At 43.9% G+C, this 71,895-nt stretch overlaps 4 protein-coding genes, 1 long non-coding RNA gene and 1 other non-coding gene across 10 annotated transcripts in view; 2 read left to right on the top strand and 4 right to left on the bottom strand.

Moving 5' to 3' along the window:
* Positions 1 to 2,215, bottom strand: part of LOC112851188 (uncharacterized) — a 20,942-nt gene extending 18,727 nt beyond the window's left edge. Inside the window, exon 1 of the mRNA XM_086688408.1 lies at positions 2,161 to 2,215. The gene's annotated coding sequence lies outside the window, so the exon portion shown is untranslated. The remainder of the gene's footprint in view (positions 1 to 2,160) is intronic.
* Positions 2,216 to 18,090: 15,875 nt separating this feature from the next.
* Positions 18,091 to 60,337, bottom strand: LOC147573797 (uncharacterized). Of its 5 annotated transcripts, none has more exons than XR_015244442.1 (6): positions 60,203 to 60,337; positions 42,097 to 42,324; positions 39,394 to 39,471; positions 20,269 to 20,452; positions 19,716 to 19,799; positions 18,091 to 18,352 (listed from the first exon to the last, which is right to left on the bottom strand). It is a non-coding gene; the product is annotated as an uncharacterized LOC147573797 (long non-coding RNA). The 5 variants fall into 5 exon arrangements; XR_015244443.1 differs by having other exon boundaries at positions 19,705 to 19,799; positions 20,279 to 20,452; XR_015244441.1 differs by having other exon boundaries at positions 20,279 to 20,452; positions 60,203 to 60,336.
* LOC112850865 (uncharacterized) lies at positions 19,130 to 30,144 on the top strand. The gene is made up of 2 exons (XM_086688358.1): positions 19,130 to 20,811; positions 26,746 to 30,144. Exons 1-2 carry the CDS (start codon positions 20,529 to 20,531, stop codon positions 28,797 to 28,799), a joined length of 2,337 nt encoding a protein of 778 aa, XP_086544484.1. The 5' UTR covers positions 19,130 to 20,528; the 3' UTR covers positions 28,800 to 30,144.
* Positions 34,931 to 37,296, bottom strand: LOC112851210 (vomeronasal type-1 receptor 4). The gene has a single exon (XM_025914757.2). It carries the CDS (start codon positions 37,018 to 37,020, stop codon positions 35,950 to 35,952), a length of 1,071 nt encoding a protein of 356 aa, XP_025770542.2. The 5' UTR covers positions 37,021 to 37,296; the 3' UTR covers positions 34,931 to 35,949.
* On the bottom strand, positions 47,353 to 47,460 carry LOC112851437 (U6 spliceosomal RNA). The gene has a single exon (XR_003222759.1). It is a non-coding gene; the product is annotated as a U6 spliceosomal RNA (small nuclear RNA).
* A 6,023-nt stretch (positions 60,338 to 66,360) lies between the features above and the next one.
* On the top strand, positions 66,361 to 67,361 carry LOC147573796 (vomeronasal type-1 receptor 4-like). The gene has a single exon (XM_086688429.1). The coding sequence runs from the start codon at positions 66,376 to 66,378 to the stop codon at positions 67,324 to 67,326; it is 951 nt and encodes a 316-aa protein (XP_086544555.1). The 5' UTR covers positions 66,361 to 66,375; the 3' UTR covers positions 67,327 to 67,361.
* The last annotated feature ends 4,534 nt before the right edge of the window (positions 67,362 to 71,895 follow it).

Genomic DNA, 71,895 nt, shown 5'->3' with positions numbered 1-71,895 from the left:
GTTTTCAGTTTTCATGTTCCATAAAAAGGCAGCGTGTGATGATGGCCATTTCTTGCCCCACTTCTATCCTCGGAGCCCAGGCAAAGGGAAGAGGGTGACCCATGACTGAATGAAGTCTCTGCCTTCCTGGCTGAACAGGGATTGCAAATAGAAGGTATATTCTGAAGCAAATAATTATAAGATGCACAGGCTTTTTAGAAAGGAGTTTTGCAATCCTCACCCTTATCTGCATAATTTATTCTAATTTTAAGTGTATTGTATTATAAAGCCATACGTAACGTAACATACTTCATCATCCATATCCAACCAATTCACCATTCATCTGGATTACTTTGCTCACTACTGTCTTTCCTTCTCTCAATATTTATCTCTCCCCCAGCCCCTTTTCTTTTTTTTTGGTTTGCTTTTCCATTTTCCCCTTGGGTTTCTGCTCATTCTGTTCCCCTCTCCTGTCCCGCCGTTTCTCTCCTCTGGGTTTCTTCTTGCACACTTGTTCTGACCCATTATGTAACCTGTTCCCCTTCTTGTTGCTTTCTCCCCAATCTTTCTGATTATCCCCAATCTTCATGCATTTCTCTTTCCTCCCCAGCTCGCATCTGCTCTCCCAGTTAAGTGTGCTCTTTCCCTGCTACTCTCCCTCTGTCCCCACTCTCTGGCACCCCCAGCTTGCTGGGCTCCCTCCCGGCTGTTTCTCCCAAGTCTGTTTCTCCCTCCGTTCCTCTGGTCTCCTCCCATTGGCCCCTTCTTTCCTCTCAGCACCACATCGCGCAGGCTGCCAGGACTCCAACTCTTTCAACCTCTCCCTTGGCTCCAAGTGAAGTGCCTTCCCCTTTGTTACCCACGCTCCTGTGGCCCCTCTCTACATTTTGCTCCCCATCATCCCTCTGGAGATTTCCTTTTTACTCTAAATTTCTCAACCTTCTTTTCTCCCACTGCTGCTACTTTGCCATCTGCTTCTGGTTCTCCCTCATTCATTTTTCGGTAATTCTCTCGGTAGGTCTTGTGAAAATAAATAAGGAAACCTCATTTAAAGTGGAGTAGGGAAACCCTGAAGTGGGAGCTCTCTGGCAAGTACCACTCCCGGTAGCCTGCTTAACCAGCAGGAAGAACGAACAGAAGAATTACTTTAACAAGGGAGGTCCTTTTTCACACGGGAATTTCATCTCCCGCTTGTAAGAAAATAAAGGAAGATCCCTTCCTGCCCCACCAACAGACGCACTGACCACCACTTGCAGCCACTGAAAAACCGCCACAACCTTCAACTCTTGTTCTTCTCCAATGAACTTCCGTTTAAAACTCCCCCCGGGGGCGCCTGGGCGGCTCAGTCAATTAAGCCTCCGACTCCTTGATTTCAGCTCAGGTCATGATCTCGCAGTTCCTAAGTGTGAGCCCTTCATCAGGTTCTGTGCTGACAACACGGAGCCCGCTTGGGATTCTCGGTCTCCCTCTCTGCTCGTCCCCCGCTCGTGCTCTCGCGCACGTGCTCTCTCTTTAAAAAAAATAAATAAAAAACAAAAAACCCTCCCCAATTTCCTCCTAAAAATAAGAGCTGACCTTCCCTTTCTCTCCCAACTTGCCAATAATTCACCACTCCATGCATGTCCCGAACTGCAATTCCTCTGCTTCTTCCAGAATAAAATCATTTTGCTGGTAAAATAACTGACTTTTGTTTTTAAGATGGGCAGTCCCCCTCCTCCGGATTCCTCTCACCCAGAAGTGGGGTGTAACAGGATGCCCACCTCCCACAAAAACACATTATCCAGCGCCGGGTGCACGGTCTGTCTCAAGACAGGCCCTTTCTAGTCCTCCCCAGCACAAGGTGAGGCCTGGGGAACTAAGAGTAGCCGGCTGAGAAAGACGCGAGGTGAGAGGAAGTGAGCGTGCCTCTGGAGAGGGCTGAGCTCTCCAGAATCTCAGGACGCAGGTAAGGACCAGCCTCTACGGAGGGGGCGGCCCGGCGCTGCCCTCTAGGGGCAGAGAGCAGCGAACATCCACCTCGCGAATTCCAAACAAAAAGGGAAGCCCCCGGCCTCCCACGGAGACGTCTGAATTTACTCGGACTGGAGGAGGTGGTGCGGAGATTTTAGCGGCCCCCAGACCCCGGGGACAGAGGAGGGGAGACTGCGAGGCGCAGGTTTAAACAAGAAAGACGAAACTCACACTCCACAGACTGGCCACCGCTCCACGAAACCCGCTTCCGGGTCTGCAGGCAACCGCGCGCGCGCAAAGGGAAGAGGCGGGGCCTGTGCGGGGCGCAGAGCGAAGCCCGGCTGGCGTAAGGTCGGAGGGAGAGGGAGGCGGGGTCTCAGGGACTGGCGGTAACCATAGATACGAGGCGCGCGGAGAGGACAGGCGTGGGCGGGGCCGACTCCAGCGCGGGATCTGGGATTCCCTCCTGGGTTTTCGGGGCTTGGGAGTGCTAGAGTCAGCCTGGCCTTTATCCTGGGAAGCGGCACTTTCTATTTCAAGTTAACGTTTCAAACAATTTTAAGGTAAAAGCTTAGAGTTTTGTGGGCGCCACTTATGTTGGAAAGTCAGATGTTTTCCTCTTCACAGCTGAAAACGATTCAAGTCAAAAGCCACGAGTCCCGCCAGAGAGGATGAAGCAACTCAGTGATCTTGGGAGCTGGGACCTTGGTGCGGGGTGGATGTGGCGGTGGCTGGAGCCTGGAACACTGTTGCAATTAAAGTTAAGTTAAACAACTTAACTGCAAATGGATGCAAACTGGAATGTGAAATGCAGATTCTGCCTGGGCGGAATGTGCAATTTCACAAGTGCACCCAGGCCATCATTTCCGTTTATACTCCCCATTCACCTCGGAGTCAGACTCAACCCTGTGCTGTGTTCCAGAGAGTTACCCAGGGACAAGACCTGAGGTGTAGGGCTTGGAGGGCTAAGGCATGTGATAATTTATTACTTTAAAAAAAACAATAACTTTAAAACAAAGATTAAATTACATCGCTCTTTTTATACTTACTATATTGTTCCACACTTGAGATAATTATACTCAAATGCATTCGAGATAAACGTTGTTGACATCACAATATGGTTAAGTCAATAATTTCTAAATATAACGTAATTTCAAATTCACTTTACTATCACTCTGAAGGTGGTTAAAAAGCATGTTTGCTTTTTTTTTTTTTTTAATCTAAACGTGGTAGTGGGTCACCTGGTTGGTTCAGCTGGTAGGGCATGCAACTCTTGATTTTGTGGTGGTGAGTTTTAGCCCCGTGTTGGGTGGAGGGTTACTTTTAAAAAATTGTAGTATATTTCAGTTGTTTTCTTTGTTTTCTATTTCTCAATGTTCTGGCAGATGTGGATAACAAAGCCTGTACACTATATAGTCCTTAAAAGACATTTCAATTTACTTTCACCTAAAAAATAATTAATTTTGCAATATATCTAAGGGTATTTTTAGGGTTTTATTTAAACCCTACAAAAAGCAAAACTGGATTTTCAAATTTTCAATAGCCTTGTTTTTGCCCTCAATAATTTTTATGGCAATATCTGTGAATTAACATCTATCATGAAATAAGTGATTCTCTTACATCCCCAGATATGGAAGATTTCACCACAGAAATGGTAATCAATTGAAATATGATAATGTTTGGATAGGAAATTAGCATATTTAAAATATTTTCAGGTAAAATGAAAATATCCTGGCATGACCCCAACGTGGATACATGATGATATGATGATATATTAGTACATTAAAAAATATATGGTATCTGGGAGGGATTTTTTTTAAGATTTAATTTCTTTAAGTTTATTTATTTATTTTGAGAGAGAGAGCACAAGTGGGAGAGGAAGGGGCAGAGAGAGAGGGAGAAAGAATCCCAAGCAGTCCCTGGACCATCAGTGCAGAGCCTGATGTGGGACTCCATCTCACGAACCACGAAATCATGACCTGAGCCGAAACCAAGAGTTGGATGCTTAACGGACTAAGCCACCCAGGCATCCCAAGATTTGAGTTTTTTAAAGTAATATTTACACCCAGCGTGGGGCTTGAATTCACAAACCAGAGACCAAGAGTCATACAGCTCCATCGACTGAGCCCCTGGGAGAGATTTTGAGATCTTTAAAAGGTGGATTATTCTGTGATGTGATATGGCTAACTAGTCATTGAAGGGCATTAGAATATGCCATCCCCAAATACACCCTTTTGCTGTAAGGTTTATGTTGAGCTGCTTATTTTGAGAAACAGGAGACACAGGAGAAGCTCAGAACAGAGTGGAAGTTACCCTTTCATAAGGGGAATTACTTTTAAAGGAAATCTCTACTTGTAAAGGGTGTCTCCTCTATAGAGGAAGAGAAGGATGGCCCTACACAAAAATGTGATCAGAAGCATAACAAACTTAATCCTTGTTTACCCAGCTTTCTTGGATAAACTCTTCATAGCTGGCGTTGCCCCATATTTCTTTTGTCTTTAGCTGAAGGTCGTATTTAAGCAGGTGGCTGAGGCTACTTGGGGAGTTACTCATTGTTCCCTGTGTCTCTCCCATGTATAGAGGAAGTATACGTGTTACTGAACATCTTTTTTCCCCTGTTAATCTATCTTTTATTACAGGGGTCTCTGCCAAGAGCTCAGAAGAGTAGATGGAAATTATTTTTCCTTGCTTATACTGTGTTGACAAGAAAGAAGTTTCAGTATGGACTTCCATAATCCCAAGCAAATAAATGAGTTTACAGTGGAACATTTCATTAAACCCATAATAGAGAAGTTAATAATAGGTGAGAGTCATGAATCTATTTGTTTATGAGGAGTTTTATTGCTTGTAAAATTGTCAAGAGAGCAAAATAATTATATTTGCAAGAAGTTACAAAGGATATTTCCTCATCCACAGGAAGGTTTTGACATGTCTCCCTGTGATATCACTTAAAAACAGATACCACTTGGGGTACCTGGGTGGCTCAGTCAGTTAAGCATCCAGCTCTTGATTTCTGCTCAGGTCATGGTCTCACAGTCAGAGATCAAGCCCTGAGTCAGGACTCTGTGCTGAGCATCAAGTCTGCTTAAGATTCTCTCTCTTTCTCTTTTCCTCTGCCCCTCCCCCACTTGCACATGCACACGCGCACGCTCTCTGTCTCTCTCTCTGTCTCTCAAAAAATAAATAAATAAAACCAGATGCCAATTATTAAAGATTCAAAAATGTGAAAAACACAGGAACTAATTTGACCTGATGAACATATATTAAACCTGGTAACACAAAAATAGAGAATAAATATTTCTTGACATAGATGAATCAACTAAGGGGCGCCTGGGTGGCTCAGTCAGTTGAGCGTCTAACTTCGGGTCAAGTCATGATCTTGCAGTTTGTGGGTTCAAGCCCCGTGTCGGGCTCTGTGCTGACAGCTCAAAGCCTGGAGCCTGCTTCAGATTCTGTGTCTCCCTCTCTCTGTCCCCCTCTTCACACTCTGTTTCTCTCTCCTTCAAAAATAAATAAACATTAGGGGCGCCTGGGTGGCGCAGTCGGTTAAGCGTCTGACTTCAGCCAGGTCACGATCTCGCGGTCCGTGAGTTCGAGCCCCGCGTCGGGCTCTGGGCTGATGGCTCAGAGCCTGGACCCTGTTTCTGATTCTGTGTCTCCCTCTCTCTCTGCCCCTCCCCCGTTCATGCTCTGTCTCTCTCTGTCCCAAAAAAAATAAATAAACGTTAAAAAAAAATTAAAAAATAAATAAACATTAAAAACATTTTTTAAAAAAATATGAATCAACTGAAATATTTACCACTGCCAAATTTTAAAAAAATCAAACTTAGGTAAGGACAGGTTTTACTTGAGACAATTATTATATTAGAATGTTCCAACCACATGATCTGTGAATGTCTCCAAAGCCAGACAGAGAAGAGATTTTATTTCAAGGTGGAAACAGGTCTAGGAAACACACACACACACACACACACACACACACACACACACACACACACACAAACAGGTATAGGAGAATGGATGAGCATGTGGCAAGACCTATAAATGATCAGAGAATGTTTTACCTTGAAGTTGCTTACTCTTAGGAGGGTCTGTTATAATGGTGGGGTTATTATGAATTATAATGCTCAAGAGAGGTCTAAATTCTGAGTTTTGGGGAAGGAGAGAAGCTTTTCTTAAAGTTTTATTTTTTAATTTTTAAAAAAAAAATATTTTTGAGAGACAGAGAGAGACAGAGTATGAGCAGGGGAGGGGCAGAGAGAGAGGGAGACACAGAATCCGAAGCAGGCTACAGGCTCTGAGCTGTCAGCACAGAGCCCGACGCTGGGCCCAAACTCACAAACCATGAGATCATGACCTGAGCCGAAACTGGATGCTCAACCAACTGAGCCACCCAGGCACCCCTCTTAAAGTTTTATTTATTTAAGTAATCTCTACACTCCATATGGGGCTCAAACTTATGACCCCAAGATCAAGAGTCACATCTCTTCTGACTGAGCCAGCCAGGCACCTCAAGGGAAGGAGAGATGCTTAAGTAAAGTTTGGTTAGGTCATATTAACAAGCATTGTTCTGTAGGAGGGGAAAATTCTCTTTCCTCTTGGGTTTCTGGCTTGGCTTAAGAATTAAACTGACCTAAGACAGATTCACAGGAGAAAAGCATACACATTTTGTTGAATTTATACATGTACCCTGGAGCCTGCACAAGAGAATGAAGACCCAAAGAAGTAGAGTGGGAAGATTTTATACCTTTTAGACAAAATTCAGTAAATGTGTAAAGAATTGGCAAGACACAGAGATTTGGGCTAGTTGGTAAAGAAGTAACTAGGAAGATAAGGATCAGTTTAACAAGATTTGTCCGTATAGATATCTTGGACCCCAATTCTCTATCTCTGGTAATAGGAATGTCTTCCTCCTGGTACAGGGAGGGTGACGTTCACATGGGAAGGTGATCTACTTTCAGGAAAACAATGAAAGGTCAGAGTGTTTCTTATATTAGCTGTTCAAGTGTTCTTAATTCAAAATAATCAGTATGCCAAAGTGGCATATTTTGGACTGACAGATGCTGGTTTCCTTCAGTTCCTATTGATAAGTGGGTACAAACAATTCAGTAATCATTGATGGGAGAAAGGATGGGGATTTGGAGGGTCTGTGTCTGCCTTGCTTCTAGATAAATGGGGCACAGGGGTGCAAGAGCACCTGGCTCAGGGGTCCCCAAACACACCAGGTTTGGCCACTTTCCACTGACAAAATCCAAAGGCAGAGACACAAGCGGTGATGGAACAAGAAAGGAATCTATTTCAGGGAGGTCAACACCCGGAAGACCAGGGACTAACGGCTGAAAGCCTGTCTCCAAAGTGCTGAAAATACTTCTAGGTTTATATAAGGAAACGTGGGACAAAGATCTGTGGGGACGTGCAGCTGGGCAGCAAAGGTCGGGTTGACCATTGTCCTGGGGTCAATTACATGGGGTCTTGCTGGCTCAGGACAGTCGTTATTGCTTGAGGGTAATTTTGGATCCAGCAGGGTCTTTTTTTGCCTGAGTTAAGGTAAACTGGAAAGAAGAAAAAGTACAGACTGAGGTCCAAATGGAGGTGGCGGAAGTCCTGTTTCGTCTCACTGAGGTCATGTGTGGAAAGGTGGTTCTTTGCAGTGAGCAGTGCTATTTTTCCAGACTTACAGGGTCAGAGTAAAGCCCAACACGGTCACCAGATATTATGACACCAAGCAAAATTTAAAAAAATAAATACATGTTATATTTGAACAGTGGAACATTATAAACTTTAATGCTAATAATAACAAATTTGCCCAAGAACTTTGGCATATGTGCCCTTTGAATGGCCCTGGAAAACTCCGTATCTTCATTATGCTCTGTTGTGTCCCTGAGTTGGAAAAACACATTCCTATGTTTTTTTTTTTTTATACGTTTATTTATTTTTGAGACAGAGAGAGACAGAGCATGAACGGGGGAGGGTCAGAGAGAGGGAGACACAGAATCCGAAACAGGCTCCAGGCTCCGAGCTGTCAGCACAGAGCCCGACGCGGGGCTCGAACTCACGGACCGCGAGATCATGACCTGAGCCGAAGTCGGACGCCCAACTGACTGAGCCACCCAGGCGCCCCCCTAGGCTGTTCTTTTATTCACACAATACTTCTGACATGTCTGGTTGCCAAATGTGTGATAGTGTTTCCTCTACCAGCAACTCTCTGAGACAGCAGCTGGGTGTCCTATAATTCAACTCGATTTTGACACTGTCTACCTGGAGACACTGTCAGATCCCACAGGTTAAGGACTCAGTCCTATAAGCCCGTCCCCTCCCCCACTTCAGACGGCAATCACAAGTCCACGTTGTCACCTGTGCTTCTGACCAACTGGCTATAAATTGGAGGTTCTTATTGATGCAGGCAGCTGGGTCCGAGGACCCAGAGAGGGGGCCCCACAGGACTAATTGAGAGGGTTCTTGGCTTCATGCAGGATGGAAATCAAATGTGAGCCGGCGGGGAGTGAAAGCAGAATTTACTGAAGATATATATAGATGTATATATACAGAGTGTCCAGGAGACTCGGAAAGGAAAAGAGTGTGAGTCTCCTCTTTGCTTGGGGTCTTTGGTTTTTATTGGCAACTGTGGTCTTGTGCACATGTCCTCTTAGGAATCAGGGAACTGGTCAGAGCAAGGACAGGATCCAGGTGTCCTTCATAAGTCACTCATTCCCTGAAGCCAGGGGGTCTTGGCATCAAGGTGTTTGGAGTCAGTGGTCTTGGAGGCGACCCCACCCAATCACTCCTTAGATGTTAGCTATTGTGCTGGAAAGTTCCAAAGATATCATTGTCTCTTTGTCCCTCACAAGGAGGACGCATGCTATTTGCATTACAAGGCATGTGTAGAGTGAGGTGGGGGTGCAGGCCCTAGCAAAAATGGAAGCTGGAAAAGGAGCAATGAGGGGGGAAACAGCTTTTTTTAATGGGGTCCCTTCAGTTTCCCCATCTCATTATGAGACTTCCTACTCTGGTTCGATACATTTGCTAGAACAGTCCACAGAACTCAGGTAAACAGTTTACTTACTACAGTACTGGTTTATTGTAAAAGAATATAACTCAGATATAGCCGGGTGGAAGAACGTATTGGTCAGGGTCTTTCTGGTGACCAGCTCCCATTCGGGAGCCCACCAAGGTCTGCCTCTTTAGAACAAAAGACACTCGTATCACAAAAGACACTCGTATCACTCAGAAAAAATTCCAGGGGGGCGCCTGGGTGGCGCAGTTGGTTAAGCGTCCGACTTCAGCCAGGTCACGATCTCGCGGTCCGTGAGTTCGAGCCCCGCGTCGGGCTCTGGGCTGATGGCTCAGAGCCTGGAGCCTGCTTCCGATTCTGTGTCTCCCTCTCTCTCTGCCCCTCCCCCGTTCATGCTCTGTCTCTCTCCGTCCCAAAAATAAAAAATAAAAAACGTTGAAAAAAAATTTAAAAAGAAAAAGAAAAAATTCCAGGGATTTTAGACCTGTGTGTCAGGAATCAGGGTCACAGACCAAGTATTAGAACAAAATACGCCCCTATTGCTCTTATAACTTCGGAAATTACAAGGGATTTAGGGGCTTTGTGCCAGGAAACAGAGGCAGAGACCAATATATTTTCTATTTCACACTGTCCTACCTGAGACATTATTTTTTTTAAGTGTATTTATTTATTTTGAGAGAGACAGAGACAGTGTGAGTGGGGGAGGGGCAGAGAGAGAGACAGAGAGGGAGAGAGAGGGAGAGAGAGAGGGAGAATCCCAAGCAGGCTCCCTGTGGGGTTCGAACTCACATGTGGGGCTCGAACTCACAAAATCATGAGATCAAGACCTGAGCTGAAACCAAGAGTCCGATGCTTAACCAGTTGAGCCACCCAGGTGCCCCTACCTGAGACATTATTAACTGTTGGAAGATGTTGCTCTAAACCACCAAAGTCAGAGGTCTCTGTGACTGTTAAACTGAACAAGAACCTGGAGGCTATATTGAGAAAAATATTTTGCTATTTTTTCATTAATCATAGAAACAAATCTGCAGACACATCATGAATTTTACAGTCATGATTAGACAGTACAAGCAGTATTTAAAACTCAGGGTCACTGGGAGAAGGCAGGACCTCACCTGATCACGTCTTTGGGACTCAGGCTTCTCCAGAGAATTTAGGATCCTTGGGCACCAAGCTGGCCGGCCGAGAAGCCACGGGACATATTATGCCTACACCCGCAATTCGATTGTAAGGGGACCTAGGTGTGGCTCCACCCCTGGTAGACCAGACTCCGCCTCCCGGAGTCCTTGCCCCGAGAGCTTGCACTGCTGTAAGGTGCTCGCCCAAGCGGAGCGCCTCTGCTCAAAAGACTGTCTTGTGTATTCCTTACTCAGGATCCAAACATGCAGCAACAAGTTGGTCCCTCTACCGATTTGGGGCTCTGATCACTCAGCCAGAAATCAGTCTGACCCCAAGCCCACAGGAAGGAGCTACAGTGCTCACCCCTGACTGGCCATGAGTATGTGGCACCAACGAGTTCTCCCACCATCCTGCGGTGTCCCTCGGGGTACTTGATCTCTCCTACTCTCGCCCTTTCTGCCTCTTCCTTCCTGCCCAAACCCTCCAACACGCACACACAGCGAAGCCGGCAGCCCCTCAGGGCCTGAACGCAGTGTTTCCCACCCCCCTCCATGTATCCACAGGACCGCACAGAGGCTGGCGCTGGCAGCCCACGACTACCCCGTGCTTTATAGACATATAGAGCGCTCACAGGTCTTAGCTAAAGTTGCTCTTCCCCAAACTAGATTTCTAGGTTTCTAGAAATCTAGATGCCTAGATTTCTATGGCACACTTCTGGCCTTGCACAACGGGCACACAGAGTTCAGCTGCTTCCAGAATCTGCACCTTGGAAGGCCATCTCTTCTGCCTAGCTGGGGTCTCCAGGGCCTAACAGAACTGCCAGACCAGGTACCCTCTCAAATAACCTCTTAGATATGGAGTTTACCTCTTGCACTCCTCCCACGCACTTCCACCCCGAGGTCCTACGTCTTGAGAACTGCTTAGAGAAGAATTTAGCTCGGAGCAGCTCCTCTGGCTGCCCATCCAGGACACTCAGGTTTTCAAGACACTCAGATGCACATGAAGGGGAGCAAAGGTCTTAAAATCTGATAAGTGAAAATTTGCTTTTTTGGTTATAACCTAAGTGTAGGGAATTCCTCATAGCACCATGTCTCCAACTCCTGGGGGGCCCACTGATGGTTCCACATGTTAAAAACAAAATACATGAACACAAATGAGCACACCATCAGAAAATCCCTCAGAACCACTAATCCCACCACTGCTTTGCCTTTTTTTCTTTCATGTATATTGAGCTACCGTCACATGAAGACCATTTTAATGATCAGTCATAGGGAGACAAAAGAGACACAGAATCTCTACCCCCAGCAAGGCAAAGCCCAGCACCTAAATCCTCCTGAGGAAGATGGATATATAAAACCCAACTCCCAGGGTATTACAGGAATTAACTCACATAATTTGTGTGTGGTTCCCAACACAGTTCCTGAGACATAGTGCACACTACCATTTTTGTGAGCACATTGCAGCTGTTAAAATATATATATATTTTATAGATTTATATTTATATATTAATATATACTTATATATTAATATTTATATATTAGTGAATGCATGCTGTTTCTGTAAGGAAAAGTATAAACTAAAAATGAGAGAGAGAAAACAGATTTAATTCTCTCTTAAAAAGGGGGGAAGGAAAAGAGACTTCTCTTCCTCCTTTTTCCTAGAGCATTTCTCTTAGGAAACTTGTAAGTTTTCTCTGCCTGTTTGGAATGTATGTATGTCTTTTAAAAGCTAAATAAGACTCGTGCCAACATTGTAACTCAGGAATGTTTGCTCAAGGATCTGGGAGTCAACTCTTTGAAATGTAAATATCAAAGGAGATAATACATTTATCTCCTCCCAATTCCTGCGGGAAGATAGGTGCCTAACTCAGCAGGTGCCTTGCTCCCAGTTTCAAAACTCCCTCCAGTCATTAATATGAGAAGTTTGTTTTCTCTCTGGATAAAGCCAATTAGCTAAAACAAGTGGCCACTCTGCTTACCTGATGTTAGGATGAGCTATGTGTGACGAATGGTGTCGTCATGTCTTCTTGAGGAAAACTTATTATCTTTCTTGAGAACATGTATGTAATCGGTCGTATCCGCTTGCTTGTCTTCTATGACAGGGTAAGATTTATCTTTGCAATCTCTCAACAGATTGCCTGTGATGCATGTCACATTCTGGTTTAAAGCTTACTCACTAATGAAACGGTTTTCTTTCCTACTACCTTTGTGGAGAGGATTGCTGGGTTGGGAGATGATTTTATTTTTAATTGTATTCCCCAATCCCTCCCGCCAGCAAAAAGAGCTTTGACTTACACCATTTCCAACTTAAAAAAGGAAAACATTTCGGCTTCTAATATAAGTGGCTCTCACAACTCTAATCTTTTACTTCAAGTTGTTTGAAACATTAACTTCAAATAGCCAGGAGGCCGCTCGGTCCACGAGATACCAAAGAGATTCAAAGAAACTCAAAAGCAGGGTGCAAGGTACTTTAGGGCTGAAAGTGCGGAGAAACGTCCAGGGGCGGGACGGAGGCCCAGACCCTACGCCTACTTCGGCCACGCCCCTTCGGCCGCTCACTTTCTGTCCAGTCCAGGCCACTGTCCAAGGCCCGTCCCTGGGCGGCCCCCCCGCCGCACGCTGCGCACGCGCAGTTTCCCAGACCCGGAAACGGAGCTAAGGACACCCTCCGGTGGGTCAGTGTCAGCTTTTCTGATTCAACACTGGTGTTTGCGATACACCTGCCCGTCCCCGGCCTCCGATCCGCAACACCCGCAGTTCGGGGGTCACCACGTACGATAAAACCCCCTTCAGGCGCTTGTGCTGCGCCCGATGATTCTCGGCAGGACCGTCAGATATTCCAGGCCTGGGAGCCCCACTGCGGGTTCGGGGGTCGACGACTATTTCGAGTTAAAGTCTCTGAGGCGCGTCCCCGCCCCCGGCCGTCCGCCTTCGGTCCAGGTAGACCGCTCCTGCCGCGTCTTTTTCCTGCTGAAAACCCTCCCGGGACTCCGCACTCTCTGGCCCTTTCCCCTTCGCGTCCTCCCTCTCTGGCCCCCAGGCTGCTCCTCTCTCGTCTCCCCCAGGCGCTAGTGCAGACCCAGAAGCCACGTCTCCTTGGCCTTGGGGTTCTGCAGGCACCACCCCTCTCCGGACACCCCCTCCACCTACGCGACCTCCGGAGCCGGGCCCCTCCCCCGTTAGTACTCCACTTTGTACTCACAGCCTTGGGAGCTTCCTGGGCACGATTCGCATCCACCGGCTGTGCTTGCCATGGTGTGTTTCCACTATTGAAGCCGCCCTGGAAAGTGTTCTTCGCGGGCAGAGAACTTTTTTTTTCCATAGTTGTGAGTGTCAGGGTTGGGGGCGAAGCAGAGACAGTCTGAGGGAGAATGAGTAAAACTACGTGTGAGAGAAAGGAAGAAAGAAAGAGAGTAAAACAGGGAAGAGCAAGTGGATGTGGAGAGAAAGAGTGGAGTGAACCACAGAAAAGTAGAGGGAGAAAAGAAAGTAGAGAAATCTAGATTAAAAGGTATCTCCAGAGAGGTGAAGGGTAGCACCCTGGACGAGAGAGATCTTAACCGGTGATGGGAGTGGGGCAGCAAAGAGCAGGCACATCAGAATGAGAGTGGGGAAGGAATAAAAGAATTGGGGCCGTGGCAGATAGAGGTGGTGCTGGGACAGAAAGAGGGGCAACGGTGACAGAGACAGCAGAGGGACAAACAGAGCAGGGAGGGAATTCCCTGGCTTTTAATCCTTTCATTGGCTTCTGGTTGTCCTCGGGACAAAAATCCAGACTCCACTGTATGGCGACAGCCTAGAGCTCTGCAGGTGGGGTGACCTTCCAGAGTTGGTCCAATGTGAGGGAAGGGAAAGCCTTCTCTTTCCTGCATCGACCGGACATTGGACACTGGCTGGTCAGCCAGGTGCTGTGGTGAAGAGGCCGTTTACAAGGAGGGAGTGAGCTGTCCAGCAATAGCAGCCAGACTGACAGCTGTGGGGCAGTTTGTGCCTGAATCCTGAGGGGTGGATTCAGGAAGTGCAGCTAGTGTTTCCGTGGTTGACTTGTGGGGTCTCTTAGGACCCATAAGGGTTTAACGGGAAAATGTCACCATTTGGGGGGTAATCTGTGGTGGTTTTGGTGGGGAAAATCTCATTATTTCAGGCAAAGCATTCCTGAAGGCATCACATGTGTTTTGTGGGATACAGATGACAGTTGGGGGTGTTCCAGAAGGTCCTGGAGTCTAGTTGGAGTATGTGGATCATTGCAGACATTGCTCTTGTATCATGGCGTCATGGAGGTGCCTGACGTTGGGGTATGGTCTCCAAGAGGGAACGTGTCGAATCCTGGGTTGGTGGGTGTCTTCCTGCCAAAATAAAAGACTGGTATTAGGAACGTGGCGTAGGATCTTTGGGCAAAGTGCGTAGCTGATTAGGAGGTTTCTGTCGTGTAATATTGTGTGTGGGGTGTGCGCTGGGAGTGTAGCACAAACAGCATGGGAACCCGCAGGAGTGTGTGAGTCAAGAAGGGAAACAGTGGGGGACTGGGGCCCAGGAGGTGGGTGCTTTCACTGAGGCAGGCTTGCTGGAGGTGGGTCTCTGGGAACAGCTGCAGAACGGCTGTGAGGTCCAGCAGTACGACAGCCTCAGGATCCTTTGGACCCTGATCATCAATTTTTACCTCCAGGCAATTATTTGGTTCAGCATATACATATGGCGATATCGTCCCATCTTTTTTAAAAAAAATAATTTTTTCAACATTTATTTATTTTTGGGACAGAGAGAGACAGAGCATGAACGGGGGAGGGGCAGAGAGAGAGGGAGACACAGAATCGGAAACAGGCTCCAGGCTCTGAACCATCAGCCCAGAGCCCGACGCGGGGCTCGAACTCACGGACCGCGAGATCGTGACCTGACTGAAGTCGGACGCTTAACCGACTGTGCCACCCAGGCGCCCCTATCGTCCCATCTTTTAAAAAAATACACAAAAAATAGGCTTTTACTACATTCTCCCATCTTTATTTTTATTTACAAAAATTTTTAATGTTTATTTATGAGAGACAGAGAGAGAGTGGGGGAGGGGCAGAGAGAGACAGAGACACAGAATCCGAGGCAGGCTCCAGGCTCTGAGCTGTCAGCACAGAGCCCGACGCGGGGCTCCAACTCACAAGCGGTAAGGTCATGACCTGAACCGACTGAGCCACCCAGGCGCCCCTTTTCTCACACCTCTAAAATAAAGAACCTTCCATCAGCCGCATTCCCCGTGGTGGTGAGTGCCCTGGGGTGTGCTCCATTTTAGAGCAGAATACACTAAACACTTGTTTATACTCTGCTTCACATCTTGGTTCCGGTTCTGTTTCGTATCCACTGCGCCGCTGAGACTCTCCATGGCCAAGTCACCAGGGACCTCCCCACTTCTCAGTCCAGGGACTGGCTTCCCCTTCTCTTCATGCTGGTCCCAGCAACAGCACACCAGGCTCCTCTTTCTGAAGCACTCTTCTCTTGGTTTCCACATCACACTAGTTTTTTACAAGTAAAACTACCACTTACCTGTTTTAACGTTCTTCTCCATGTTCATGCATCCGTTCCCGGCGCCTGTTTCTCCTAACTCCTTGGTCTCTGACTGCAGGAGCACCCCTGGGCTTAGCCTTGAAACCCTTCTCACTTCCTGCCTTTCCCCCTCGCCCCATCTCATGACTTTCAACACTGATGTCTCCTTTCACTGTTCCACCAGACTTCTCCCCTGAAACCAGGGGCCTTTACCCAGCTGTCTCCTCGATGTCTCTGCTGGGACAACAGCCTGGTATCTTCACCTTAATATGTCCAACAGTGACCCCCCCCCAAACTCCTCCAAACCTGTCCCTTGCAGTCTGCCTCTGCATATAGGGTGACCCTGTATTTCCTGGGCTTAGATGGGCATCTTGACATGTTTGCAAAACAGACATTACTTGTTAGTGTTTTAACTTAGGACACAATAAATAAAAATCAGATGTTTACTCAAAATGGATAAGGGAATACATGAGGTATGGGGGACATTTGGAAGAATGCAGTCCCTTCTGATTTGCTTCCTTTAATACTTTCTGATCTTACCTCCTTGTCTCTTCTACTCACCCTGCTCCAGCTGCACAGCCTTCTCTGTCCTTTCTGGAGCTCAGAACACCACTACCTTAGGGTCTTCACATGGGTGTCCTTCTGCCTCGAAGTCTCTGACCCCTCACGTGCAGGTGGTAAAATCTCTTCTTTCCTCTGGTCTTTGTTCTGATATCACCTCTCAGTGGCGCCTTCTCGCCCCCGCTCCCTTTAACATTCCAGCCACGCCCCCACCCCCAATTCTGGTCCATAGTGCCTCCTTGGCATCTCTCTCCTGCTCCTTCCCCTTCCACTGGCTGGATATTCATGACAGCAAGGCCCCTGGGGATCCAGAGCCAGAAGGGGGATGTGCTGGGTGGGCCTCCTGAGTGTGCTCCACCCAGCTTCACGCTGTAAATCTGAGGCTGTCTGCAGATACAGCTCTTGTGTTCCTCCCAAAGATTCCCTTCAAATGGCCAAGGGGAGACAGGGCCTGATCTCAGTCCTAGTTAAAGTGCCTGGGGGGTTTCTGATGTGTCTCCAGCGCTGAGCACCAAGGCTGTGGTGCTGCATGTCTGAGGCTGACATCAGCCTGACCCAGCGAGAGGTGAGGGGGCCCCGCTCTGCATGGGGTGTGATCGGGGCAGGCCTGTGATCTGCAGGGAGGGTCAGGTCCCGCCCAGGTCCCCACTGATGCCGTGTGCGGGGGAGGGGGGGGGCTTCACCAGGGCGGGAGCCGGTTCTGAAGAAGAAGGGTGGGAAGGTCACTTGCTGGCCTCTGGAGGAGTCCACTGTCCCGGGGCACCCCCCGTGTTTTCACACGGAGAGGCCTTCCCGTGTGAGGCTGCAGGACGGGAAGGACCCAGACTGACTCAAAGCATTAAGCTGCGTTTTCTTGACACTTAGGATTGAATTCCCAAACCTGATCCTGCCTGAGGAAGAATCCTGGAAAGGGAGGAAGAGCAAAGGAAAGGAGTTGGGAATGGCCGTCTGTCAGGTGAAGTCATATCCTGGGTCGATTTCCTGTCTCTCATTCCTGCAAGGCCCTTGGACTTGCTAACCTTGTCTGAGTCTGAACTGTTTGTCCACACTCCCCCAGGCCTTCCCCCAGTCCCTCTCCTCTGCACTTAGATTCCAGCTCGTAGTGACCCAGGTATCGGAGCCTGTGAGGGGGCTACACTGGGCACATCCTGAGGGGCTTCGCAGAAGGCGAGTGGAGACGGGTGGTGTCAGTGTGGCTGGGCTGCAGGGGGTGTTTAGGCGCCGCCTCTGGACACACAGTAGGCTCTCTGTCGACCAGGATGAAAGAAGCCGTGTGTGGAAGTCCTGGATTCATGTGTAGGAAGAGTTGGAAGACTCTGGAAAAGAAGAGTGGTAAGAAGAAAGCAGCTCTGCCTGACCTTGTAATGCATTCAGAGCTAAACAAGTGCACCATGCTGTTTCTGGTTCCAAACTACTAATTTAGAATCAAGTTCAGAAATCAGCATCCGTGATAGTGGATGTTTTATTCCATAGTTGGTTTTACAGTGTGGAGTCAACCTAATCAATGGTAAAGGTTTTAAAAAAATCATTCTCAGCACATCTGTCCCACAGAGACCATGGCGTTCCTACAGCAGCTCTTGTGAGGCAGATGTTTTAGATGAAAATGGTGTTAATTTAGCCCAGATCTGGAGCATAGAACTTTATCTTCACCATCAGAGGGGCTGTAGCCATCTGGTTCCACCATTATTTTTAAGTATTATATCTCATTGACCTTGGACATGACATGAGTGAGTGACATGTATTGATTGGTTGATTGAATAAGCTCCAGACCAAGAAGCAACTTAGGCACGAAGATGTAGTCAGAAGGGGATGCTCTTCCCTGTCACTTCCCCACCCTTCATGTCTCAACAGGGAACCGATGTTGTCAGTTCTGTGGCAGGAGTCAGTGCAAACCTGATACAAACGCATTTAACACTGGTATAAAATTTTAGGAAATCTCGATGAAGTTTGTCGTAACATTTTATTATGCAAATTAGAAAAATTTACACAGCACGTCTAGACACTGTTTTCATGTTAATCAACACAATCAGACACAGCTTGCTCATTCAGAGCCTCATTGGATCATTTTCTTAATGGGGACACACGGGGACCTTTGCCATTTTTCGCTGATGTAAAGAATGCCACGATGGCTGTGTAGGAGTAGGCCGGCCTCTCTGCGGATGTCTCAGGATTTCTCTGGGTCAGGCAACTCAACGTGTGATTACTGGGTTAAGGACAGTGCATTTCACATTAGGATAGATTCTGTCCGATATGGTCTCCTGAAGCTACGAAGTACCCCATCCCACAACAACACGAGACTTCCCCCCCTGACGTAGGCAAAATTGGTACTGTAATATCTTTGTGTTTGAAAATTGGGGAGAAATTGACAATCCGTTGTATTTCCATTTTCCACCTACTTGTAACTTTCATTAGTTTTGTGGGAATAAAACCTGGATTTTCATACTTTGCTGTTCTCCTTTGATATATTTTTAAGGGCTATTTTATGGCTTAATTCTTTACACACAGCCTTGTGTCTTTATTTTATCAGTGTTTTGCAGTGAAATGTAAATCTTTCCTTCTTGCCCTCTACTTTCGGATCTTTCTTAGGCAGATCTGAGCTAGCATAATCTCAAGGTATTATGTTCCGTTTAGTACTCTTTTCTTAAAATTATCTCCTTAAATTGGCTTTTTGTATATATCTGGTAGTTATTTATTTCATTGATTGTAAAGTTTCATGTAACACACACAATAGGTTCATGTGGTTTTTTTTTTTTTTTAAATTTTTTTTTTTTCAACGTTTATTTATTTTTGGGACAGAGAGAGACAGAGCATGAACGGGGGAGGGGCAGAGAGAGAGGGAGACACAGAATCGGAAACAGGCTCCAGGCTCTGAGCCATCAGCCCAGAGCCTGACGCGGGGCTCAAACTCACGGACCGCGAGATCGTGACCTGGCTGAAGTCGGACGCTTAACCGACTGCGCCACCCAGGCGCCCCGGTTCATGTGTTTTTTGGCAAATCACTCCATTTAATTTTTGTTTTCAAAATTATTTTTCCTCAGCACAATGGCCACTGTTTCGTTTTTTTAAATCCCACATTTCTTTTGCATTGGAATTGCTCTGAGTTTCTAAATCACTGAGGTCTTTATGTCACCACACCTCCAGTAAGAATTAGGTTTGGGGGTGCCTGGGTGGCTCAGTCAGCTGAGCATCTGCCTTTGGCTCAGGTCATGATCTTGTGGTTCATGAGTTCGAGACCCACGTTGGGCTCTTTGCTGACAGCTTGGAGCCTGGAGTCTGCTTCAGATTCCATGTCTCCTTCTCTCTCTGCCCCTCCACTGCTCGTGTTCTCTCTCTCTCAAAAATAAAAAAAACATTAAAAAAATTAAAAAACAAAAAGAATTAGGTTTGTCAGTTTTTGGTCATGTCTTTGTTATGTCCTTCACATAGGTTGGGAAATGTCTTGCAAATAGGTTCCTCAGTGCAACTTCTAATGGGAATGAGTGTTTCCCCCCAGCTGGGCCCAGCTTAGGCATCCAGAGCAGCGGTGAATGGCAGGAGCCTGGCTGGCCCACCTACCTCAGCCTCACCTTTGGTGGAAATGTTTCCAGTGCTTACTGTGGATTGTGATGCTTGGTGGAAAGTTCTTCCTCAATAAAAACGTTTCAGATGTCCTGTTTGGTATGATTTAAAAAAATTTTTTTTTTAACATTTATATTTTGAGAGAGACAGAGCATGAGACGGGGAGGGGCAGCGAGAGGGGAGTCCCAGATTCTGAAGCAGGCTCTAGGCTCTGAGCTGTCAGCACAGAACCAGATGCGGGGCTCGAACTCAGGAACCGAGAGATCATGACCCGTGATCTGAGCCGAAGTCAGATGCTTAAATGACTGAGCCACCCAGGCGCCCCCCGCCCCTTTTATGTTTTTGTTTTTTTTTAATCATCCAATATTTCTTCAAAGATCTGCTGTGACCAACCTGTGTTCTATTTAGTTCAATTAATGTACATTAGTAAAGTTCATCAACCCGAATCCTTTGTTGTTTTTAGTGGAATAAGCTCCATTTGATGCATACATTCCATAATGGCTAAATGTCTGACTTTAAATGAAAACATGTATTTATATTTTTGCATATAGTTTGTCACACCTGAAGTTACCTCTTGTGCTCTAGATCCACTATATGTGTAGAACTGTCACTCAGGAGAAGGTCAGGTGTACGGCGTACGGCGTCCATATAATCAACCGCGAGTTGGATATTTTTCATTTATATCGTTCTTTTTATTGTCCACAAAAATGGGAAATCTACAGTGATGTAGTGGATTCGACATCCTCTGATGGAAAAATATAATGAAACAAAATTAGGGACCTAAGAATTGCTCACAGTTACCTGTTCTTGCCCAAAATGATATGTCAGAACATTCACTTCGGTTGAATTGGTCCTTACACTGCTCTCCCGCTCATATTTTGTGTGAACAGGAGAACTCACCCCCAAGGATCCGTGGTGAAATGTGTTTTTCATTTCAGGAACGGTTGACCTTCAGGGATGTGGCCATAGAATTCTCTCAGGAGGAATGGGTGTGCCTGGACCCCGCTCAGAGGGCCTTGTACAGGGACGTGATGCTGGAGAACTACAGGAACCTGGTCTCCCTGGGCAAGGAAAACGTCCCTCCAGAAGTCGGGATCTGCCCCAGTGAGTCTCTTGGGAGCCCTTGCTCTGCTTGATGGAGATTGAGGCTGGGTTCATTTTGAAATGAGAACTTTTATGAGGCGGCATCCCCTTCCGCTCCCCCTTTCATCAGATGGTCTGCCCACCCCACCCTAGATTAGTGGTGCCTCCAGAAGTTGAGGAAGAACAAAACCTTATGGCAAACTTTAAAAAATGTCTCATTCTGGATCCACTTAGATCCATGTACTTCTGACTCAGTAGTTCTTGGAAGAGAGCTGGATATCTATGTTTTAAAAATATCCCATAAGCATTCAGGAGAGAGTGAAGAGGCCTGTGGAATGTTTTTCTAGACATCTGTAACATCCTCTTTCCTCAGCTGAACAAAGGGCTGGAATTGGATTCTGGAAAAGATACAGCACATCACATTCCTTTTTTTTTTTTTTTTTCATTCCTTTCTTTTTATAAGCAGGAATCTCCCTTTCTGTCTTGAATGATATCTCTATTTTGGAGCAAGGGAAAGAGCCCCAGACTGGAGAGCAGGGTGAAAACAGTGAAAAAACCAAACGGGTGGGAACATAGGCAAGAGCTCAGAAGGGCAGAGAGGAGGCCACACCGTTAATGGTGTTTGGGGAACTCTCCGCCAGTGGGGGAGTTCTGTGGGAAAACAAATGTGTCTTTCTTGTGAGCTCTCAGAGGAAAAGTTTGCTTCCCTTCCCCTCATCACTCCCTTCTTCAGACGTGTAGAAATGCATCCTCCTAGCCCCTGGCTCATGCAAAGACCAAGGCAAAATCTTTGTCATGACCTGTAGCACTCTATTAAGTGCCCCATGACCTCTTTTTTTTTTTTTTTTTTTTTTTTTTTTTAAGATTTTATTTTTGGGGCACCTGAGTGGTTCAGTTGGTTAAGTGTCGGACTTCGGCCTAGGTCACGATCTCCTGGTTTGTGGGCTCCAGCCCCACGTAGGGCTCCATGCGGACAGCTCAGAGCCTAGAGCCGCTTCGGATTATGTATCCCCCTCTCTCTCTGCCCCTCTCCAGCTCGTGTTCTCAAAAATAAATAAATGTTAAGATTTTTTTTTTTTAATTTTTTTTTTCAACGTTTATTTATTTTGGGGACAGAGAGAAACAGAGCATGAACGGGGGAGGGGCAGAGAGAGAGGGAGACACAGAATCGGAAACAGGCTCCAGGCTCTGAGCCATCAGCCCAGAGCCTGACGCGGGGCTCGAACTCCCAGACCGCGAGATCGTGACCTGGCTGAAGTCGGACGCCTAACCGACTGCGCCACCCAGGCGCCCCAAGATTTTATTTTTAAGTAATCTCTCCACCTAACGTGGGGCTCGATCTTACAAACTCAAGATCAAGAGTTGCACGCCCTCTTGCTGAGCCAGCCAGGCGTCCATGCCCCTGTGACCTCTTTTGTTCCTTGACCATGAAGGGCACTAGGGGGCTGGTTTTAAGGGGTTCTCTTTCTCTTTCTCATTCTTTTCTCATTCTCATTCTCTTTCTTTCTTTTCTCATTCCATTCTTGTTCCCAGTCCACACGGGTCAGAGCTGAAGCCTCCCCAATCCTGGCATCAGGACTTCTCTAGGATCATCCTCAGTCTGTGTGCTTAGGAGACCTGCTCCTGGTGTTGGAAAACATCAGCATCTGTGGGCCCAGAGCTCTCTGCCTCTTCAGGCCCTTTCTTCAGTTTTGCTTTTGTCCCACGTTAGAGTGTGTGTCACGGGGGTGGGTGGGTCTTTCAATCCAGCCCCGAAACTGCTTTGACTCAGCAGCAGTATAAGCACGTCCACACCACACTATACTGTAAGTTTTGCTATGTTGTGTGTTTTTGTTACTTTTCTTTCAAAGTATTTTCTACTTTGCTGTGTGATACCTTCTTTGACCCATGGGATTTTTTAAGTGTTTAAAGATCTTCATGTATTTACGTCCTTTCCAGTTTTCCTTCAGTTACTGATGTCAAATTTCATTCTTCTGTGGTTGGAGAAAATACTTTGTATGATTTCACTCTTTTTCAATTTGTTGAGACTTACTTCACGGACTGATATATGGTCTGTCCTGGAGAATGTCCCACGTGCAAGTGGGGAAGAATGTATTCTGCTCTTATGGGCGGGGTGCTCCATATACGTCTGTCAGTGCTTGCTGGTTTATACTCGGCTAAAATTGTCTGTGTCCTTCCTGAATTTCTGTCTGGCTGTACTCTCCATCATTGAAAGTGAGGTCTGGAAGTCTCCAAATACTCTTCTACAACTATTTTTATTTCTCCCTTCAATTCTATAAATATTTCATATATTTTGGGGTTCTCTTGTGTATATGTTCATATTTGCTGTAATTCCTTAATGAGTTCTACTTTTTAAAATATATATTGTCCTTTGTCTCGTAACAATTTTTACTTAAAGTCTGTTTTTTCTGATACTCCAGACACTAGGAAAACAAAAAATTCATTAGATTCGCATTGCTCTCTGAGCCCACAGTATCTCCAAGGTATGCCTGTATATAAAAACTTTCTTCTTTTATTTTTTATTTTTTTTAGTGTTTATTTATGAGAGAGACAGAGCGCTAGCAGGGGAGGGGCAGAGAGAGAGGGAGACACAGAATCTGAAGCAGGCTCCAGGCTCTGCACTGTCACCACAGAGCCCAATGCAGGGCTCAAACTCACGGACTATAAGATCATGACCTGAGCTGAAGTCAGATGCTTAACCGACTGAGCCACCCAGGCGCCCCTAAAAACTTTGCTTCTATAAATCCTGTCCTTCTCTCCTCTGCTGCTGTCACAAATTCTGTATATATATTGTGTGACCATCAGTGGTTCACATTTAAATCACAGATTTTAAATACTGTTTGATGTTGTTGTTTTAATCAATAGGGAAAAAGAGTGACAAACCGGAAACACAATACTAACCTTATACTCACCAGTCTACTGTCTTTATTACTGTTTCTTATTTCTTGATGTGGATTCGCGTTTTTGTTTCTTCCTTCATATTAGCCTCAAGCATTCCCTTTACTAATTTTTTGTTAGACTGGTCTTCCAGCAAGGGACTCCCCAGTTTTGTTTTGTTTTTCTGGCAACATTTTAACTTTTCTTCTATTTTTGAAGGATAGTTTGAAGTGTGTAGAATTCTTAATAGACCTTTATTTCTCTTTAGCACTGTGAAAATGTCATCCCGTTGCCTTCTGGTTCATACGGTTTCTGGTGTGAAATCATTGGGTAATTTTATTGACGATCTCTTTTACCAGAGGAACTACCCTTTGCCGCTTTCAGGGTTCTGTGTCTTTGGCTTTTGACAGCTTGATTATGAAGTGTTTCACTGTGGGCATCTTTCAGTTTATCTCACTCGGGCCTTGCTGAACTCCTTGGATATGTTTGTAGGTTTATGTACTTCACCAAATTTGGGAGTTTTTCTGCCTTATTACTTCAAATATTTTTTCTGCCCATTTCATTCTGTCCTCTCCTTCTGGGATTCCCATGATCTGTGTTGGTACACTTGAAAGTGCCCCGCAAGTCTCTTGTTCCATTCATTTTTCTTCATGCTTTTTTCTTCTGCTGAGACTGAGTAATCTCAGTGGACTTAATTTGTTCAATTTGCCTGTTCAATTTGGTGCTAAACTCCCTTAGGGCTTTTTCCATTTTAGTTTCTGTACTTTTCAGCTCCAGAATGTCGATTCTGGTTCCTTTTTCTAATTTCTGCCTCTTTCTTGATATTCTCAGTTTTGAGAAATATTGCTGTCATTGGGTCCTTTGGTTATTTGCATATGGTCTCTTCATAGTTCTTTCAGCATAGTTCTTTCAAAATAGTGACATAAATTCTTTGTCTAGCAAAGTCTGATGTCTGGGCTTCCTCAGGGACAATCTTTGTTAAACTGCTTCTTTTCCTATGTATGAGCTATACATTATTGTTGGTTTGCCTGCCTCATAATTATGTTTTTAAGTTAAACATTTTGAGTATTATGACAACTCTGGAAGTCACATTCTCCCCCACCCATACCCGCACCTCAGCATTGCTTATTGTTGTTTACTGCAGTTGCTGTTGTCTGTTTAGTCATTTTTCTGAGTCAGTTTTGTAAAGTCTGTATTGTTTGTCACATCTGGTTTGCTTAGTGGTGAGCTAGTGATTAAACGCATAACTTCTCAAACACCTGGAACCAAAAAAAACCAAAAAGCAAGAGACTCCTAGTCTTTGGAAATAGACTTTGTACGTTTGTTTGGGAATACCCAAAACTCAGCTTGGCGGTTTACAGTGGGGTCTTAGCCTTTACCTCCTGCTTCTGCCGAGCCTGAAGGTTAACAGGAGGTGAGGCACAGGGTCACCTCACGTGTTTTCTGAGCACTGGCCCCACCCTGGGAATGTGCACGACTTAGATTCCTAGGAACGTGTAGCTGTTTTTCAAAGCCCTTATTCCCCAAAGCATTTTACTCCCCAGCCCTTCATCCCTGGCTTTACAGTGTCTTCTCTTGGCCCCAAGTGTGCCGTCTGCTAGTATACTTGCCTTTAAATATGCTTGTCAAATGCACACCACTCCCACCCCATCTGGTAAAGCACCTCTTGAATTCGGCAAAGGCAAAACTTTTTGAGCCAGTTTTTCAGTGAGCCACCAAGCAGATCAAAGTAAAACCCACAATTCTTAGAGAATCAAGTCTGTTCTGCCACTCCCGGTACATGGGACCTATAGCAGGAACATGGGCTGCCTCTATGCTGTAGAGAATGGGATTGGGCCAGGGGAAGTTAAAATGTTAAAATCTCTCCAACTGAGATCAGCTGCCTTTTTCTTAAGTACCTACGTGATTGCTGTAAATCTTTGTTTGGTTTCCAGAATTTTGATAAAGTTGATTCTGACAGTTTTTGCCAACTTACTTGCTGTTTTTATAGAGAGATGGACTTAGAATCTTCCACGATTTTCATGCTGTTACTTTTACCCAGTTCTTTACAATACTAATTATCTGAAAACTGACATTTCAGAAGCCACTGGGCATGTGTGTAACTTAGACTGCTATGAATATGTGGAAGCTTTTCTCAACATGTTTTCCAATTCTCATATTGTGTGCTCTTTCTGGAATATAAGTCCTTTCCCTTGTTATTAAGAGAGAAATCATTAGAATTCCAGTCTATAATTGTGTGTAAGTGTGGTTACTTATTATTTACCTGTTGGATTTATCTTGGTTTAATTTAAAAATTTCATTTATTAACTTGTCATCTACAGATCAGGAGTTTCAGTATCTAGTATGGAATATGACTGCAAGTCACCAATTGTTAAATGTTCTAAAATGCCTATTCTGCATACAGCATAGACAGTTTTAGAGTAGATATTAAGAATATTTTCTTATTCCAATGATGTATTAAATTCTTCTTGACTTATTACCTTTTTATTTTTACTTTTATGGTTTGTAACTTCCAGGTATTTATCTTATTAATTTTTTTTTGAAAGACTTTATTTTTAAGGAATCTCTATACCCAACATCCGGCTCAAACTCATGACCCCGAGATCATGAGTCATATGCTCTACCGACTGAGCCAGCTAGGCGCCCCTAATTCATATTTTTATGGATTGTCATTACTTCATGTAGAATTGTGCCTCATCATTTATTTGCATACAGTAATTATACTGTAAATATGCATTTGTATAATACGTTTTCAGTACGACACACCTATTTGTCTACTGGCATTTGGTGTGTGTTTTGATGTGGTGGGCAAAGAATACACTTTCTTTCAGAACTTACATAAGTTTACATAATGTGAATGATTTGGTCATAGGGTGTTTCAAAGTAGGTTTCTCTTAATATAATTCGAAATACATGTTATCTTTTATTAAAAGATTCTATTCACTTTGCCTTCTTAAACATTTACAGACTTTGGTTGAGAAGTTTTTATTTCTTCAATGTAAGTTTTACTTTTAGTGTAACATCCATCTTGCAACTCTAGTTAATATGAAGACTTTTTTTTTCATATATATCTTTCAGATAGCTCTGCTACATTCGTGATCAAGGAATTATTACGAAAGAAAGACATTAATAATGGAGAATTATACCAATCAGTGCTCTTGGGAAGACCTGAAAGCCATGGCCTTGAGGATTTTGACTTCAGGGAAGTCTGGGGAAATATGTATGAATTTGAGAGCAAGTGCGAATATGAAGAAAGAAATTCAAAAGGAATGCTTGTGACAGATAACCTAAATCTCAGTGGTCGAAGAAATAAACAAGACAGCAAATCCTGGATTAATTTACCTTTAAAGCACAGTGTTTCTTTAAGAAAAAGTACATACCGATATTTTAAACAAGGGAAATCATTAATAAAGAATTTGTTAAAAATAAAAACCAATATAGTCTATGCAGGAAACAAGTACACAAAATGTTTTGAAAATAGAATTGCATTAAGCTCCCAATGGCATCTGGCTGAATTATTTCAAACTGAGGAGAAAATTAGTGGAAGTACTCAAGTTGAGAAGTCTGTCAAAACTTGTTCCATTTTGCCGCTTCAGAGATTGCCTCCTAGTGTCAAAACCAACATTTGTAATAAATATGGAAAGGTTTTTATGTGTCCTTCATTGCTTACACAGCACCAGAAAACAAAAGTTAGAGAAAAACCATACAAATGTAATGAATGTGGAAAGACTTTTAGCCATCATTCAGTCCTTACTAGTCATCAGAGAATTCATTCTGAGCAGAGACCTTACAAATGTAATGAGTGTGGTAAAGCCTTTAAGCAGTTCTCAAACCTCACAAGACATCAGAGAATCCATACCGGAGAGAAACCATATAAATGTAATATATGTGACAAGGTCTTTAATCAAAATTCCCACCTTACAAACCATTGGAGAATTCATACTGGAGAAAAACCACACAAATGTCACGAATGTGGTAAGGCTTTTATCAAGTGTTCAGACCTCTGGCGTCATGAGAGAATTCATACAGGAGAGAAACCTTACAAATGTAATGAATGTGGTAAGGGTTTTACCAAACGTTCATATCTTTGGGATCACAAGAGAATTCATACTGGAGAGAAACCATACAAATGTATTGAATGTGGCAAGGTTTTTAGGCAGTGGTCTACCCTCAGGATTCATCGAAGAATCCATACCGGCGAGAAACCTTATAAATGTAATGAGTGTGGCAAGGCTTTTAAGCAATGCTCACACCTCACTAAGCATCAGAATGTACATCCTGGAGAGAAGCCACACAAATGTACTGTGTGTGCCAAGGCTTTTATCCACATTTCAAGTCTTGTGAAACATCAGAAAATTCATTCTGGAGAAAAACCATACAAATGTAATGAATGTGGTAAGGCTTTTATCCAAAGTTCAAGTCTTGTGGATCATCAGAGAATTCATACTGGTGAGAAACCTCACAAATGTAATGAATGTGGCAAAGCCTTTACTGTGCGTTCAAGCCTAACTAAACATAAAAAAAAACATACTGGTGAGAAACCTTATAAATGTAATGAATGTGATAAAGCATATACACAGCTTGTACACCTTACTAGACATCAGAAAATACATACTGAAAAGAAACATGATTCAGGTATACATGGTAATGCTTTTATTCAAAGCTCAAGCCTGGGGGATCATCAGAGAATTCATGGAAGAGAGAAACCTTATAAATGTAATGAGTGTGGCAAATCTTTTAACTGGTGTTCACGCCTTACTCGACATCAAAGAATCCATACTGGAGAGAAACCATATAAATGTAATGTGTGTGGCAAGGCTTTTAGTCAAAATTCAAACCTTACAATTCATCAGAGAATTCATACTGGAGAGAAACCTTACAAATGTAATGAATGTGACAAAGCCTTTAAGCAGTATTCAAGCCTCATAAGACATCAGAATATACATCCTGGAGAGAAACCACACAAATGTATTGTGTGTGGGAAGGCTTTTATCAAACGTTCGCACCTCTGGGGTCATGAGAGAATGCATACTGGAGAGAAACCATACAAATGTATTGAATGTGGCAAGGCCTTTAGACAATGGTCTGACCTCAGGATTCACCAAAGAATTCATACTGAAGAGGAACCTTAGAAATGTAATGAATGGTGGGGTGCTTGGGTGGCTCAGTCAGTTAAGTGACTGACTTCAGCTCAGGTCATGATCTTGTGGTTCATGAGTTTGAGCCCTGCATTGGGCTCCATGCTGGTGGTGCAGAACCTATTTGGGATTCTCTCTCTCTCTCTCTCTGTCTCTCTCCTTCTGTCTGCCCCTTCTCCACTCTCTCTCAAAATAAATAAACTTTTTAAAAATGTGAGTAAAAAAGAAACATAATGAATGAAAATCATTTAACCATTTTCCTCAATACACTATATATCAGAGGATTTATACTAGGGAGAATTAAGTCTAGTCCAAGATTAATCAACCTCAGATGTTAAATTATTCACAGTAATTAAAAGTCAAATCATTTAAGACTCATGAGATAAGTGTCAGTGGAACAAGGTGATCTTTAGTAGTGATGTACCATTTATTAAAAAAAATTTTTTTCAAGTGCCATCTTTTTTTATTATTTTGAGAGAGAGAGGGAGAGAGAATCCCAAGCAGTCTCTGTGCTGTCAGCACACAGCCCAGTGTGGGTTTCAAATTCATAAACCATGAGATCAGGACCTGAGCTGAAACCATCAGTCAATGCTTAACCCACTGAGTCACCCAGGTGCCCCTGTACCATTTCTTTTAAACCTACTTTTTTTGTTTTTAATTTGAGGTTTCTTAAAAAGCCTACATTACTATTGATGTCTTTCAACCTGAAGTTTGGTGTTCTACTTTCATTACATGTTTTTTTTGTGTGTTACCATGATGGTTTCTGGGAGCAGATCAATATGATAAAAGGGCCTACTTTATTAAATGAGAATCATTCTTATCCATGTATCCTGAAGGAACACTGAATTTTAACATACAATGTTGTGTGGTATTGAATGAGAAAATGGGTTGGGCAGAGAATATATGTCAAACAATGATGTAAATAGTATGTTCAGGATCCCTTCTACAGATTTGTCAGTACAACAGAGGGCCACTGGATTATCAGAAACCACTGTTGTGCCAGATAGCATGAAAAAGCAGGCTTTAAGATTGAGAGACTGAGATTTTCATGATAGGTTAGCAGGGACTGCTTATGTGCTAGAAATAATGGAGAAGAAATGATAGTCATCCTCTCCCTGTAATGAAAATAGTGGCTGTATATCAAAGATAAGTGAAAATTTAGCCTTATTTTGGGGAACTAAAAGCAATTATCAGAGAGGAGAACTTAATCAAAACAACCAGAATACAGTGTAGAGGTACTGGATTTGTGTTTAACCACTACACTGATGCTGTTTTACTCAGAATATATCATAGTTATGTTTTCGTTAATAAAATGTAATCATTTTTTCAAAGCTCTAAATGAATTATTTTCTTCCCCCTATCAGATCAAGTCTATCCTGTCTCATTATAGTACTTCAACACAAACATTAACAATACATCTTCAGGCTGTCAAGGCTGAAAAGCATCTGCAACAATTTTCTTCCCTGATGGAATCAAAGAACATAAAACTTTATGAATATATACTCATAATTTACTTGAGTTACTCCCTCCACCCTCTGCCTCTTGGATATTTATGTGGCTATGATGAAAACAGCACAGCAGTGCAACCTTAGACTCCAAACATTTGAAGTGCAATTCATCAGTGTGCACCTGATGTTTCCATATGCCCTTGTTTGTGCCTACACGAGACTCACGACTTGTACTGGCCTTGATTTACATGAACCAATATATATATATATATACATATATATATATACACACACATATATATACATATATATCTATATAGAGATAATAGATAATACACACACACACACACACACACACACACACACACACACTATCTCTACACCCAACGTGGGACTCAAACTCAAAACAACCTGAAATCAAGGGTCATATGCTCTACTGACTGAGCCAGCCAGGCTCAGCCCTGGGGCAAAATATATTAAGCATATGAGAAGTGTCAGGAAATAAAAGAAAATTTCAGGAGTAGAGAGATATGATATGTGCAAAGTTTCCCCCCAACCGCTACTTGGAGCTTTCACTGGAGTAATTTGGAAAGCTCACTGATCATGAGTTTCCCCTTAAGAATGAACATATACACTTGAGGATACATTAGTCTTGCTTTGTAGGCCAACTAGGAGTTTCCCATATCGATCCCCTTGAAGATAGTTAATTTGCACTTTTCGATATTCCACAGACATGGGATGAACCCCTATCTGAAATTTAGTCTTGGGTATCAAGACTGATAATGCTAATCACCAAAAGGATGTGAAGATGTTTAAAGCACAGTGAGACTTTCTGGGGAGAGCAGGACAGGTTTCCGAAGTTGCCACAAAAATGGCTTGAGAGACGAGGAGACTCACTTCAGGTTTCTATGGAGTTTATACTAGACGGTGGGTCCTGCGTGTGGTTTGACCTTTTGTGGGCACCAAAGGAGCACCTGGGCTTCTAAATTTGGCCACTTGTAGAGTAGACGGGAAGAGGGAGATACACTGAATATGTGCAGTAAGTAAATGTGTGTGTGTGTGTGTGTGTGTGTGTGTGTGTCAGTCAATTATACCTCAAGCTGTACCAAAAACAGGGAAGGCAACTGAGACAGGGCTGAGGCTTAAAAGCTGTCTGTCCATGGTCAAATACCAAAAACCAAAAAGCAAAACACTGGAGTGAGATTAGAATACAACACAGAATGTTTACTCTCAAACCTGATTGCTTGGTTAGGAGAGACCCATTTTCTTCATACTAATAATAACTTCTTATGCATCCTTTCCTGCTACACACATAGGACCCTTTACCCAGTATAACTGCTGAAAGTGAAATACTGTTTAGATAAATTGCCCAAGTCGCTTTTACACTAGTTTCATGATCATTAATGTGTGCAAGTGTTTATCAGATGGTTAATATGATTCAATAATCTTACCAGAAGAGTTTTTCAAAGGTTATAAAAATCTCAATTTGTGATTATACTATTAAGCATTATATGAGTCTTTCAACTCTGGTAAAATTCCTTTTTATTTAGAAATTTTTCCTTAACCCATTTTATATATATTTAGTTTACATGTTTTCTCTGTGTTACTACATTGAAAAATTTGAAAAAATGCATGAGTTAAAGATTCTTTTAAGAGGTGTGTAACACGATAATGTATCCAGGACAATAAGAGGTACAAAGTAAGTGCTTTATAGATATGAAGATTAAGAGTTCTTTTAATTTTTCTTAACGTTTATTTATTTTTGAGACAGAGGGAGACAGAGCGCGAGTGGGGGAGGGGCAGAGAGAGAAGGAGACACAGAATCCGAAACAGGCTCCAGGCTCTGAGCTGTCAGCACAGAGCCCGATGCGGGGCTCAAACCCATGAACCATAAGATCATGACCTGAGCCGAAGTCGGATGCTCAACCAACTGAGCCACCTAGGTGCCTCGAGTAAGAGTTCTTTTATACCTTTTAGTTCAGTGGAAGAAGCAGAACAATATGAAATTGTGAACTAGAATCTAGTAAGGTGGAACTAGGAGACCTGTTGATACCCTACAAAACTAATACCAGGATTTGGGGAACACAATATGTTCATTTTACCTTATAATTATTTCCAATTCTTCTATTATTGCCATAAAACTAATCCTCTCTGTCCTACATTATTGCAATGGATACTGGAACTTATTTTTTTCTTATTTTTATTTTTTTAATAAAATAATAAATATTTTAATAAATATGTTAGCTAACATATAGTGCAATAATGATTTCAGGAGTAGAATCCAGTGATTCATCTCCTACATATAACACCCAGTGCTCATTCTAACAAGTGTCTTCCTCAATACCCCTTACCCATCTAGCCCATCCCCCCCACCCATAACCCCTCCAGCAACCCTCTGGAACTTACATCTCAAGTCCTTATAGTATAGTGTCAGGATATCAGACTATTTTCCCCTAAGTTCAACATGAAGCTATTTGATGTTTTTACTTGATTGTTTCAATAACATATGTCCTATCATAAAATCCACTTTTTGGGGGGTGGGGGGTGGGGACTCGCATCTTTGAAGGAGGGGGCAGAGAGAAGAGAGAGAGAGAGAGAGAGAGAGAGAGAATCTTAAACAGGCTCCACACCCAGCATGTAGCCCAAAGCAGGGCTTGATCTCACAATCATGAGATCATGATTTGAGCTCAAATCAAGAGTTGGATGTTTAACCGACTAAGCCACCCAGGCGCCCCCATGAAACCCACTCTTAAAATGTACAATTCAGTGGCAAGGATGTCTTTTCTCATCATTCTTGTTCAGCACTGTACTGGAAGTCCTAGATAATGCAGTAAGAAAAAGAAGTAGGACAGACATTATGAAGAAATAAAACTGTCTTATTTGCAGATCACATGGTCTATGTAGAAACTCCACAGAGTCAAAAAGAAAAAACTTTTGGAACTAAGAAATGATTATAGCAAGACTGAAGGACACAAGGTTAATACAATGTGCTGACTGTGTTATCCACCTAAATCCCATATGGTGCAATTCTAACCCACAGGGATGGTATGTGGAGGTGGTGCCCCTGGGAAGTCAATGACTGTGTTAGAGGGGAACCCTCATGAAGGAGATTAGTGACCTTATACAAGGGACCTCAGAGAGCTCTTAATCTCCACAATATGAGAATCCAACAAGAAAACAGTCTTTTGCAGCCAAGAATAGGGCCCTCACTTAGACACCTAATTAGCCATCACAGTGATCTTGGGCTTCCCAGCCTCTAGAACAGTGAGAAGCATCTGTTGCTTATGTACCATATGGTCTATGTTGCTTTGTTATAACAGTTCAGACTAAGACAGTACACAAGTCAGCAATGAACAAGTGGAATTTGCATTTAAAAACACAGTAACTTTACACTACCAGAAAAGGAAGTTATACTTAGGTATAAGTCTAACATAGTATGTACAGGATCTACAGGAAGAAAGCTAGGTAGCTGATAAACAAAATCAAAGAACTAAATAAATGGGAGAGAGATTTCATGTACACGGACAGAAAGACTCAATAGGGTCAAAGTGTCATTCTTCCCAACTTGACTTACAGATTCAATGCAATCCCAAACTAAATAGCAAGTTATTTGGTGAATATCAACAAATTGATTCTAAAGTTTATATTGATAGTCAAAAGACACACAGTAGGAAACAAAATATTGAAGGAGCTGAACAAAGTCAGAGGACTAATATTACTTGATTTCAAGGCTTACTATAAATATACAGTAATCAATGGGGCGCCTGGGTGGCTCAGACCGTTAAGCGCTCAACTTCGGCTCAGGTCATGATCTCACAGTTTAGGAGTCTGAGCCCTGCATCCGGCTCTGTGTTGACAGCTCAGAGCCTGGAGCCTGCTTTGGATTCTGTGTCTCCCTGTCTCTCTGCCCCTACCCCGGCTTGTGCTCTGTCTCTCTCAAAAAATAAACAAACATTAAATTAAAAAAAATATATATACAGTAATCAAGACACACAAACAGATCAAAGGAACATAATGGAGAGCTCAAAAATGGACCCATACAAATATGGTCAACTGATCTTTGACAAAGAAGCAAAAGCAATACAATGGAGAAAAGGCAGTCTTTTCAACAGATGTGCTGGAGCAAATGGACATCAATGTACAAAAAAAAATTCATCTAGACACAAACCTTATTCCTTTCACAAAATTCAACTCATAATTAATCATAGATGTAAATGTGAAATGTGTAACTATAAAATTCTTAGAAGATGACACAGGAAAAAATCTAGAGGACCTAGGTTTCATCGCTTTTTTGATACAACACCAAAGGCACAATCCACGGAGGTAATAATAATTTGGATTTCGTTAAAATTAGTAACTTCTGTCGTGCAAAAAACACGGTCAAGAGAATGAGAAGAAAGCCACAGACTGGGGTAAAGTATTTGCAAAGCACATTTCTTTTTTTTTTTTTTTTAATTTTTTTTTCAACGTTTTTTATTTATTTTTGGGACAGAGAGAGACAGAGCATGAACGGGGGAGGGTCAGAGAGAGAGGGAGACACAGAATCGGAAACAGGCTCCAGGCTCTGAGCCATCAGCCCAGAGCCCGACGCGGGGCTCGAACTCACGGACCGCGAGATCGTGACCTGGCCGAAGTCGGACGCTTAACCGACTGCGCCACCCAGGCGCCCCTCAAAGCACATGTCTAAAAGGTCTGGTATTGGAATACATAAAGAACACTCTCAAAGCCCAATAAGAATGCAAAAAACATCATTTAAAAATGGGAAAAAGACAACAATAAACACCCTCATCAAAGAAGATACACTGGATGGAAAATGAAGCACATGAAAATACGCTCCGCATCTTATGTCATTAGACAACTGAAAAGAAAAACAATGAGTTACCACCACACATCTAATACAATGGCCAAAATCCAAAATCCTGACACCAGGGGATGCTAGTAAAGATGCCTAACAACAAATACCATTATTCACTGCTTGTGGGAAGATTATAGCCACTTTGGAAGGCCATTTAATGGTTTCTTACAAAACTAAACATACTCTTATCACATTCTAGCAATCACATTCCTTGGTATTTATACAAATGAGCTGAAAACTTATTTCCATGTAAAACCCGGCACATGAATGTTTACAGAACTTCTGCTTAACTGTCCAAACTTGGAAGTAATCAAGTAGGTGAATGGTTAAAAAAAAAAAAAAAAAAGCTGTGATATATCTAGACAATGGCACATTATTCATCACTAAAAATAAATGAACTATCAAGCCAGGAAAAGACATGGGAGAACCTTAAAAGCACCTTGCCAAATGAAAGAATCCAATCTGCAAAGGCTACATATTGCATTGTTTTAACTACATGATATTCTGGAGAAGGCAACAGTATGGACATGTAAAACATATGGCCAGGCAAAACATTTCCCCATGTAAACCAGTTGGTCAACCACTCTATGAATCTGACACAGGAGCTAGGACCCAGTCTATTAAATTTTGTGTAAACACCATTTGATTAAGTTTATGAAGTCAAGCTGCTTTATTCACCTCCGCTACAGAAATGCAGGTTCCTAGTTCAACCAGCTGAAGAAAAAGCCCAGTGCACATTAGTGTGTAATGTAGAAAGACATGGCATTTCTCCTTTACTTCCTGAACTCAGTTTTTGATGGTGATGCATCAAGAACTAAATATGGTGCGAAAAACATTCACTTCACATATTTCTGATAAGATTAGGAAATGTTATATTTGTTATCCATGCGAAGCAGAGTCTGGATATAGCAGAGTTCCGGCCCATAAGCAGAAAGGGGCAGACAGTTGGAAAACACACAGAAATCATGGCAGCGGTGTTCACCAGCCACCAGCTGCGATTACAAAGAAGAGCAACACAAACATGAAAGACAGAGGAGAGGAAGTAGAAAGACACAAAGGTGCTCACGAGGACGAGGATGCTCTGGGTGGCTCTGGACTCAGCAGAGGATCTGGGGGCGACATTAGTGCTGTGAATGTGCTGGACCCGCTGCCTGTGTCTGTGCAGGAGGAAGACCATGGAGCTGCTGGCCCCGATTGTGAGACCACACAAGGAAGCTTCAGGAAATACTATCAACACTGCATATACGGAAACTGTGATTGTGTCGTGATCTACAGCAAGACAGTAGCCCAAATCTCCTTTCTTTGTGAAGTTTTTCATGCTCCGGTTGCTAAACACATATAACAGAGGAAAAACTAAATTTACAAACATGAAATGGATCCAACAGAGGGAAATGGAGAAGCCAATGTACTTTGGGGCTTTGACTTTAAACTCCTTCAAACAGGAGTTCATGGGGCTGATCATAATGGTCTGGAACACAGTCAAGAGGCAGGTGATGCCAATGGACATTCCCCTGCCCACCCTCTGAACACAGAAAAGAAGTTTGCATCCAAACTCATTGAAAAAATGTTTCGACCCAAAAGATGCCATAGTGTGGGGGACTCCTTTAGAGAGAATGACCAAGGTGTTGGCTATAGTGAGGTGCCTGAGAATCAAATGGGTGGACCTCACCCTGCATTCAGTGTGGTAAAGGAACAGATAATGGTAAAGAAGAGAGAAATTTTGCACAATTCCAACTATGGTCTGTGACAAGAAGATTATTCCTACTATCAAATCCCTGTAGGACATTCTGTCATTCAACACCCTTACTTTTAAATTATGGCAACAATCATTCTTCTGAGCAAAAAGGCTCACTGAAGATTTCTGACACCAAAAGTGACTTTCATTATGTGCTTCTGACTGCCAAGACTTCATGAGATGGGAATAATAGATGTCTGGTATATTTCACTGAAAAGTCAGCACGAAAGATGACGTGGTTAGCCTGGGGGAAGCAATGAGAAGTGACAGCAAAGGGAACGAATGCAAATACAACATTTTCAGAAAAAGCTAAAATTCACTAGCTGTACCTGAGGATGGAGGGACCCTCAATCACTCCCCATGTCATAAAACAGATAAACTCTCAATGTATTGCTCATCTAAATTTTAAAGAAAAATAGTGTACCTTTTTTTTTTTTTTTTTTAGAAAACCAAACAAGAGATTTCTATGGTCTTAGAGTAAGAAAATACTTTTTTTTAAATTTTTTTTTTTAACGTTTATTTATTATTTTTGGGACAGAGAGAGACATAGCATGAACGGGGGAGGGGCAGAGAGAGAGGGAGACACCGAATCGGAAACAGGCTCCAGGCTCCGAGCCATCAGCCCAGAGCCCGACGCGGGGCTCGAACTCACGGACCGCGAGATCGTGACCTGGCTGAAGTCAGACGCTTAACCGACTGCGCCACCCAGGCGCCCCGAAAATACTTACTTTAAAGAAGATATTTCTTAAATAGCACAGAACACATTAATCATATGGGTGAAATGACAAAATTAAGGGTAGTTCTCATCAAAACACACACACACACACACACACACACACACACCCAGATATAACCTGTAACCAGCACAAAGAACTACTACAAACCACACAACAAAATAAACAATAGGCAAAGCATTCCAACAGAAATTTTAAAAAGAAGTTATTCAGTGGATAATACATATGTAAAACTATTTAAAGATTTTTAAATGTTTACTCATTTTTGAGAGAGAGAGAGAGAGAACGTGCAGGGGAAGGGCAGAGAGAGAGAAGGAGACACAGAATCGAAGGCAGGCTCCAGGCTCTGAGCTGTCAGCACAGAGCCCAACACAGGGCTCAAACTCACAAGCCGTGAGATCACGACCTGAGCTGAAGTCAGATGCTCAACCAACTGAGCCACCCAGGCACCCCGTGTGTAGAAGTATTTAATATCCTTAGTAAACAGGAAAATCAAAATGTAACCACTACCTAAATATAATGCCAAACAGCACTGAAAAATATAAACTGGAAATGACAGAAATAATGAGGCTCTGGCAAAGATATAGATTAATGAAGAATCTCAGATACTGCTGGCAGGTGTTAAAACTGGTACACACATTTGGAAAACGATGCGGTATCCACTTTAGCTGTCCAAATACAACCCTGTGTCCCAACAATTCTACTCCTGCAAATGCGTCCAACAGAAATCTGTGCATTTATCATCAGAAAGACCAATCACAGGGTTTATATGCCAGCACTACTCATTACTCATAACAGCCCCAAACTAAAAACTACCCACCAGCTCATTAACAGAATGAACCAATTAACTGACTCATATTTACACAATGGTGTCCTATACCATGAATGGAGGGAGTGATATACAGCAATACAGATAAATTCACAACATCAGATAGAATGGGGAAAAAATGACAATATGAAAGAGATCATGCCATAAAGTACAAAACAGGCAAAGTGAACTACTCTCTTAAATGTTAGAGCAGATATAAACCTATGTCCTAAGATTCCACTCCCATAAATCCATGCAAAAGAATTATATTCTTGGAGGTAGTGACAGGTGGCGCAAGAGGGTTTCTGAAGAACTACAGCATTCTTTTCTTGATCTAGGTGTTGTGTACAGAGGTGTGTTCAGTCATGAATTCCACTGACCTCTGTGCTTACAACCTGTGTAGTGTCTGTCATTTTTGAAAATGCCTAACACACACACACACACACACACACACACACAAATCTGTGAGTGGCTGGAAAAGGTTGTCCTGTGATTGTGTGTAATCTGCTGATGGAGTCCATGCGGAAGAAACTTACAGATCTACAGGTCCAGATCTGAGCCCACATGAAGCCTCAGGGACAGTAACAATACTGAGTCTGCAAATTTGTCACAAAATTCAGTAGAGCAGAATCCTAAATTTCTGTTCTCTGTGATGGGTTTGTTGCCCCATTTGGAAATCCTACAGGAAAGGGATATTTACCAGCATATAAAGAAACCAGGGGCGCCTGGGTGGCTCAGCTGGTTGAGTGTCCGACTTCAGCTCAGGTCATGATCTCACAGTTTATGGGTTCGAGCCCTGTATCGGGCTCTGTCCTGACAGCTCAGAGCCTGGAGCCCGCTTTGGATTCTGTGTCTCCCTCTCTCTCTACCCCTCCCCAACTCGTGCTCTGTTTCTAAAAAATGAATAAACCTTAAAAAAATTACAAAAAAAGAAAAAAAAAAAGAAACCAGCAGAGGAAAATGGAAACCCCCAAATCCTGGGGAGGCTGTACTATAATTTCCACCCACCTGGAGGTCCTGGGGCTGCTTGTGATGGCTGGAGACACAGAAGGAGCAGCTGGTGCCAATGGACACACCCTGCCAGCTCTGTGAGGACAGAAAACAAATCTACATTCAAAAGTCACTGAAGAGGGGCGCCTGGGTGGCGCAGTCAGTTAAGCGTCCGACTTCAGCCAGGTCACGATCTCGCAGTCTGTGAGTTCGAGCCCCGCGTCGGGCTCTGGGCTGATAGCTCAGAGCCTGGAGCCTGTTTCTGATTCTGTGTCTCCCTCTCTCTCTGCCCCTCCCCCGTTCATGCTATGTCTCTCTCTGTCCCAAAAATAAATAAACGTTGAAAAAAAAAATTAAAAAAAAAAAAAAGTCACTGAAGAGGGGCGCCTGGGTGGCTCAGTCGGTTGGGCATCCGACTTCAGCTCAGGTCATGATCTTGTGGTCCGTGAGTTCGAGCCCCGCGTCGGTCTCTGTGCTAACAGCTCAGAGCCTGGAGCCTGCTTCTAATTCTGTGTCTCCCTCTCTCTGGCCCTCCCCTGCTCACACTCTGTCTCACTCTCTCTCTCAAAAATAAATAAATATTTAAAAAAAAAAAAGTCACTGAAGAAATCCTTCACCTAAAGGCTGCCATTGGCTTGGGGACACCTATAAAAGGCATGACCAAGAAAAAACTGTAACCACATGTTTTAGAACCAAATCTGTGCAGCACAACCTGCATCTTATATAACAAAATGAGAGATGAGAGCAGTGAAGAGAAAATGCCCAGGATTCCAACAAGTCTCAGATAAGGAGACCACTCCTATTGTCAAAAATCTAGGGCCAGTTGCTAGTGACTGGTATTTGTCTTCAGACTCAGAGGATCCTGCACCAGATCATGTCGTGTGGACTAGATTGATCATATCAACTGAAATCCAATATGCTCTCTGAGATACACTTCTTCAATTTAGTTTTGTTAAGGGGCTTCCAAGAATGGAATGAATAACTCTTACATGGCACTTAAAACGCGTAAGCCACTGCTGTACAGCCGTAAATATGAATCATTTTTAAAATTTTCCTCACTGCATGACAGAGGCACTGCAAAGATAAGAAGAACTCAGAGACAGAGAAGTTAAGGGACGTATCTAAATTCACACACTGGTCAGGGGCCGAATGGAGACTGGAACATGGCAGGCTGGAGCCGACAGTGCCCGAAACTCTGTGCTCCACGGACAATCCAGGTCAGCTGTGTCTTCCAATAAGACCTGTATTTACTTTTGAAAAACACTTTTCCATTTCATTTCAGGCTACTTTTCTTCTCCTTGACAAACCTGCTCATAAAGTTTCCATATTCTTTAATAATTTATTCTCTAGGCTAATCCTACAAGAAACTTTGCAAGGTCTTAGCTGGGCTTGGTGAATGAAGGGTTTGCTCAATGTGAGTTCAGCAGAAAGACTCATTGGCTGTCATTCCAGGAAGGAAAACACAGTGGACTCAATCCAATAAACCATCTGACAATATTACCCTGTTCCCAGAGCTGTGAAGCAAAAAAATATATATGGTATGTAATTAAACAGTGTGAGGTAGAAACTAAGTTATTAGTAATTTTGGTTCAAATGATTAAGCATTAAATCCCACAATAAGCGAAACTATTGGATATTAGGCAACATATGTGAAAGACAAAAGACAGTAGAAGAGAATATCTGGGAATACAGAATCTTGTGTATCGTTTATGTTGAAATCATAAGGAAATGAGTTGTGAGCTTGGGGATGATGTTAGAATATTATTAAACCACAGATAATAAGACAAGATACATGTACTCATGACAGCTGTTTTCTGGAACCCATAATTATAGTTACCATTTCCTTAAATGTTGCTTCTCTAACTTCAAGAAGTAAAGGAATCTTCCCATAGCCACGAGGCCTCAGATGGTTTCAGTACAGGCACAATTACTATCTCCAGTAAGTGCATTATATACTTGAGATACAAAAAGAGAAACTTAACAAAAATTCTAGAAACTAATTCATATACACTATTTCTGTAGACAACTGGAAACTGTTAGAGGTCTAAAGGCATTGTAGGCACACCTCTACTGACATTGAAAACTCAACCTATGATTCCTGCAAAGTAATGTGAATAGCAGATGGCTGTCATAACTATGGTCCTTACGCACCTTCAAAATGACCCTTCCTTGTCACTGGCATTTTCATCAGTAACAATCCGAGGGAGGACTTCATTAAACGGCACCAGGAACCGCCAGGCGTGGGTGTGGGTGCAGGGTCCGGGGTCCTCACCTCTATCGACAAGCTCAGCTCACACCCAAGGAACTACTCCACCTCCCTCTTTAGCTCTTCCCCTGGTCTGTCCCGACCCTCAGGATCCCTTTCCAGACACGAACACTTACTCACACGTCCCTCCTTACAGGTGCTGCCTCTCAGTCTGACATAGGAAGAACTCACTGGACTCATCACGTTGAAGGATGGGGGCGCAGCGTGAAGGTCACAGCAGCCAGTCCGTGTGAGGGAGGGAGGCAGCCAGACCAGAGATAAGGCTTTGTGATCTGTGACCTCCCCTCCCGTCAGAACTGCAATTATCATTTCACACGTGGTGGCAATGACAGCACAGCCTTCGTTAGCTGACAATACTTCTGAAAAACTTTCTCCCAGGACTCATTACCAAATCCAATTACGAGTTTGTGAGTATCTCCGAAGAGACTGTTGTCTGCTTTAGGAGGGGCTCTTACTTTTCACGATCCCTGATGGCAGAGAGGGGCTCACAGGGAAGGAGCAGGAAATACTGATGTCAGACAACTAAGGGACTGGCAGTGAGTGTGTGTGTCTCACAGGCATCCCCGATCCCCTCAGAAGTTCTTCCACCAAAAATCTAGGGCATTCTTAGTCTTCTGTCTTCTAAGCTGCATCATTATTTGAGAATTGAGGAAATACATGGAATCAGAATCCAGCAAGAATATCTAAAGAGATATAAAAGAGAACATGCCAACAATTCATATTAGAAGACATGGGTGAGTCCCATGGTTTTTGAGTAAAAAGAAGAAATCATGGGACTCATTTTTCCAAGTTTATTTTATTTTGAGAGAGAGAGACAGACAGACAGAGGGTGGGAGGGGCAGAGAGGGAGAGAAAGAGACTCCCAAGCAGGCTCCACACTGCCAGCACAGAGGCAGACACGGGGCCTGAACCCATGAACCTGACCTGAAACCAAGAGTTGGATGCTCCACCGACTGAGCCATCAGGTGTCCCAGGTCTCATTTTTATAACTAAATACAAATTATACTGAGATTTGTGATATGCAAATATTATCAAAACGACATTATAATAATATTGACTCTGGCAATCAAAGGAAGTCTAAAAATCTACCCCTCTAAGAAAAACAGATGTTTATCAAAGTGACCCTCAGAAATACAGGTACCGGGATTCCATGATTTCACAAGCAGGTTCTACCACCGTTCTATCAGAGAAGTCAATGCTGCTCTGTTAATTCAACAGCACTGAGCTCTTACCAGAGGTCTCTACACCTCTCTGTTATTAAGGGAGCACTTGGGGCTCATGCTTTTCATGAGGGAGCACTTGGGGCTCATGCAATTAATGAAGATACACAGTCTCAACAAGGTCCACTGTCCATTCCCCTGTGAGGGTTCTTCATCCATATGGAAAGGTGGGGAACCACGGTCCACCTAGCAGCACACCTACTTCTGATATCAAGTGGAAGGAAGCTTGGGGTTCCCAAAACTACGCTTAGCTGACAGAATTCCCCCTAAGGACGCCCAGACTCACTGAGAGCTGTTGCACTCACTGTTATAGTTTGTTACAGGGAAAGGATACAGGTGAGTTATCAAACAGGGAAGAAATGCTTGGGGCAAAGTTCAGTGAAAGTACCAAATGGAAAGCTCCAGGGTCCTCTCTCTGTGAAGTGATGGATGGGTTACTCTCCGAGCACTGAAACCTGACAATATTCAGAGCGTACTGCCACCAGGGATGGTCACTCAAGCCTACGTGCGCACACTTTCTCCTGGAGCTCGGCCACATACCGTCAGGGTGGCCGGCGTTTAGCCTGTTCTTGCACAGTGTGGTGGACACCTTCAGTGTCCAGCGTCTCCTCCATGGACCGAAGCCCCATCATAAATCCTGTGAGACCCTCTCACGGTCCCGCCCCAGACAGAGAAAATATATGAGCAAGACATTCTAAGGGGTGAAGATCCACTCCCAGGAGGTGAGGGCAAAGCTGAACCACCATTTTGGCGATATTAAATGCTCACTATATCCCCTACTCCCCAATCTCCCAGTGCAGGAATAGAGCCAGATGGCTGACAGCCCATTCTGCAAGCACACGGGCTCACACACAGGCACATTTACACACTCAGGCACACACACACACATACACCATGCACACTCATCGACTCAAACACATGGAAAAAACACACTTGCATACAGTCTTTCTCATTCTGGCATATTTAGTCTCAGGCCCACAGACACTCATGTGCACAGAGACTACATACACATTCACACTCATATTCACACACACAATGCACACCCTCACACCACTGGCCTACTCACTTTCACAAAGCCCCTCACATAATTACCAGGTGTATGCTCCTCAAAAACATGTTTGTATAAATGTTTATCAAAGACATGTGTCCAAGTCTGAAAATGCAAGAATGGGGCCCCATGTCTGCCCCTGCATGCCTCCAACTGCAGACCCCACAAGGACGTTTTAAATGACCAGCATTTCAATAGTTCTGTGAGCTCTGGCTGTGGAAATGCAGGGCGTGCTGAGCGGCAGTTCATGAGGGTGTAACAGCAGCATAAGAAGGGCTGGGGGGGGGGGGAAGAGTGCAAAGATATAAAACAGGGGTGATACACACAGCACGGTGACATGGGTGGGGGTTTACTCTGCTAAAGCTGCCATGACAAAATATCCCAGGCTGGTGGTGTAAACCACAGAAACCTATTTCCTCAGAGTTCCTCAAGCCATGAACCCAAGACAGAGGTGTCAGCAGGGTTGGCTTCTTCTGAGGCCTCTCTCCTTGGCTTCCAGCCGGCCCCCGTCTCTGTGTGCTCACATGGCCTTGTTCTGCCCATGAGCATCTGCTTCCCTGGGGTCTGTGTTCGGAGGTCCTTCTTGTAAGGACACCAGTCACGCTGTACTATTTCCACTTTAATAGCCTCACTTAACCTCATTATCTCTTTGAAGCCCCCACCTCCAAGTTCAAGGGATTACAGCGTCAACATACAACTTCAGGTGCACACAATTCCATTTCTAAAAAGAGTACACAAAGTGAGAGGTGAGTGAGGACAGAGAATAAAAGGCACACAGGGGTTAAAGGGTGCAGTATGTTTCAAGAGCACTGCACGACTTAAGGGCATGAGGGGACAGAGTGTGTGAGATGTTCAGGGTGTAACACACATCAGTCTGGGGGTATGACAGTCATAAGAATAAAGTGGAATTGGTGGAGAGGGCATAATCAGCAAAAGTGAGCAAAGGGCGGGGCTGGGTAAAGGCCCCGACAATTCATGAGCACATGGGGCTAAAGAAACACATGGTAGGAAGGGAACATTTTGTGGGATGAAAGCCATTTGATGGGGGACACAAACCACTATGACTCTTGCAGCGATGAAAGGCAGAACTTTTTTTTTCAATATATGAAATTTATTGTCAAATTGGTTTGCATACAACACCCAGTGCTCATCCCAAAATGTGCCCTCCTCAATACCCATCACCCACCCTTCCCTCTCTCTCACCCCCCATCAACCCTCAGTTTGTTCTCAGTTTTTAAGAGTCTCTTATGCTTTGGCTCTCTTCCACTCTAACCTCTTTTTTTTCCTCCCCCTCCCCCATGGGTTTCTGTTAAGTTTCTCAGGATCCACATAAGAGTGAAAACATATGGTATCTGTCTTTCTCTGTATGGCTTATTTCACTTAGCATCACACTCTCCAGTTCCATCCACGTTGCTACAAAGGGCCATATTTCGTTCTTTCTCATTGCCCTGTAGTACTCCATTGTGTATATAAACCACAATTTCTTTATCCATTCATCAGTTGATGGACATTTAGGCTCTTTCCATAATTTGGCTATTGTTGGGTGTGCGAAAGGCAAAACTCTTTTATGACCAGCAGCTGCACAGGGTCGAAGGCTGCCAGGTGGGGCCACGCTACGGGATGCACATGGGGACGGGGTGACAAGCTAAAGCTGGAGGAGCAGCTTATGTGAGGAAGCGGAATGAAGTGAGCTACTTTTCAAGGCTTCCCAGTGGACTGGCTGACTGGCTAATATCACAAGTTCCAGAGCAGAAAGGCTGTCCCTGGTTGTCCAGTACCTGCCACAGGGTGGTCACAGCTGCTGCCAAGTGGCCAGAGTGTGTGAGAGCCCAGTTACAGAAGGGACTGAGACATGGACGTGGTCAGCTGCTCAGCTGGGGGAAGTGACTGCCCTGCAGCTGGAACCTGGTAATAGGGTCAAGAGAGTATAAAAGACACACACACACAAATATGACACACTGTATTAATGAAGTACGGATGCACTGGATGTGGTTAGTGGCCCAAGACAGACACAGAGGGTGGAAAGGGAGCTGAAACCTTTGTGGGGAGATAATGCTCTCAAGGACACAAAATGGGTGTGGGTGATGAAGTCAGCTGGGAAGAGAAGGGGAACGAAAAGATTAAGGGGCTCAGGAAGGGCGCCTGGTTGGCTCAGTCGGTTAAGCATCAGACTTAGGCCTCAGGTCATGATCTTGTGGTCCGTGAGTTCGAGCCCCACGTTGGGCTCTGTGCTGACGCCTCAGAGCCTGGAGCCGCCTGCTTTGGATTCTGTGTCTCCCTCTCTCTACCCCTCTCCCTCCCTCCCTCTCTCTCCTCCTCAAAAATAAACACTAAAAAATTGTTTTAAAGGGACTCAGGAAAAGGGGTAATGTTGGGGTGTGTATGGGGTACACAGGGAGCGGACAGCACCCAAGAACTTAGGGCAAAGATGGGCCATGGAGGATATAGGCACTGGGCTGCAGTCATTGGCTTCTGCCCCGGATGAAATTCAATACAGGTCAACAGGGATGGACGATGTGCAGGTGATGATAGGACAGAGGTCCCTGGAATAGTGCAGGGTATAGACACGAGAAATGGAATTAAAAATGGGTGCACAACAGAACTGGGGAAGGAAGTCTTGAAGGTTCAGGTGGAAGTGGGTGGGAGCACGCACAGGCCCAGGGGTTGGAGGGACAGGCTAAAGTACTGGGATGGAGAAGGACCTGTAAGGGGGGGGAGGGGTAGAGGACAAGAGGCTATAGTGGTAGAAAGATGGGCAGTATGGAAATTGTGGGCATGGAGGTCACAGGGGCAGGTGGGAAATTACATGCATTCACTGCATTCCTTTACAACCTCATTGACAAGGGACTCCGTTTCTCATGGACCTGTTGGTATAGGGACCTATGCAAAATTTCCCTGTAAAACCGTTAATGCACAGTAGGACCACAGGTAGGATGCTGTGTGAACACTCCACCATGTCAGTCTCATCACTGAAATCCAGTTCTTAGAGGGAATGACCACGAGAGACTGTTGGGACTGCCTGTTTCCTGCTACTGAGCACTCAGCGTTGGAAACGGTTGCCATGCTCGGTCCCTTCCTAATACTCATGTCTGCTACAACTTTTCTGACTCAAGACGATGTGATCAAAGACTCTTTCCATATTGTATTTCTAAACTGACATATATGCTTTACATATGAAATGAATCTAACGAAGGAGAATGGAAAAATATTAAGCACTTTGTTCCTGGCATGAAATCATCCCATGTGTAATCACTGGGATCACACAGAGGTAAGAAGAGCTCCACACGCAGGTGATATACCCTTGGTTATCTTGCATCACATGGTAAAAGAGACTTTGCAGATGTAATTATGGTTCATAATCATCCAATTTTATTTTATTTCCTTTAGTCAGGTCTTTATTCAAAATTAATTGTCCACAATGATTTGACGTTTAAGGAATAAACAAATAGATGGAATGCTTCACGAATGTGCATGCCATTCTGTGCATGGGGTCCGTGCTAATCTTTTCTGAGTCACCCCCATTTTAGTATATGTGTTACCAAAGCAAGCACTATAATCACTGGACTTTATTTTTTTTTAACGTTTATTTTTGAGACAGAGAGAGACAGAGCATGAATGGGGGAGGGTCAGAGAGAGAGATGGAGACACAGAATCCGAAACAGGCTCCAGGCTCTGAGCGGTCAGCACAGAGCCCGATGCAGGGCTCAAACTCACGGACCGCGAGATCACGACCTGAGCCGAAGTCGGACGCTCAATTGACTGAGCCACCCAGGCGCCCCCATCACTGGACTTTAAACGAGGTGGACTATCCTGGATCATCTATGTGGATCCAAAAAATCATATGGACCTTAAAGAACAAAAGCAGTCAAGAGATAGAGACGGGGAAAGAGAGGGAGAACAGGGAGGGAGGCAGCATGCGGATTCTGGCTTTCAAGGTGGAGGGGCTACATGTAAATCATTTTTATTATTTTTTTACTTATTTTCATTTTAGTTCTTTTTAATTTTAGAGCGAGAAAGGGGACACACACACACACACACACACACACACACAGAGAGAGAGAGAGAGAGAGAGAATCCTAAGCAGGGTCCACACTCAACGTGGAGCCCAACACAGGGCTTGATCCCAGGACGTTCAACTGGCTAAGCAACACAGGCACCCTGGAAATCATTTTTAAAAATGATTTCTGGAAAAAAATAAATTCTGCTAACATAAATCACCCTCAAAGAAACTTAACCCCAGGGGCACCTGGGTGGCCCCATCAGTTAAGCATCCAATACTTGATTTCAGCTCAGATCATGATGTCAAGCATCAGGATCTGATCTGACATTTTGGAGCCTGCTTAGAACTCTCTCGCTCCCTCTGTCTCTGCCCCTTCCCCACTCAAGTATGAGATATCTCTCCCTCTCTCTCTCTCTCTCTCAAAATAAACGAAAACTGAAAAAAAAAAAAAAAAAGAAGAAGAAATTTAACCCCAGAGGCTCCAGTTAACAGCCTGGCTCTTGATCTTATGACCTGCTGACAATGTAAGAAAATAAACGGGTGTTGCTCAAAGCTGCTAAATTCAAAACAGAAATCTACTATACATATATAATAGTAAAATACATTCTCAGGAATTACCCCACAACTGATAGTATTTTGATCTCTGGGTGTAACATTTCTTTTTCAGATTTATGCTTATTCTCCCTTTATGTAATTTCAGAGCACACTGGGTAGAGTCTGAAATTGCATAAATGTGAGACATATGCACACACCATAGTATTCTCTTCTGGTTCAATGTTTCATATATATCATCATACTGGACTTACTTTCCAATCAAACCGCTCCTCAACCAGGGCTCTAGGAAGCAGTTATTATGCGCCAATACAAACAGATTTATCATGTTACTTGAAAAACCACAATTTATTCTACAAGGAGTGTTACCGAATCATCTTTTTTGGAACTTTGTTTTACATAATTTTAAAAAGTTCAGTGTCCACTACAGCGCACATCGTGACATGGGGGCAGTTGGTCACACTGATTTCTGCACATATGGATTATCCCCGCGGTTTTGGGACAGGGGATTGCTTCACCACCATGACTGCACCTTCTCACTGTGGGTACACAATTCATAAACTGCTCCTGCAAATGCCTGGAAAATGTCATATCCCAGCAAGTAGGGTATGCGGATGCCCCCACCTTGCATTGAATGGTTAGTTTTCTTTCTGAAAAATTTAGATCTACAAAAATTCGATCTACTATTCTTGAGATTCAGCAAACATTACTATTTCATCACATGTTCTTCTTCATTTGACTGAGATTTTTTGCAGGGTGAAGTAAGAATTATTTCATGAATATCTTGACACTCTGCCTCTAATATCTGAACATCTGATCCCTAAGGTCAAGGTTATTTTATCTATCCCCAACAAACTGTCACAATTAACAAATTCACACTGCTGTTATACCATCATTTAATACAGGAGCCATATACACATTTCCCCCAGTGATACAATGAATAAATCTGAGAATACAATGAATGAATGAATCTCAGAAATCTGGGATTCAGTCACGGTACAAATACTACATTTGCTGTTTTGACTTTCCCAGTTCTTAAATATAGACCAGTTACCACTTTTCTGTCTTCAGTGATTCTGACAGTTTTGAAGAATGCACCCATTGATTGAAATGTCCTTAAGTGTGGATTTCTCTGATTGTGTGCCTCAACTTCAGCCTCAGGTACAACACTGGAGTGGAACTTCTACACACAGAGGACAGTGGGAGCTTCAGAGGCCATCACCTCAGAGGCAAAGGCTAGGAGGATTTTCTATTACTGCTGATTAAGTTTGACTATGTAGTTATAACACCATCTACAAGACCTGATCATTTTATTTTTTTAATTTTTTAATGCTTATTTTTGAGAGAGAGAGAGAGAGAGAGAGAGAGAGACAGAGTGCGAGTGGGGGAAGGGCAGAGAGGGAGGGAGACGCAGGGTCCGAAGCAGGCTCCAGGCTGTGAGCTGTCAGCACTGAGCTGGATGTGGGGCTTGAACTCCGAAATTGTGAGATCATGACCTGAGCTGAAGTCAGATGCTTAGCTGAGCCATCCAGACGCCCCCAGACCTGATCATTTTAGCGGTGCTTTTTCCCTGTTCATTAAGTAATTGCTGGAGTGATACTTTAAGATTGCTTGAACAACTTACCTTTTAGTCTAAATATTTTAGCATCAACTGATTTTTTCTGTCTGAATTAATTATCAGATAATGGTTGCAAGTCAGTCATTCTAACATTCTACTATCTTTTATATGTGCATTAATTAGCATTTCTGTGTAAAGAAAGGCTTTCCTTTTACCTTTCACCATTGTTGTTATTACAATAGATTCAAGAATTCCTTCCCATTTGCACTCATATATTAATATATATTTTTCCAGGCTCAAATTATTCCAAATTTGTCCACTGAGATGTTCTTTACCATGGCTACATCCCATCAAGCTTTGTTTGTTATCATTGAGATAAAACATACAGAATGTAAATGCACCATGATTTGAGAGGGCACCCTTTGCAGATTTTCACACATTCGCAATGTTGTGTAACCATCGCCACTACCTACTTCATCCTCCTGCAGGGAAACCTAGCACCCATTAAGGGGTACAGCTGACCCCTGAATAACTCTGGTCTGAAGTGTGTGGGTCCTCTTATGCGTGGAATTTTTACACAAGAGTATTGCACATGTATTTTTCCTTAGGATTTTTCTAATACCATTTTCTTTTGCCTAGCTTACTGTATCATAAGAATATACTATATAATGTATAGAATATACAATATGCATTAACCGGTTGTTTATTATCTGTAACACTTCTGGTCAACACTAGGCATTAGGAATTAAATATTTGGGGAATCAAAACTTACATGAAGATTGTGACTGCACAAGGGATGGGCACCCCGACTTGCACTACAGGCAGCTGTAATTTCTATTTCCTCCTGCCCCCATAATCTAGCATATACTGCAGTTCTTTAGTTTCTGAATCAACAACACATTGAACACTCACCTCATACTCTCCCTTCCCTAGCTCGTATTAAGTCACTTTTTCAAAGAGTCCTCTAATTTCGTTAAATAAAGACATATTTAAAAAAACAGAATCTTGGGAGAGAATCCAAAGTAGTGGAGAAGTAGGGAAACCTGAAGTTCCTTCGTCCCTCAAACACATCAGTGTTGAGACCAGAGGACTTTGAATTCCAAGAGTCCGGCTGCAGAGTGACAGAGACATCTCCAGGGGCCCATGGGGACAACCTGCCGAGCCACAGGTGCACGATTGTGAACTGGGAGAGAGAAAATGGGTGGCATGGGCACAGAGGGGAGGATCCCCTTCTGCGAAGAGACAAAGGGAAGAGAAAGAGAGGCTGTGAAAGGGTAGGACTGTATTTGGACAAGAGAAAAACCACAGACTGGGAATCAAAAAAACAAAACAAAACAAAACAAAACAAAAAACCCCAGAAAAGGATCTAATCTCTAACTGCAGGGCTTCCTCCGGACTGGGGCCTGCTGCCTGGATCACACACCTGGGGAGGAGGGCAGCCAGCCTCCGCGATGGGTTAACTAGTTCAGAGGCACAGTCTGCAGTGGGAGAAAGCGATCCCCTCCCTAGAGTGTTGTGGGAAGAAGGCATAGAGCGGCTGAAAGGACAAAGACTGCCTGCGCCCACCAGCCAGAGGCCATGTATCTGCAGCGCAGAGTGGCAATCCTCCAGAACTGGGGTACACGGAGCGGGACCCCTTAAGACATCGGGGTTTGAATGCCAGTCAAGTGCCAGGCAGGAGTGGGAGTCGGTGGAGCAGGACAAACCGCCTCATTCGTGCCGCCTCACAGTAAGGACGGTCTGAACAGGGTGCTTTGGGACACCCGGTCTGCGGAGGAGGCACTGGGTGTCGCCATTTTTCTCCCCCTCACCGACAAGGAGGGACCTCACGGAAGGGACAGTGGACCCACGGTGGAGGCAGGACCCGCCCACACCAAGCCACGCCCCTCCGCATCTGGTAACTGGGCATCTACTGGAGCCGGATTGACGGGGCCCAACCAGACAGCCCCTCCTCCAGACTCGTGCTGCCACCGTTTCCAAGGCACCCAGCGGTTTTGCATTTTCTGATTTAATTCTTGGGCAATTCTTATTATATACACACACACATATAAATATATATATATGTATACATATATACGTATATACGCACGTATATCTGTATATGTATACGTACATATATGTATACATATACATTTTTTTTCCCCTTCCTTTTCTCCTTCTTATTTCATCCCTTCTCTAGTCTGGTTATTCTGGTTGTTGGTTTGTTTAAGCAGACATATTTAATCCATTCTCTTTACACCTGTTCTATACCTTCTTTATTTCTCTCTCTCTCTCTCTCTCTCTTTGGATTAAGCCATATAATTTCTCTGCCCAGTCAATTTTCTTTTCTTTTTCCCCATCCCTGTCATTTCTCCCTTTGCATGGTATAAGGCCTCTTCTACCACCACCACCACCCCTTTTTTTCCTTCAAAAAATTTTTTCACCCAAGGTTACTTCAATGAACAAATCAAAGCACACCCGGTGGAGGGTCCACAACATCACTACAAGTAGGGAGATAAGGCGACCACAGTCACAACAACAGGGAGCAAGTAACACTCTCCAGAAAAAAACACCTTCTGAAGGGCCAGGCCCTGGACAGTGTACGACCTGTCTTTAATATAGTAGTGCTTGCAGGTGCAGGACACATAACAAGCTTTTAAAGCACATAAGGAACAGAAAACTAGCCAAATGAAGAAACAGAAGAATTCTCCTCAAAAGAAATTCCAGGAAGAAATGACAGCTGAAAAACTGCTCAAAACTAGATATAAACAATATATCTGATCAAGAATTTAGAATAATAGTCATAAGATTAATCACTGGGCTTGAAAAAAGCATAAAATACAGCAGAGAATCTACTACTGCAGAGATTAAGGAACTAAAAAATCGTCATGATGGGGCATCTGGGAGATTCAGTTGGTTAAGTGTCCAATTAGGCCTAGGTCATGATCTCCCTGTTCCCGAGTTTGAGCCCCGCAATGGGCTCTGTGCTGACAGCTCAGAGCCTGGAGCCTGTTTCAGATTCTAGTCTCCCTCTCTCTCTCTCTGCCTCTCCCCCATTCATGCTCTGTCTCTATCTCTCAAAAATAAATATTTAAAAATTAAAAAAAATAATAAAGTCACGATGAATTAAGAAATGGTGTAAATGAGGTGAAAAATAAACTAGATATGGTGACAGCAAGGAATGAAGAGGCAGAGGGGAGAATAAGTGAAATAGAAGATAAGCTTATAGAAAAAGATGAGACTGTGAAAAAGAGATTAAAAACAAAATTCTAGACCACAAGGAGAGAATTAGAGATCTAAGTGATTCAATGAAATGTAATAATATCTAAACCATAGGAGTTCCAGAAGAAGAAGAAGAGACAGAAAGGAGCAGAAGGTTTACTGGAATAAATCATAGCTGAGAACTTCTCCAATCTGGGGAAGGAAACAAACATTGAAGTCCAGGAGGCACAGAGAACTCCCTTCAGACATAACAGGAATTGATCTTCTCCATGACATATCATAGTGAAACTGGCAAAATACAAAGATAAGGTGAGAATTCTGAAAGGAGCTAGGGACAAATGGGCCTTAACCTACAAGGGTAGACACATAAGGGTAGTAGCAAACCTATCTACTGAAACTTGGCAGACCAGAAGGGAGTGGCAGGAAATATTCAGTGTACTGAATACAAAAAATATGCAGTCAAGAATCCTTTATCCAGCAAGGCTGTCATTCAGAATAAAAGGAGAGATAAAGGCCTTCCCAGACAAAAACTGAAGGAGTTCATGACCACTAAACCAGCCCTGTAAGAGATGCTAAGGGGGACTCTGTGAGTGGAACACTGCAAAGACCATAAAGAACAGAGACATCACTACAAGCATGAAACCTACAGATAACACAATGACACTAAATCGGTATCTTTCAATAAGAATGCTGAATGTAAATGGACTAAATGCTCCAATCAAAAGACACAGGGTATCAGAATCAATTAAAAAACCCAAGATCCATCTATTTGCTGTCTACAAGAGATCCATTTTAGAGCTGAGGACACCTTCAGATTGAAAATGAGGGGATAGAGAACCATCTATCATTCTACTGGAAGTCAAAAGGAAGCTGGAATAGTCATACTTGTATCAGTATCAGTATCAGTATCAATACTTACTTAGATTTTAAACTAAAGGCTGTAACAATAGATGAAGAAGGGCATCATATCATAATTACGGGGCCTATCAATCAAGAAGAGCTAACAATTATAAATGTTTATGCACCTAATTCGGCAGTACCCAAATATATAAAACAATCACAAACATAAGCAATCTTACTGATAAGAATACAGTAATTGCAGGTGACTTTAATACTCCACTTGCGGCAATGGACAGATCATCTAGGCAGAAAATCAATAAGGAAACAATGGCCCTGAATGATACACCGGACCAGATGGACTTGACAGATATATTCAGAACTGTTCATCCAAAAGCAGCAGAATACACATTCTTCTCGAGTGCACATGGAACATTTTCCAAGACAGATCACATACTGGATCATAAAACAGCCCTCAATAAATATAAAAGAATTGAGGTCATACCACGCATTTTCAGATCACAATGCTATGACACTTGAAATCAACCACAGGAAAAAGTTTGGAAAACCTCTAAATGCATGGAGGTTAAAGAACATTCTACTGAAGAATGAATGAGTCAACCAGGCAATTAAAGAAGAAATGAAAAAATATACAGAAACAAATGAAAATGAACACAACAGTCCAAACCCTTTGGGATGCAGCAAAGGCAGTCCTGGGAGGAAAATACACTGCAATCCAGGCCGATCTCAAGAAACAAGAAAAATCCCAAATACAAAATTTTACAACACACCTAAAGGAACTAGAAGCAGAACAGCAAAGAAACCCCAAGGCCAGCAGAAGAAGAGAAATAATAAAGATTAGAGCAGAAATAAACAATATAGAACCCAAAACAACAGTAGAACAGATCAATGAAACTAAGAGCAGGCTTTTTGAAAAAACAAACTTGATAGACCCCTAGCCAGACTTCTCGAAAAGAAAAGAGAGAGGACCGAAATAGATAAAACCATGAATGACATTGGACTTATCACAACCAACCCCTCAGAAATACAAGCAATCATCAAGGAATACTATAAAAAATTACATGCCAACAAATTGGACAACCTGGAAGAAATGGATAAATTCCTAGATACCCACACACTACCAAAATCAAACGGGAAGAAACAGAAAATTTGAACAGACCCATAACCAGTGAAGAAACTGAATCGGTTATCAAAAATCTCCCATCAAATAAGAGTCCTGGGCCAGATGGCTTCCCAGGGAAATTCTACCAGAAATTTAAAGCAGAGTTAATTCTTATTCTTCTCAAACTGTTCCAAAAAATAAAAACAGAAGGAAAGCTTCCAGGCTCATTCTACTAAGCCAGCATTACTTTGATTTCCAAACCAGACAGAGACCCCACAAAAAAGGGGAATTACAGGCCAATATCCTTGATGAAGACAGATGCAAAAATTCTCAACAAGATACTAGCAAATCAAAATCAAAAGCATATAAAAAGAATTATTCACCATGATCAAGGGGGATTCATTCCTGGGCTGCAGGGCTGGCTCAATATTTGCAAATCAATGTGATACACTGCATTAATGAAAGAAAGGATAAGAACCATATGATCCTGTCAATCGATGCAGAAAAAGCATTTGACAAAATACAGCATCCTTTCTTAATAAAAGCCCTCAAGAAAGTAGGAATAGAAGGAACTTAACTAAACATCATAAAAACTGCATATCAAAAGCCCAAAGCTAATATCATCATCAATGGGGAAAAACTGACAACCTTCCCCATGAGATCAGGAACATGAGAGGGATGTCCACTCTCACCACTGTTGTTTAACATAGTATTGGAAATCCCAGCCTCAGCAGTCAGACAACAAAATAAAACAAAAGGCACCAAAATTGGCAAAGAAGAAGTCAAACTTTACTTTTTGCACGACATGATACTCTACATAGAAAACCTGAAAGACTCTAACCATAAAGCTGCTAGAACTGACACATGAATTCAACAAAGTTGCAGGGTACAAAATCAATGTAGAGAAAATGGTTGCATTTCTATACACCAATAATGAAGCAACAGAAAGAGAAATCAAGAAATAGATCCCATTTATAATTGCACCAAGAACCATAAAATACATAGGAATAAAACTAGCCAAAGATGTAAAAAGATCTGTATGCTGAAAACTATAGAAAACTTACAAAGTTATTTGAAGACACAAAGAAATGGAAAAACATTCCATGCTCATGGATTGCAAGAATAAGTATTGTTAAAATGTTAATACTATCCAAAGCAATCTACACATTCAATGCAATCCCAATAAAAATTGCACCGCCATTCTTCACAAAGATACAACAAACGATCCTAAAATTTGTATGGATCCAAAAAAGACTCGAAGAGCCAAAGTAATGTTGAAAAAGAAAACCAAAGCAGGAGGCACCACAATCCCAGACTTTAACCTCGATTACAAAGCTGTAATCATCAAGACAGTATGGTATTGGCACAAAAACAGACACATAGACCAATGGAATAAAACAGAGAACCCAGAATTGGACCCACAAATGTACAGCCAACTAATTTTTGACAAAGCAGGAAAGAGGATCCAATGGAAAAAAGACAGTCTGTTTAGCAAATAGTGCTGGGAGAACTGGACAGCAACATGCAGAAGAATGAAACTAGACCACTTTCTTACACTGTATACAAAAATAAACTCAAAATGGATAAAAGACCTAAATGTGAGACAGGAAACCATCAAAAACCTTAGAGGAGAACACAGGCAACAAAGTCTTTGACCTCAGCCGCAGCAATTTCTTGTTCAACACATCTCCAAAGGCAAGGAAATTAAAAGCAAAAATGAACTATTGGGACCTCATCAAGATAAAAAGCTTCTGCAGTGCAGAGGAAATAATCAACAAAACCAGAAGGCAACCAACAGAATGGGAAAAGATATTTGCAAATGGCATATCGGATAAAGGGTTAGTATCCAAAATCTATAAAGAATGTACCAAATTCAACACCCAAAAAACTAAAAAGCCTGTGAAGAAATGGGCAGGAGACATGAATAGATGACACTTTTCCAAAGAAGGCGTCCAGATGGCCAACAGACACATGAAAAGATGCTCAACATCACTCATCATCAGGGAAATACAAATCAAAACGACACTGAGATACCACCTCACGCCAGTCAGAGTGGCTAAAATGAACAAATCAGGAGACTACAGATACTGGAGAGGATGTGGAGAAATGGGAACCCTCTTGCACTGCTGGTGGGAATGCAAACTGGTGCAGCCACTCTGGAAAACAGTGTGGAGGTTCGTCAAAAAATTAAAACTAGAACTACCCTACAAGCCAGCAATAGCACTACTAGGAATTTATCCAAAGGATACAGGAGTGCTGATTCATACGGGCACATGTACCCCAATGTTTATAGCAGTGCTTTCAACAGTAGTCAAATTATGGAAAGAGCCTAAACGTCCATCAACTGATGAATGGATAAAGAAGATGTGGTTTATATATACAATGGAATACTACTTGGCAATGAGAAAGAACGAAACCCTGCCATTTGCAGCAATGTGGATGGAACTGGAGAGTATTATGCTAAGTGAAATAAATCAATCAGAGAAAGACATATATCATATGTTTTCACTCATATATGAAATTTGAGAAACTTAACAGAAGACCATGGGAGAAGGGAAGGGGAAAAAACAGTTTCAAATGGAGAGGGAGGGAAACCATAAGAGACTCTTAAATACAGAGAACAGGGGCGCCTGGGTGGCGCAGTCGGTTAAGCGTCCGACTTCAGCCAGGTCACGATCTCAACGATCTCGTGGGATCTCGCGATCTCGCGGTCCGTGAGTTCGAGCCCCGCGTCAGGCTCTGGGCTGATGGCTCGGAGCCTGGAGCCTGTTTCCGATTCTGGGTCTCCCTCTCTCTCTGCCCCTCCCCCGTTCATGCTCTGTCTCTGTCTGTCCCATAAATAAATAAAAAAACGTTGAAAAAAAAATTTAAAAAAAATACAGAGAACAAACTGAGGGTGGATGGGGGGTAGGGGAGAGGGGAAAATGGGTGATGGGCACTGAGCAGGGCATTTGTTGGGATGAGCACTGGGTGTTGCATGTAAGCGATGAACCATGGGAATCTACCCTAAAATCAAGAGCACACTGTATAACACTGTCTGTTAGTCAACTTGACAAATTATATTAAAAACAAAACAATTTCACACTGGAATTTCCAGCTGCAATTCAACCTCACAGGTTTCATCCTTTCTTCCACAAATTCCACGCTTCTATCTTCCTCCCCGCCCCCCCACCCCGAGAATGAGAAGTTTATAGAAGAAAAATCATCAGATTTTGGACCATTGTTTCTCAACCCTGGCAATACTGACCTTTGACCCAGATACTTCTCTGTGGTGGAGCTGGCCTGCGCAGAGTAGGATGTTTACCAGTATCTCTAATTGCACTCCCTATGTGGCAAAGCAACCTACGCCTCACTCGTGCCAAGAAATAAAGATCACTGAATATGGCCAAACGATCACAGAGGAGGAGGGGGCCAAATTGTCCCTAGTCAAGAACCAATGTTGTATAATGCTAAACGTCTCTATAAATCACTTAATGAAAACTTTTGGAAAAGGACCATTAAATTGTGCTATTCTGACAATCTAAATATTCAACCTACCTTATTCTTAGAGGGATGATTTAACTACAATGCTTTGTAGAGAATGAACACATTACCATATATAACATTTGAAAGAGGTAGAATGTAATTAAAAGTATCTGAGAACAAAAATGATTTATACTTTTAAACTTGATCTTAACCGATACACTTTATTAACACGAGAAACTATCACTACATGAGGAAAAAACCGCCTGTGGTCCTATAGCCCAGTGAAATCAACGCTTAACCGTTTGTTGTGAATATATAACAGCTTAGGATACATATATTGCACTCAAAAGGTGACAATAAGCTGACACTCTCTAAAGGCTGTGTTATAACCGCTTTTATTTATATGGGTTAAAGATATCTTTGTATGTCATCGAATATACATTTCAGGTAACAGTTCCAAAGGCTTCAGTCCCTTACACACATAATTCAAACATCTATCGTTGCCCGTTTAAAATACTTCCACTTGTTCGTGTTCAAACAAATCTGGGATGAAACTACCTTCACGTGTGCGCTGCGAGAATCTCTGAGACAAATCCGACCGGGAGAAGAATCGGCGGGCAACGTGGAGTGCAATTCTCAAGACTTATGCCGGGACATCGCGCCACTCCTCCAGAAGCACGCGGGTCCAGGTGAAGACACGAGTCAAGCGAGGTGGCCGCGTGGAGGCCCTGGAGGTCCGGCCTCTGCACATGGCTGGCAGCTCGGCTCTCCTCCGGCGGCGTCTGGGCCCGAGCGCTTGCACTTGCCACGTGGATCACGAGTGCTAGAAGCGGCGTGCTCGGTGCTCGGCCCACACTTGCGCCGGCGCCTGGACACCGGGCTGGCTCAGCCCGGCACACAACCAGACCGCAGCTGAGGAGGCCTCCCAACAGTGCTGGTCCTGCTACACGCGCCCCCTCACCCACCTCGCATTATGCCCAAGTCTCCGGCCCATCCTGCCCCCGTCACGCTCAGGACCTCCAGTCCACACCTGATCCCCCAACATCTGGACCCCTCGACCACCCCCACAAGATCATTCCAACCCAAGCTCACTGACCAGGGCTCATATTCCGCTCTACCTGCAGCCACAAACGGAAGCACAAAACCCATCTTGGCACTAACACGCGCTCTCTCCTCTCCAGGTGGGTCCTGCAACTCGCTCATTCCACTCCCTTGCAGCCCAGGACCTCGTGCGTGCGCACCAAAGGGCGAACATCGCAACTCCCCTCAGCCCCACCCCCACCCGGGAACCCAAATCCTTCCTCCATTCCAACCTAGACGCCCTCGAGGGCAGCACCGGGTACTGGGACCCGTCACCGAAGACACACGGTTAAAAGCGCCACCAGCCTCTAGTGCGAATCTGTCCCTCTCACGCGACCCTGACACACGCCTGTCGCGGGCAGGCTCCGGGCAGCCGTGAGCCCAGAGCCGAGCTGCCCTCAGCACGCGGTCCCGTCCCTCCCTGGGGCCCGCAAGCACCCCCAGGCCACCGCCAGCCCACACTCCCTGAGAACTAACCTTCCAGGAGGAGAAGCCGCAGCTCTGAGCCAGGTCCTCACCTGGAAGAGCCAAGGGCGTCTGCTGGAGCTCAACGGTCACCTGACCCTGCCGGACATGCGCGCAGGCGCAACGAGGCCGTAGCCACGCCCACACGCCCATCCCAGAGCTCGCGCCTGCGCAGAGGCCGCCCAAGATGGCTAACCCCCCTCCTGGGACCTGCCACGTGCAACTGCGCGCTCAGGCTTCCCTGGAGGGTCCTCAGACTTTCCCTCTAGCAGCCCCTCCGTCCCCACGGGAATCACCTGTGCTGGTTCCGTTCCTTCCTCTTCATTTGCTACATGTGAGGAACCCACAGCATCTGTGTTGAGATGGGACGTTAGCGAGTAAGAGGGTCAGGTGTGCTCTGCTTGCTCTCTCTAGTGCTACCGAAAGGGGGATTGGGTGGGGGGATGCTGTGGGAACAGAGTTCTGGGGAGAGAAGCAGCAGCACCACCAGAGACTCTGTTGAAAATGCTAATTCATCGGCCGGACCGCAGCTGTATCTCAATCTCTTAGAGTAGGGTTCTCCTGTAGACTCTGTTTCAACACAAATGCAGGAGATTCACATACACACAATACTTTGAGAGGCAGTGTTTGGCAAAGTGGTTGTCATTGTTGGCTTCCCCTGACGATCACCTGGGAAGTAAGTGTTAACAACTATCATATCCTGTGCCCACTTCCTGCTCGTATATAGCCATCCTATCACTGTGTCCTCTCTTGGTGGAAGGGTTCAATGAAAGCTCTGGGGTCATTTTTACAAGGTCAATGTTCTCATTCAGGAGAGCTCACCCTCATCACCACAAGGCCCCTTCTCCAAATGCTGGGGATTCGGTTTCACCATGGGATTAAGGGTGGGGGTGGGAGTTGGAAGAATACACATATAGTCACTTGCACTGCTATAAATACTTAGCAGATATTTAAAAACAAGGCACAAATTTATTTTCATAACAGTTCTTAGATGAAAACCATTTGGGTCTTGGCTGGGTACTCTGATTACAATGTCGCCTTCTAAATCAAGGTGTCAATCAGCTTGGACTTCCTTCTCCAGATCCTACGTAATGTTCCACTTCTATCATCTTTTAGGTCGTTAGCACAATTAATTGCCATCTTGTGGTTTCCACATGTGCCCACCTACACTTAGGCTCAAAGACAGCAACAGTCCTTATGCTTCAAATCTCTGATTTCCTCTTGTATCTAATATCTCTGGATTCTCTCTCTCTTTAAGGATCTTGGAATTACTCTGGATCCAGCAGATCATCTAGGATAACATAGGTGCTTAAAGGTAATTTCATTAGTAACCTTAAATCCTCCAAATCCATCTTACTTGGTATCATAACAAAGCCAGGAGAGTCACCCTCCAATTGGACATCTGCCTGTAATTATTATGAAATCAGTGGAAATTGTGTAAAAAAATTTTTTTTAGAATTATCAATACATTCACAACTCTCTCCCCTCTGGTTCCCTTTTCATATGGTTTCTTAGAATGAAAAAACACGGGTGAATTTCTCTCCAATTTTCAGGTATCCTAAAAGCTTAAGTGTTCTTAAAGCTCATATTGTTAAAACAAAGGGTTAGGTCTTAGAAATATCACAATACCTAAAAGAATCTTCATCAGATCAATGTTGGGGCATAAAATGTCCTTGACCCATAACAGTTCTTCAACAGAGATGCAGAGTTTGGGATGAGACAGCTCTTTCCCCCACTTGCAACTCTGGATACCAGTAAAAGCCTCTCCAGCCTGACCGACCAGTCACATCCTGCACCTGATTTCCCAAGGAATGGCTGAGATTTGCTACCCAAAACTGCACCTTCCCTCCTGTACTGTATGCTCTAGTTCATGACGTGGGGGCACGTTTTAATTGAGCAAGAGTTTTGCCTCCTGAGCTGAAATTAGGAACTATCCATGACACTTGATATTTGCCCGTAAATCGAGAATTAACGGATGGGTGTCAAGCAGTGACCTCCAATCTGCCTTGTGCCACTCGCACCCTCCCAGTTCCCTGGCTCCCCTTCCCCACCGTATGCTCCTCTCCCACCAGGGTCCTCATGCCCCCACCCTGGGAGCCCCAGTCACCTGCTAAACCTCCACACATCCCTCACCTGGACTCAGCCCTAGGAGACTTCTGCATCCCACTCCAACCTCCTTCCCGTCACCTTTTTGACATCTGTCTCTAGGTGACCGCTATTCCAGGGACTCCAGTGCCACCCTCCTTGCCTTCTATCACCCCCAGGACCGGTGAGGTCCCGCCCTTTCTTTGTCTTGCCGAAATTCCACTCCCAATACCAGTATCTCACCCGTTTCCTGGGTCCTCTACACCCACACCTTGCGGTGCCCCAGCCTCCACTCCTGCAGGAATCCAATCCGCACCCACATGCATTACTCCATCCCGATCTCCTCTGACCCTTTCTCCTGGATTCCCTCACTGCCCACTACCCTCACTGGCCCCCTGAACGCCCTCTGCCTCTTTTGCCTTGTTCAAGGTCTCCTCCAGGGTTCCTCTCCTCTTCAGACATTCTCTGTTGCCTTGGGCCACGCTGCCCTCCTCCAAAGCACACCCGCCCCACACTTTTTCCCTTCATCCTCCCACCATTATTTTCACCACTCCAAGCCACTGTCTTGTGTGTCTCGTACCCACACCGACCATTAACATCTTCCCTACGAAGTGTCCGCTTCCATTATCCCCTTCCACCCCATGACACTCTGCACCTCTTTTTCCCAAGATCCCAGTGTGCCTCATACCGATCACTTCCCAGCACACTATGTCTCCACGTACCAGCAAACGTGGCAACTCCCCTGTGGCATTGAGCACACGTTTGTCTTTTATCCCTCTACCTTGTTTCTTCTCCTGCGCTATTTTCTTCCCTCCCCCCAGGACCTCTGCACCATGTTGTCTCTATGTTCTTCTTTCCTATGCCCTCTCTCTCACCTGCTCTGTCACACACCCATGCACTGCCACTCCCCCCACACCCCAACATCCCCACCACACATCCGACTTAGAGCGGTGATGCTCAAAGCCATTTTTAAGACTGTATATTGTATATATTCTCCGTATGGGTAGTTTAGGGCTTGAAAGCATTACAAATGATGATAAAGGCCTCCAGACAGCCCAGAAGTCTGGAGGTACTCCTCTTTTTCTGCATTTGAACGTTTCATCAAGACACACACACCCACGATGAAAGCGTATGTTGATTTTATCAAACTGATTGTGAACTGTGAGTTAGTGTGAAGGTGTGGTGAATATAAATGTCAATGGGGGTGAGTTTCTAAGTGTTTAGGATGTGCCTGAATACTTGTGAATTTCAATTACAGTTGTGAGTACACGAATGACCACGTATGGGTCTAATAGTATGTGAGTATATGTGAGGTTGGGTGGATATACACGTGTGTTTGCGGATGTATGTAAGTGTGTAAACCATAAACGTTTGTGTGCAGTCTGAGTTGCCCATCATTATGGCTCTGACTTGAAAATGGCTAGTAATTGCACAAGGAACTTCAACAGTGGAATTGTCTGCAGGGAAAACCACAGGATCTGTTTCAACTCCTACTTTGTGTTTCTTCTTACCAAAGCAGTAAGTGCTCATTACTGAAAATTCAAGGGGGGGCGGGGGGAAGCGTACAGAACTGTTGGAGCTCTTTGATCCTCTTGAATTAAGTAACTGAGGATGGGCTCATCCAACATTTATGGGTTGGGAGAAACTTCTGGTTAAGCCATCTGATCCTACTGCTTTAGTCTGTGAGAAGAGACTCTTAGAAACTTCTCTCTTTCCTCTCTGGGTATTGTCCAGTCTTTAATTCTTATCAATGGGGTCAATAATGCTAAAACCAATTTTCCTACACAATCTTCAAATTAATTGGCACTGAATCATTCAAACATGTCATATTAACTTTGTGTGAAATGAATCCTATAGTGAGTTATTTACATCATGTTCTTCCTTTTGCTTGTATCTCTGCATATTCTTCCCAAGTATTTTGTCTCATTCTGTTTCTCTACTAATAACCTTACCTGATGTTCCTTTCAGTAGCCTGAGGATTAGGAAAGTACTAGTTTCTGGGTAGAGGAACCTCTCTGGGAAGTGAAGAACCCAGGGAGATACACATCCTTCCCCACTAATCCCTCACGTGTCAGAACACACTATTTCCTGCCGTGCTTAACAGGAGACACGTCTACCTACAGGGATCGAGGGGGAAAAAAACAAGCCTCCCACAAATAGTCTCCTACAAGGTTCTAACCAGAAAGTCATAATTGTTCATCATAATTAACACATGAGAGAAAAGTTTCAGGAACATCTTCAGCTCCCAAACCTGTATTCCCAGTGCAGCTGTAAATGAAATAATTGCAGTGGTGAGACAGGTGACCTCACAGAATCACAAACCTATATCTCAGGGTCTGGCTGGCCCCTCCCACTGGCTGCTGTGCCCTTCACATGGAGCCCCTCAGGCAGCAGGAAGGAGTTGGTGAGGATCCATTTCAGTCTAAGAGGCGGTGTCTGTATCAAGAGTCTGGGTGAGTGATCCTATCAGAAAAGGGTGCTATTCTGTGGATTACCTAATTCACTGTGAAAGCCATGCAGGAATGTGCAATATTTCTGAGGTTTGAGCTGAGCTAGTTAAGAGGATGTGGGGTCCTAGACCTTCACCTGTCCCTGATGGCTCTTAATTCAGTGAAGTTAAACTTCGCTCAGTGTGATTCCTGGTGTTCAGTGCAAGTAATAATATACACTGATTTTTAAGTCCTTAAGAAATGAATTTTGAAATCTATCTCCTGCTCTAACATTATAGGAATTATAGGCTAAATTTTCAGGGTTACTGGATGTGCAACTCTCACAGCTCCATGGTTGTAGTGAAATGTATGAAGAATTTACAGGAATCTTCTGATCCTGTGCAGAACGTGTATCCAAATGGTAATGTCTTGAATTGAAAGTTTTCCTGTAACCTTGGATGTAGCACACAATCATGGGGACAGTAACTGAGTCCCCATGGAAGACATCATCATCTGTTGATCACAGTGAAACTATACTCATTCTGAAAGTTAGGAAATGAACAGGTAAGGGACAGTTGACATAAAAACGGTGATTTTCAGACAGCAGCTTTCAGGTTCATATCATGTTCTTTCCAGGTGTTTAAAAATTACTCTACCATCAATACAAAAACCGAGTATTTTGAATCCTAAACTGTGTAAGATACATGCCTTACAGAGGTCATTTTACAGTGATGCGTTTAATATTTCACAAATCTTAGTTCATTGCTAATAGTTTTCCTTAATTCACGTAAGTACTCACTAATAAGTACATAGTGTATCACTCGAAATTAAGGATAACTTAGAGTCTGCCTTACACCATTTTATCATGCATCCGTGTTTCATGTGCCAAAGTTTATGGGATTGTTGTGATAATTCAGCAATTGCAGTGTAATGCCATTACACTTGTGTTCCTCACATAAAAGCACATGAGTCTTTCTGTTGCCATCTTGCATCTACTACATATAACTGCAGGTTCCTGCAGTATGCTATTGCCAGAGCGCATGCACGTTCACCAAGGTATTCAAGGCTTACCCATAATTGATATTATCCTGTGGAATAAAGTTTTACAAATTAATGGAAACTTGTTGTGATGAAAATTATACAATACGCCCTACTCTGAAGTTAACCACAAGGTGTCAAATCAGAAGGAGCCATGGATCTGATTCCTGGATGGACACAGCTAACTAGCCGTCTAGCAGACCGTGGGGGCTCAGTGCACTATCACGGTTTCCAGCCCAACCGGTTCCCAGTCCCCACGCAGCCTGAAGGAGCAGATTTGAACAGATCCTTAACCTCTCTGTGTGTCTGTTCTGTTCATCTTTTAATTACAGCCACAGTAATGCCGACCTCATAGATGTATGGAGCATGAAGAAGTTCTCACGTGAGTGCCTTCACAGGACTGACCTTCACAGGAGTGATTTTACATTATAAGGGCTCTCGAAAAGTTCTACATTCAGCCCTCGGAAAGCAACTATGAAAAGAAAACTGTAAGTAGGTGTTTCCAAGTGGCAAGGATTGGAAAGCAGAACATAGTGGATTTCAGCTGACGTGATATATGTGGCCCACACCTCATATTCCCATGCAGGAAATTCTAGCCCCGAAGGCAACGGTCAGTGACTGGGACCAGAGAGAATGGCCAAATGGGATCTGGCCATCGGCCTGATCTTCTTAACACAGACTACCGTTGGAATCCTGGGCAATTTCTCACTTCTTTGTCATTATATCATCCTTTCCTTCACTGAGTACAGGTGGAGGTCCACAGATTTCATTCATAAGCACCTGATTGTAGCCAACTTCTTAGCCCTACTCTGCAAAGGAGTCCCCCAGACCGTGGCAGCATTTGGGCGGAAACATTTCCTCAGTGACATTGGATGCAAACTTCTTTCCCTTCTTCACAGAGTGGGGAGGGGAGTGTCCATTGGTAGCATCTGCATCTTGAGCGTCTACCAGGCCATCACCATCAGCCCTGGGAACTCCAGGTGGGCAGAGCTTAAAGTTAAAGCGCCCAAATACCTTTCCCCCTCTATTTTCCTGTGTTGGGTCCTGCAAATGCTGGTGAATATCATTTTCCCTATATACTTAATGAGAACATTGAGTGATAAGAACGTCACAGACAGAAAGGATTTTGGATACTGTTCTTCGGTTCGTCATGACAAAACTAGTGACTCACTGTATGGACTGTTGTTATCATTCCCCGATGTGTTATGTCTGGGGCTCATGCTCTGGGCCAGCAGCTCCATGGTTTTCCTTCTGTACAGGCACAAGAAGCAGGTCCAACATATTCGAAGAACCAATGCTTCTTCTGCATCCTCCCCGGAGTCCAGAGCCACCAAAACCATCCTTCTCCTGGTGAGCACCTTTGTCTATTTTTACACCCTCTCCTCCATTTTTCAAGTTGTTTTGACTGCTTTTGATAATCCCAGCTCGATCCTCATAAATGTCACTGCAGTCATGTCTGTGTGTTTCCCATCTGTCAGTCCGTTTCTGCTCATGAGCCACAACTCCAAGGTACCCAAGGTACCCAGGCTCTGGTTTGCCTGGAGCAGGAATATAAGATCTCCTTGTCTTCAGAAAAACATGTAGACTGTATGTACTTCTACAACATACAGTTGCCAATTCACTCACCCCCCTCACAGTCCTAAAAAATTTTTATGAGTTTTTCTCTCTCTCACAAGAGAGGTGCAGCCTGCAGCAGACGGGGGTTTCTGGGGGTCTGATGGTATCTGTGCATTGATGTCTGTGCTGCGTACAGAAATGTGATCGGTGTGCGTCGTGTCGTTGACCTGTGTGTACTGTATTACTGTATCTGTAAAATTTTAAAATACACATCACCAATAAAATCATGAGCTATTGTGAGATTTATGCATAATGCCTTTACATGGTCAAGAAGGAGTTTAAATGTATTGACAAAAAGGACTCTGTGATTAGTTTTTCGAATCATGCTGAAATTTCTAGGTTGACACCTAACAAATACTAAGTGTGCACTTCCAAAGAAAGGGGGTCAAATGTATACATGTTTTTAAATGTTTTGTCAAGACCTACAGGATCGAAGTAGGGTGTAAGAATAAAGTCAAAAATAAGAATTGAGGTACAAAACTGAAAAATACATTTTATGGAATTGAAAACAAAACAACTTGGCACAGCAATATTCATACCAGGTAACATATACTTCATGGTTTGCCTTTATTATGATTGTCAAAAATGAGGAAACTCTGATAAATGGTCACAGCAAAGAAGAGCAGGAGGAGACATGACCACCAAATATAAAATTTCATCACATACCTGATGCGTTCTCTGTTGACAAGTTAGAGGCCTCAGTCTCAATCAGACAGAGGCCCTGTCTCACGCGCTGTCACCTCTGTGCCAGTAGGGGTGGCTGACATAACCCACCCAATTCAGAGTCCGGTCTCCCAGTGAAAGGTCACCGGCACCATAGGGCAGGGTCACAGGGCTCAGTCCCTCCATCCAGCAGTGATGGAAAAACCCTTGTTTCTTTGGCTTCCCAGCACGTAAAAGGAAGCCCAGCCCTTCCTGGACTCCTGGAGTATTGGGGACAGCACACATCACTGTGAGTGATGAGTTTGTCATTGCAGCCTCTGGCAAAGGGAGGAGGCCTCCACCTGGAAGCCACACAGTGTACGAATATGGGGCCACTACAACACAACTACAAGGTGTGATTTTTTTTTTTTAAAGTAGTGATTAGCTTGTAAGTGAGCTCTCCTCAGAACTAACCCTTAGAAATCCTGAATGTCTTGCTTGATACTCCAACTTGATTTACTCAGATTTACATATTCTTTACCTAATGTCCTTTTTCTGTTTCAAGAACCCACCCAGACACCACATCTCATTCTGTAATCGTGTCTCCTCTGACTCCTCTTTGCTAGGCCATTTTCCCAGATTTTCCTCATTGTTGATCATCTTGACAGACTTGAGTACTAGTCAGGTATCTTGTAGAATGGACCTCAGGATTAATATGGTACTTTCCTCATGATTATCTTGGGCTTCTATATTTTGGAGAAGAGAGCTCAGGGTATAAAGTGCCATTCTCAGGACATCATATCAAGGCTACAGCCCAGCAACATGACTTATCATTGTTCACATCGGCCTACGTCCCCTGGATGAGGTTGTGTGTATGAGGACCCTTGGTGAAACTTACTTGCCCCCTTTCATATTGTACCCGTCGCAAGGAAGTCATTGTGTGTGGCTGACATTAACGAAAGGGATCTTGTGCTCTGCCTCCTTGAGGACAACGTTTCTTACATAAATTATGTGGAATTCTTCTAAAAAGGTCCTTTTTCTCAATTTATTATTTATTCAGTGATTTCCCAAAAATGAATAAACGTTAAAAAATTTTTTTTTAAAAAAAAAGGGGTCGCCTGGATGGCTCAGTCGGTTGACCATCTGACTTTGGCTGAGGTCATGATCTCGGGTTGTGGGTTCGAGTCCCATGTCAGGCTCTGTGCTGACAGCTCGGAGCCTGGAGCTTGCTTCAGATTCTGTGTCTGCTTTGGATTCTGTGTCTCCTTCTCGCTGCCCCTCACCCGCTCATGCTCTGTCTCTGTCTCTCAAAAATGAATAAACATTAAAAAAAATATTTATTCAGTGATTTCCTCTTATCAGTTTCGATTCCTGCACATCTGTTTGATACTGACTTACAACCAATACCGCCTCTTCTGCTCTTGTTTAAATTCAAGGTGTTCTGGGGCGCCTGGGTGGCTCAGTCGGTTAAGTGTCCGACTTCGGCTCAGGTCATGATCTTGCGGTTTGTGGGTTCGAGCCCCGCATCAGGCTCTGTGCTGACAACTCAGAGCTGGAGGCTGCTTCAGATTCTGTGTCTCCCTCTCTCTCTGCCCCTCCCCTGCTCGTGTTCTGTCTCTTGGTCTCTAAAAAATAAATAAATGTTAAAAAAAATTTTTTTAAATAAAATAAAATCAAGGTGTTCCGACTTGACCATGAGGAGCTCTTTCGGGTGACTCCCGTGTCCCTCTGACATAGCCCATTTTTAGAAACCGAGTTGTTTAGCATGTGCTGACTTACGGCACCACAGCTCTGCAGGCTGATTTCATACACGTCCTGTCCTAGTCCAGGCTGCACCGTCTCTCCAGGCAGCCCCTGGCTGCTGCTGTGGGGGAACCGTGTCATGGACCAAGGCATGGACACTAGGTATGCTCACTGCTCCTGGGTGTCACTGTGTTCACACCCTCTCAGCTCAAACACCAAGAAAACGTACGTGTGTGTGCTGAACCGCTCGTGTGCACATAGGTAGAAACGTGTGTGTGGGGCGATTGGTGTCCATAGAGTCAACATGACTTCAGGCCGATGTCTCCAACTCCAACCCATTCCTCATGGATCATTCTAACTTCCTGCCCTTGCTCATCTGTCACCTGTCTCTCCAACGGTGACAAACGTGGATCTCACCATCTGCACTTGTGAGTCAAATGCATTTCTGGTCCAATTTGTATAGGATACCGGCCCTCTTGTGCCTGGTTCTTCCAGGCAAAACATCTGAGTAAACTATGGGATGGCCGCAAGAAAGCGGAAGTACAGGTAATGACATGGAACATTCCGAGGTAGAGGAGGAGGGACACCTGGACGCCTGGGAAGGGAGCACCTTACACAGCAGGAGATACGGGGGGAGGGGAGGGGCGGAGTATTAAGGATCATTCATCTTACAGGACTCCCCCTGGACAATGGCATTCTAGGGGGGCTGCATGGCAGGGACACCATCCCGCTAGGCCTGGAGGACAACGCTTCCAGACAAAGAACATCACCCTTGGGCTTTGAAATCTAAGGGAATTTTCCCTCCTAGATTTTTTACTTACTGGGGACAGGTGACATTTCTTCTTTCCAGTTTCTCTTTTTGGAATGGGAATGTTTACGCTCTCCCCATCCCACCACTGATTTCTGGAAGCAGAGAATGTGTCTGTATTCACAGGCTTATCGCTGGAGAAGGCAGGTTTTTCACAGGATAAATCATATCTCAAGACTTTTTTTTTTAAGTTTATTTATCTATTTTGAGAGAGAGAATGAGACAGAGAGAATCCCAAGCAGGCTCCACACTGCCAGTGTGGAGCCCGATGAGGGGCTCAAACACACAGACCGTGAGGTTATGACCTGAGCCGAAACCAAGAGTCAGATGCTTAACTCCCTGAGCCACTCAGGTGCCCCTCATATCTCATGTCTTAATCACACTTGACTTAGATGATACTTAGAGGAGATTTGGGACTTGGCGTTGTTTACCAAATGAGTTAATATTCTGGGGCTACTGGAATGGGGTGGAGGGGTGAGTGCACTGTGCCAGGGAGGACATGAATTTGGGCAGTCCAGAGGGCTGAGTGTTATAGACTGACCTGTATCTCCTCGAATTGATAGGCTGAAGTCCTAAATCCCAGGAGCTCAGAAGGAAGATCCTTGAAGGAAGTGATGGGAGTTAAACTAAGGCCAGTAGGACGAGCCCTGATCCACTCTGAGTTGTGTCATTATAGGAGGAAATGTGGAGACACACACAGAGTTTGGATCTCTACCTGCACAGAGGGCACAGTATGGGAGGACAGAGTGGGAAGGTGACCATCTGGAAGCCGAGGACATGTCACAAAAAACTACACCTGCAGACTGACACCTTGATCTTGGACTTCATGCCTCCACACCTGTGGAAAAAATACCTGCTGTTTAAGCCACCCCAAATGTTCCATTTTGTTACCTGGAATAAACGTCAAAGTACTTAATTGGCAGAGTCCTCCTGTGAGATGGCTCATTGTCTGCATTCCTCACAGGGGTCTTGCAATCTCACCACAGATTCTGGCTGTGAAAACACTTGCCAACGTAAACACTGCAGATGTGTGAGCCTTCATGTTATGTTCATGCAACTTCTGACCTCATACCCTAATTCCCGATGCGCTCAGATCCTAATGTTCCTGGACTCCACCCAAATGGGTATTCCTGTCACCTTCCTATACAGTCCTGTTCTTGTACTTTTACCACATTTAATCCAGGTGCCTATTATCTATCTCTTAGAGAGTGCTTAGTGCCTGGGTTTTTATTTACAAAGGACACTAACTGGCGACACAGAGAGGCTTATGTCAACTGAAAGAAGATTTTTTACTGCATACATTTCCTGAGAGGGCGATGACAGCATCCCACACAGGCACATGG

The sequence above is a fragment of the Puma concolor genome, chromosome E2 (genome assembly GCF_028749965.1).
Source record: "Puma concolor isolate L17-30 chromosome E2, mPumCon1.1.hap2, whole genome shotgun sequence".
Taxonomy (NCBI): Eukaryota; Metazoa; Chordata; class Mammalia; order Carnivora; family Felidae; genus Puma; species Puma concolor.
This window is presented reverse-complemented; position numbering and strand designations above follow the sequence as displayed.

Bases quoted from the DNA above. Each gene is read 5' to 3' on its own strand.
- LOC112851210 (XM_025914757.2), bottom strand. From the start codon at position 37,020: ATGAAGTCTTGGCAGTCAGAAGCACATAATGAAAGTCACTTTTGGTGT.
- LOC147573796 (XM_086688429.1), top strand. From the start codon at position 66,376: ATGGCCAAATGGGATCTGGCCATCGGCCTGATCTTCTTAACACAGACT.
- LOC112850865 (XM_086688358.1), top strand. From the start codon at position 20,529: ATGTCAGAACATTCACTTCGGTTGAATTGGTCCTTACACTGCTCTCCC. The intron at 20,812-26,745 runs GTGAGTCTCTTG...TATATCTTTCAG, and splicing joins AGAAGTCGGGATCTGCCCCA to ATAGCTCTGCTACATTCGTG.